Source organism: Microcebus murinus, chromosome 2 (genome assembly GCF_040939455.1).
Source record: "Microcebus murinus isolate Inina chromosome 2, M.murinus_Inina_mat1.0, whole genome shotgun sequence".
Taxonomy (NCBI): Eukaryota; Metazoa; Chordata; class Mammalia; order Primates; family Cheirogaleidae; genus Microcebus; species Microcebus murinus.
The window spans coordinates 7,000,454-7,061,806 of record NC_134105.1 but is presented as its reverse complement, the minus strand read 5'-3'; the positions used below and the strand labels follow the sequence as shown (position 1 = coordinate 7,061,806).

Here is a 61,353-nt window from a genome sequence, read left to right as displayed (position 1 = left end):
ACTTTTGCAGGTTCCTTGGAGACCTTCTTGCTGATTCCTCTGCCCACAGCTCCCCAGCACCAGGAAAGCCTGAACCTCGTGCCAGCACAGGTGACACCCTCTCTGGCTCCTACGTGAATGGTGGTCTCCCACACTTCTGCTGAGGCCACCTCCCCCACCAGGAAGCACTTTGGGGTAGCAATGGCTCAAGGCTGGCTCTCCCCTGGGATTCACCGTTGCCCTGCCCTTTGCTCTGCACCTGTAGCAGCCTGGCTCATGCCTACCTAGTAGCAGGTGTCTTTATCAAGCACCTACTGTGTGCCAGCCTTGGGGTGCTGGGGACTCAGCACTGGACAAAACAGACAAGAACCTCCCATCAGCGTTATGGTTCCTAAACTCAGCTTGGCTCAAGGTAAGGGGGCGTGCTCGCTCCTCCCCAACAAAGGGCAGCAGGGGACACTCAGTAGGACTCCTTCCCCCAAATCCTTTCTCTTTGGGGACTGGGGGGAATGGCAAATTCTAGCTGAACCAGTTTGTCTCTTGGCGTGACCAGCACAGGTGGCCCAGGACTTTCTCTTCAGGATGGGGGCTTGATCTTGACACCCACCACATTGTACCTGCCACTGGGGAATTTTGGTAGAACTCAGAGACAGCAGGGGCAGCCCTTTTAACACCTGCCACAGCCTGGATCACCTGGTCCCTCTTCTCTTGCCCTGCAGCCCCACCCCGGCTCTATCTCTCACCTGAGATGCTCCAGTGGCCTCCCGACGGGGCCCTGGCCATCAGGGGCTGTCCCTCTCATCTGCTCTCCACGCTGTGGTCAGGGCCAGCCCTCAAAAGCATAATGCTCCAGATTGATTGCTCATCTATTTTTTTTTAAGCATCATACACTCATGCCGCTCCCCTAGTGCAGCAGGAGGGGATTTGGCAGTGTCTGGAGACATTTTGGGTGGTCACAATGGCAGGCGGCAGGCATAGGTGCCACTGGGACCTAATGGGTAAGGCCAAGGAGTCTGCTGAACAAGGCACAGGATGCTCCACGATGGGGAATTATCCAGCCCTAAGTGTCGATAATGCCAAGGTTGAGACATTGGACCTAGCCCGTGGCCTCCCGCAGCCTTCAGAACTGAGTTCAGCCTTCGAGTCCGGGCCTGGACTGCCCGCCGGGCAGATCTGCACCATGACCCCAACTCCGCGCTCTAACCCCTGGGCACCCAGCGTAAGTCTGAGTTCTCACCTCCATGCCTTTGTCCACGCGGCTTGCTCTGCCTGGATGTCTTTCCCTCTTTGTTTGCTTGGTGAGCCTCTCCTGGTCCTTCCAGTGTCAGCCCCACTCTGCCTCCTCTGTGAAACTGACCGCGCCCCAGCACCCCCGGGGGACTGGACAGTGAGCATAACGCTCACCTCGGTGTTGTTACTCGTTGCTTCCCCATCCCCTCCTCTCTTAGTAATTGTGATACTGGCGGTTGTGGCGAGTCTGCTCTGGGCCAGATGGTTTACAGACTCCCTGTCGCACGGGGGCTGGCTTTACGGCAGGGTTATGCACACAGCTTGTGAGGCATACAATGGAGACAAACCCAGTTTGGCTGCCTCCATAGCCAGAGCCCTTCTCAGCTGGGCTTCCCCTCACACCACTGGGCTGTGTGGTCCTCCAGGGCAGATGAACTTGGTCACGGTCCCTTCTGTTTAGGAGATGCACAAGGAGGGCTCAGGAAAGTTGAAGTGGACTGAATACAGGACTAGTGTGTGCAGGAGGCAACTAAAGGCTGAAGACCTAAGTGAGTGAATGAATGAATGAGTATGTGGATGTCAGGGTCCAGGCTCAGGAGCCCAGTCCAGCCCAGTCACTCCCCAGCCCTGCCCACCGCACCCAGACCCCCAAGCCAGGCGTCTCTCGGACTCCCAGCCCCACAGCTCAGAAAAAGCCTCATTTGCTCCGGGTAGCATGCAGATTTCCAGCAGAGACAGGACTATGGCCCTCTCATCCCCAGCTCAGGGGCTGTATGCACAGTACCCAAAGCTGTGGCCTGAGGTTCCCTGGAGCCTTTCCTCACGTCCCAGCCCAGTCCACAGCCCTCAGGGAGACCCCGGCCCCCTCAGGCCCCAGAAAGCCGGTGGCTGCACTTTTGCAAGCAGGTGTGGAAGGCTCGGCCGCAGCAACATGTGCAAGAGCAGCCAGCCTGTCCACCAGTAGTGATTGAACACCTACTATGTGCCCACCGTTCCAGTGGACCTTTTGGAGGATTGGCTCTTCAGCTTCGACCCACGTAAGAATCATCTAGAAGGCTCATTAAACATGCATATTCCTGGGTCCCATTCCCACATCTGCTGAGGGCCCGATGAGCTGCCTTTTGAATGAACCCCCAGGCGACCGAGGGCCCCCTGTTGAGAGATGGCACAGAGGGTATATGGTGGCCGAGGGCCGTCTGGAAGGCTGTGCCGGGAGGAGCAGTCTCCACTACAGAGCGGTCTCCGTGCAATACTCTTGTCTGAGTGAGTTCCCCCAACCAGCCACAAAGCCAGCTCCTTCTCACCTGGCCTCCGGGGCCCCCAGTGGGATCCTGTCTTGCAGGGCGGCTTGGCCGGCAGGACCCCCGCCCCTTCCCCACCGAGGCTGGTGCACAGCCAGGGCAAGCAACCGTTTCTTGCCCCAGTTAGCTCAGCGTCCTGCATGTGCGGGCCAGGCCCTCGATGACTCATGCTCTAAAATCTCAAACAGGAAGCAGTTTTTCGTGTTGGCCACAGCCATGCAACTGCCTCCTTCATCTGTCCCTCCGTCCTGCCCTCCCACCTGCCCCAGGGCCACGTCTTGGGCCTCGATGGCCATATCAAGTTGGGGGCTGGGGCTCTGGACCCCAAAATGCTCACCAGCTTCCATTCCTGTCTCCTTACAAAGAAGGGGAGGACCTGGGGGTGCAGTTCTCCCTTCCCCGCCATCCTCAAAAAGGAGCCCAGACCTCCTCCTCCCCCCTCACTCCACAAAACCTCCCTGTTCTGGGTTGTCACTTCCCAGGACCGAACCCCCAAATCAGTCCCAAACCTTCTGGAGAGGACCCTGGGTTTCTAAACCAAGCAAGTGGGACCTGCTAAGACTTGGGAATCCCCATTCTAGCTGCCTCCCTGTGTGACCTTGGGCCAGCGTCTACCCCTCTCTGGGCTTCAGCATCGTCACCTGTAACATGAGAGGGCTAGACTGGATCAGGGGAGGCAGGCCAGTTTCAGCCTAAATGCCAGCTCTGCCTGGTGGTGGCTGCCTAGGTCTCTGTGTTGAGAAGGATTCTGAGGCTGAGCGTGGGCCCTGCAAGAAAGGATGCACGCACCAGTAGCCGGGCGTGCCCTGGTGGAAGGTGGTCAGCCACAGCATGATCGCCGGCCTTGCCATCTCTGGACTAGGACCAAGTGCCCCTGCTGTCCTGAAGTTTAGGATTTTGTGGCTTCCGTGAGATGTGGGGAGGAGGGAGGCAGCAGGGCTGGGCTGGATTCCAAACCCTTGCCTTTGACGGGACAAGGGGGTCACACCCTTCCTGCAGGAACGACTGCCCAGACAGAGGGGTTCACAGTTAGCCCTTGTCCCGTGCAGGCCTTCACCTGATGGGAAATTCTCCTTCTCATCCTACTGCAAACCGTGCTGCTATGTTTTACACCCAACAAGAATGCTTTTAACTGCACTATCTTTGTTTGGATTTTTCTTCCTTTTTTTTGTTCTTGAAATTAAAAGCAAAAATTAAAGCATCATATAAGGAAGACATATTCCCACTACCTACAACTGACCGGGGCTGTCCCGTCACTCCTCACTGACCTCTGACCTACCAGCTGTGCCTGGAACCTGGGAAGCACACTCCTGCCCTGCGGTTCCCGTGCTTGGATCACCCTCCCTCCGGATACCTGCATGGCTCACTGCTGCACTTCAGCCCCATCTCCTGGGAGAGGCTTCCCTGACCCCTCACTCCCACTCCCGTAGCTGCTTGACTTCTCATAGCAGCTGTCACGGTTTCCCTGCTGGTCTGTTTATGGTCTCTTTCTCCCACGACGCAGGGACCTTGTCTGTTTCGCTCTCTGCAGGGTCCCCAGCACCCAGAAAGCAGCACGGAAAAAAAAAAAAAGATAGTAGATCCTCAGTAAACATTTTTTGAATTGTTTTTTGCTTCAAACCCTTTTATTTTATAATTAAAAGGGAAGTCCTTGACTCCCAGTCCCCGTTGTGGTCCCCTGGCTTCTGCTCCAGAGACAACTGTGAGTCTGGTTTGAATGTCTCCCTCCCTCCAGTCCATTTTCTGCCTCCACGCACAAACGAACGATGTGGAGTGGTTACCTGCGCACATCCACGCCTACACAAACAGCGGGATGCCCTCTGCCCTTGCTCCTGGCACCTTCCTGGCAAGTTCAGATCCGCTCACTCTCCCCGCCTGCACGTGCTGCAGCGCCCAGGGCCTGGAGGGGCCCCTGGGGGGTTGCACTCGGGCGCCCTTCCATTCCCCCTGCACTGCCGCCAAGCATGCACCTGTCTCCCTGGGCACTGGCTGAGAGTTTCTCTAGATCGCAAACCTAGAAAGTAGAACTGCCAGGCGGGGGGTGGGTTTGCACATTTTCATTTTCACTAGGTCCTGCCAAATTCCTCTCCCAAGGGGCTGTACCCGGTTACACTTCCCGGGCAGCAGGCCAGCGGCTGGGCGTGTGGGACTCCCTCTGCCCCTGTCTGCCTCTGCCGGGGCGTTTGATCTTCCTGTGGGTCTCCTTTTACAGCACTTTATGTTTTCAAAGGGCTTTCAATTCTCCCACCGCCTTTCTAGGATTCTCATCTCTCTGCACCCAATTCCTAACCCTGAAGCCCTTCGACCCCGCTCCCCTCCCCCTTTCCCTCATCCTCACTCTCCCTGCAACTGCCACCCAGCACCCCCATTCTCCATCCTCACCCCACCCCCACCCCCGCCCCACCAGCCCTTCCCATCTCACTGGACTCTGGATCATAACTTTCTAGACCACGAGAGCAATCCCGGCTGCCTTCCCGCTGTGTATACTGTGCACTCTGGCCTCAGTTTCCCTGCCTCCCCTGGGCCACTCCAAGTTCTCCATCTCCTTACAAAACGGGGCCACCCTGGGCAGGAACAGGACTCCCCTTGGCGAGCCCCTCCTCCCCCACCCACCTCCCCTTTTTCGTAACTATAATAATTCCTGGGTATTTCATTATTTTGTGGCTGGTCTGAGTGGAATTATTTTTTTTCTTTTTTGCACAACTTCTGTCTCATTCTCATGTTCTGGACCGCAGGTGCTGAGGGGTGAGTGAATCACACTGCTCAGATCTTGCTGTCCCAGGGCTCCCCTCTCCATTTATTTCTCCCCAGTCCCTGCTCCCCCCCCCTTCCCCCAGCAATCCCTGTGTCCTCGTGAAACATGGCACTTCAATCTCTCTGGAGTAGGACCTCGGGATCCCAAGTGTTTGTGCACCTACTTCACTGACACCGCCAGAAGTTTCTCCAGGACACACTAGTTGTGCCCCGACTAGAGGGTCCCCATCACACTCTCCCCCAAACTCACCACTAGCCAATGTTCTGATTTTGGCCAATTTGGTGAGTGGGAAGTGGAACCTACTGTTATTTCATTTGCATTTCTCTGAATATTCGTGGGTTTGAGCACCTCTTTCATTGCCTGTTAGTCATTCGGGTTTCCCCTTCTGCGAACTGCCTGTTCACATCCTTTGACCATATTTCTATTATTTCCTGTCTTTTTCTTGTAGCTTTGCAATAATTCCTTGCATAGTCTAGATATTAAGCCCTTGTCATTTTGAGATGTCACAAATACTTCCTCCACTCTACCACCCTGTTTGGTATCCTTGTTTATGACGTTCTTTATCATTAAAAAAAAAATCCTAATTTTAATGTAATCAAGCCCATCAATGTTTTGGCATTTGGATCATAGTTAAAAGGTCCTTCCCTGCCCATAGGTCATAACGATAGTTTTCTGCATTTTCTTTCATTAGCTTTGTAACTTTGCATCTCACATCTGGGTCTTTAATACATCTGGGCTGTGTATGTCGTGTGCGCCTAGACACCCACGTTCTCTCCTCCCCACAGAGTGAGCCCCTTTCCTACACCCGCCTTTCCTCCTTTGTCCTAAGCTCCGCTTTCTAGCTCTGAATGATCTATGCTGTTCAATTAATTCGCTGGAGCGGCTCACAGAACTCAGGGAAACACCTATGCTTGCAGGTTTAGTGTAAAGGATATTACAGAGGGTACAGACGAAGAGGTGCGTGGGGCGAGGTCTGGGGGAAGGGGCGCAGCTTCCCTGGACCCCCTGCAGGAACCCCCTCCTGGTCTGCTGTCGGGAAGCTCTCTGAACACAGTCCTCGTGGGTTTTTATGGAAACTGTGCCAAATGCGATTAGCCTTCAGGGTACAGGGCGGACCCTCTCTGGAAGGAGGGTTTTATGGTCCACAATGAGAAAGGTGGGGGAAGCCAGAGAGATCCTGTTTCCTGAGACCTGGCGCTCCCAGCATTATGACAACAAAAGACTGGGACCAGGGCGATGGGAGTGATGAGCCAGGAACTGTGGATGAAAACCAATCCTGACAGCGCACGAGCCAACCAGGGAAACGCACTTTACCCGACACTGAACATGCCACAGAGCTCCACTCGTGAAAACCACATGGAATTAGCCTGAACCCGAAGAGGGACGGGGTCGTGGGAACCCCAACTTGGAGCCAGTTGGTCAGAAGCTCCGAGGCCGGGACTTGTGGCTGGTGTCTGGGTGGGGCAGTTTTGGGGACTGAGCCCTCACCCTGTGGGAGCTTGATGCTATCTCCAGGTAGATCGTGTATCAGATAACTGCCGGAAGCTGCGCACCCAGCCTTTGAAAGCTCTGTATTTCTGCTTATTGTTAGGACGATGGCGTTTCAGCCAGGAGTCTCAGCCTCCCCCTTTGCCGGAAAAGTAACAAACTCCTCTGTCCCTCTCCTCACACCAGTCGTTCGCGCCCTGAGCATCCTGGAGGACGAGTGCCAGACTTGAATGGGAGGACACCCAGCTGGTGTCGGCTCGGTGTGTGGGGAAAATCCCTCCCCCTCCCATTTCGTCACAGGTTTTCTCCTGCGATGGCTGTTGTTGAGTTTAGAGGAAAGCACAGTTTGAGGAGTGTTTTTCTCAAAGCAGCTCTTCTTTTCTTCAAAATGGACTTAATTATATACTTTTTTTTAATCCTTCCACATACATTTTTTTTTTTTTTGAGACAGAGTCTCACTTTGTTGCCCAGGCTAGAGTGAGTGCCGTGGCGTCAGCCTAGCTCACAGCAACCTCAAACTCCTGGGCTCAAGCGATCCTCCTGCCTCAGCCTCCCGAGTAGCTGGGACTACAGGCATGTGCCACCATGCCCGGCTAATTTTTTCTATATATATTTTTAGTTGGCCAATTAATTTCTTTCTATTTTTAGTAGAGACAGGGGGAAGGGGGTCTCGCTCTTGCTCAGGCTGGTCTCAAACTCCTGACCTTAAGCGATCCGCCCGCCTCAGTCTCCCAGAGTGCTAGGATTACAGGTGTGAGCCACCATGCCCAGCCTCCAGGTGTGATTTTAATTGAGATTTCACCGAGTTGACAGGTGAATTGGGAGGAAAAGTGCCATCCCTGCATGGCATACCCTCCATTTATTCAGAGCTGCTTCTATGTCTTTTAATAGTTTTCTGTTTTCTCTGAGCTTTTGGGTGTGACGGAGGCGAAAGGAGTCAGGGCCCCTCCCTAACCTGCCGCCCCTCTACCTGGGCTCCCATTTGGGATTTGCACTGACTCCAGGTGAGCCGAATGGCAGGGCCTGAAGGCTCAATCTCGTAGATCGCGGCACTGCCTGCGCCCACACCGCCAGCAGCAGCGTGCACGCAAACAGGCAAAGGACAAGTCTCCCTGCGGCAAATCTCATTATCATCTGAAAAGTCTGTGTCGTGGAGGATTTGCCAGGCCCAAGGCAAGGGCTGCTTGTCCAGTCACACAGAGGGTCCACGTCACAGGTGGAGAACCCCAGCGTCTTCCTGTGCCCTGAACACAAGGCTTTCTCCAGGGCAGGCCCATCTCTTCCCATCGCCAGCCGTCCTTGTGCGCGCTGACCCGGCCAGCCCCAGCTCTTCAGACAGCCTGGCCAGGAGGCAAAGAGCTCACCAGTCACATCTTCCTCATGGCCCCTCCTGGGGCAAGCAGTTTACCCCCCAAGCCTGTCCTCGCCTCACCTTCCCCAAAGGCTTCCTCCCACTGAGACCCCCCCAGGCAGTTGAGACACAAACAATCCCCCACAACTGCAATAAGACAGCCTTCCACTCCTGATGCTGAGCCATCCTTTATGGCTCAGCTCCAAGCTCACCTCCTCCAGGAAGCCCTCTGAGATTTTTCCATGCCAACAGAGGTCTCTTGCTTCAGAGCTCTTGCCCTCAGTTTCTTGATCTGCAGGAGGGCAACGCAACTGTGCTGCCCCCAGGGCTGGTTGTGAGGAGTTAATGAGATGATATGTGAAAAGCACCTGGCATGCAGTGAGCACTCAGTAAATAATGGCTCATCTGTGTGGAATGTATTCAGGGAAAAAGAAAGAAAAAGTGAAAAAAAAAAAAAAGAATGAATAATGGCTGTTAGGGTGAAAACTTAGGTTGTAAACAAATCTGATGGGAGCCACTCCAGAGGAAGGGTGCTGGGGAGGGTATGCTCCCCACTAACTTGTCAACTCGCCTCCCCCTGAGTTGCACCCCCAGAACCCTTAAGCCCCATGTCTGACCCACTCCGCAGAATAATGTGCACAATTTAAAAGCTGGAGTAGGCAAAGGTGATTCCCTAATGCGGCATAGGCATTGGGAGGGAGCAGATCTTGCGTCTAACATGAAAGAACAAGAACTAAGAACTGCCAGGAGCAAATCCCAGGATTTGGGGGGCTGCAGGGATTTGGGGGCTGCAGGACGTCAGAGTGATTCGGGTCCATGGCCCCAGGCACGGGTTTCTAACAGCATTTGCAACAGCGAGGACGTTAACAGTGTGAGAAGAACTGTGAGTGAATAACTGTAACAATCAGGACCATAAATCAGGAGATTATTTTGTTAATAAATCATCGGGGGTAATTTTTAAGAGCTCCTTAGAAGGAAGGGAAGAAACTGAAAAGTTTAACTGGTTATCATGGGTAATGAGATTGCACACAATTTTTATTGTTTTCCTTACACTTTTTTCTGTTTTTATTAATTTTTCCCCCCAAATTACATTACCTATCTATTTACAAAGTTTCTTTATTTTTATTTTTGAAGGCACCCGCAGCCTGGACTCTGGTGCCCACGCCGCTGATTCTCTGCATGACCCCAGGCACGTGTCTCTCCTCCCCGGGCCTCAGTTTCCCATCTGTACTGTGGGAGGGCGGAGTCGCACAGGGCTCTGAGGCTTGGAGTCACGAATCCCTCGTGCACGTCAGCCCCGCCCGGCTCCCACGGTTTCCTCCAGGCTGCGTCAGCACCCCCACCCCTACCTCACCCCACTCCACCCCCACCCCACCCCACCCCACCCCACTGCCGGCCCATGGCCCACGGAGACACGAACCAGCACACGTTTTCCTCCTTAGCGAGACCTGGGCTCAGAGTGAGGGCAGACAGGCAGTGACAGCGGGAGGGGGCAGTTCCCTGCCAGGCTGGACATGGGTGGCCCAGGGCCCGTTTCCCTGACACACTCGCCAGCGACGACGAGAGCGCAATGCCGGCGTCACTGACCTCCTTTCCCCAGCCACTCTTCCCCTCCCCGGTTCAAAAGGAGGAAGAAATAAGTAGTTTCCCCGGTATGATTTCCCAGCCTTCACTTATTCAGAGGTCTGTGCGTGTGTGCGTGTCCTCCTGCCCTGGGCAGGGCTGGACGTGGGTGACTCAGAGGGGCACGCTCCCTGCGGACAGGGACGGAGCCACCCTAGCCCTGGGGGCTTCTTGAAGGAGGTGGCAGTGACTCGGCCACTTCTAGTGTGTCCCCAGGCGCAGTCTGTCTTCAGGAGCTCACTCCCAGGAAGCCGGATCTCCCCCCACCCCAGGGCTGTCCTGCCTGCCCTGCAGACTTATTGAGCACCGACTGTATGCCAGGCAGAGTAGCTGCTGCCCGTGTCCACGGTCTATGGAGACCCTGCTCCTGGCCGTGGGCCCCAAAGGAGGACCCCAGGGACCTGCAGCCCCTGGGCATGAGCGGTGGAATTTCAAGCACCAAGAAGCCTAATGAAAAAGGCCTGCTTGGGACGGCTGCTGGGCTCTATCAGAAGGGGAAAAGGCATCAACTTTGCCATCACCTAGACCTGGGTTCAAGTCCCGGCCAGGCCATTTACTAGAGTACTGCCTTGACCTTGGATAAATCACTTCACCCCCCTGAGCCTCTGTTTCCTCATCTGTAGAATGGGGATAAACAACCTGTGTTTTACGGAGATGCTGTGAGGATCAGAGATTGCGCCCACAGTGTCGGGCACCTAGCAAGCGCTCGATAAATTCAGACTCAGAACTCGATGGGGGCCATGAAGTCTGCCTTCCCAGGATGGAGCCCTGGGTCCCCCAGGTGCAGGGGAGGGCTCCCCTGTGAAGTTCCCGAAGGCTCAGCTTTGCTCTTCCCCTTCACGCTGGAAGGAAACCCCCCTCGGGCCGATTCCCCTGCAGCTCCTCTCCCTTCCTGAGGCTGTCGCAACTTCCCACCCACAGCCGCCTGGCCCTTCCAGCCTCCCTCCAGGTGCCTGTAGAACTGTCTCCACCCGTGAAGCTGCCGCCACCACTCGCCCCTTTCTGAGAAACCGAGAGATGCAAGCGCGGGGGGGGGGGGGGGGGGCAGTGTCCACCCCAGACTCAAATCCCGAGCCCTGGCCCATGCCGAGGGGGCCCTGCGCACCACCCACCAGTGTCAGCTCAAATACCCTTCGTCACCAGTCCCCAGAGGTCAGGGCTGTGTGTCCCCAGCACTCAGCAGGGCACGGAGTTTGAGCTTGATAAACATTTTTTAAACAAATTAATGAATGGGCTTAGTCCTTACAACATCTCTTTGGGGAAGGTACTCTTATCAAACCCATTCTACAGAGGCGGAAGCTGAGGCCCGCCACCTAGGCGCGACGCCATCCCCTGGGTGCTGGGGCTCTGCTCACCTGGTCAGAGCTCGTGTCACACTTCCGGCCATCGCCTGAGGCCCCCTCCCAGTCGGGGTTCGACCCCCTGAGAGTAGACTCTCAACCCCCACCTTCCAGCCTCACTGTGTTCCCCGGCACCCAGCACAGTGCCGGGCACATAGTAGGTGCTTCTTGCAGATCTGTCACTTGAGCAACTGAGCAGCTGAATGAATGAATGAATTCATCTTTCAGACAGGATATTTTTGACGAGGTTTCTGGAACTCGACCCTCACAGAGGGCCTGGGCCTGCGTGTCCTGGAAGGCTTTATGAAGGAGGAGAAGGGTGAGGTTGGGGTGGTAAGCAGAGGTTTCCCGGTGAGCTGTGCCCTCTGTACTGGGCGACTGAGGGGACACAGTTGGGTCTCAGAGGACGTCTGGATACAGGAGCGGTGGGAGGTAGCAGGGAGGGTCAGATTGGCAGACTTTGGCCTGTTGGCACTGGGGAGCCATCGAAGGTTCTATGAGCCTAGCCAGAGCTGGGCTTTGAAAAGGAAAGGTGAGACGGAATCCAGGAGGCAAATTGCATTACCTGTGCACTTCGTGAGCCCTGTGGATGCCTGCACGGTGTCCTGCAGGTGCTGGGACTCAGGGCTGGCACCTCAGCACAGTGGTGACCCTGGCCTGAGCCGAAGTGGAGCAGCATGGACAAGTGGTTGGAAACTCAGACTCCAGCCAGCTGGCCTGGCTGTACCACTTAGCAGCTGTGTGACCTTGAGCAAGTGACTTAACTACTCTGTGCCTTGGTTTCCTCACCTATAACACAGGGGTAATGATAGTAACCACTTCCTAGGGCACTGCGAGATTTACATGAGAGATTACAAGCCTCAATCAGTAGTAGTTCTGACTGTCTTTCTTACTAACCTATGACCTCCTGGGGGGCAGCCATGGAGCCTCCTCCTCTCTTTTTCCAGAGCCCAGCCCGGGTGGGCATACAGTGGCTCTCAGGGAACTTTGAAGAATGAACCTGGCCCAGGAACCTTGGTCCACCTCGTCAGTGCCCCAGCACTCACAGCACGTCTTCCGCCCTGGGTGAGGGACCCTCCCTTGCTATGGGCAGAAACGATGGGTATTTCCTGAATAAAGTGTAATTGCAGCGAAAAACAGCCTCCCTCTCGACAGCCTGTTCTTGCATAATCTGCCCACAGCTCTCTGCAACTTCCTGACCAGGCTCTGTGCAGCCCAAAGGGGAGCCCCCATCCTGCCCTGGGAGGTGCCAGACTCTGTCCCCCTCCTCAGGGGAGGCCTTGCAAGGCCTCGGGGAGCCTTGGTCTCCCTGTCGAAAAGCTAGATGGGAACTAGTCTGTTTGGGAACTAGATTCAAGTGTTCTCCGGTTGGACAGATGCGGGCTTGAATTCTGGCCCCGCCGCATTCTGACCGCAGTCCCACGGTCCAGAGCTCACACTCCGGAGACAAACAGGTTTGGATTCAGATTCCAGCCAGGTGAACTTGGGATTTCACCAGTTTATTTAGCTCCCTTGAGACAACTCTAGGGACGACAATGGTAAAATTATAGACAGGATAAAATGAGGCAATATGTGAAGTGTTCAGCACAGTGACTGTCACATAAGATCTCAGAATTCTTTGATGCCCATCCTAGCGAGGGGTGGGGTCTATAGTCTTCCTCCTTGAGTCTGGGCTTGACCAGTAGAATGTCACTGCTCGACCCATAGGACATGCCAAAAGAGAAGGCTGTGCCAGTTTCCAGGCCCGTGTTGTGAGACCCTGGCAGTTTCCACTTCCGACCTCTGGAGTTGTTGGCTCCAGGAAGCCAGCCGCCATGCTGTGAGGAAGCCCAAGCAGCTCCAGGAACAGAAACCAAAGCCAGCACCAACTTGCCAGCCCTCTTGGCAGTGGATTCTCCAGCTCCCGTCCCACCACCCCTGCTGGTGCTGGGCGAGCAGAGAGGTGCTTTCCCTGCCGAGCCCAGGCCAAACTGCAGACTTGTGAGCAAAATTAATGACAGTTGTTCTAAGCCACTAAGATTTTTTTGGGGTTTGTTTTTTTTGAGATAGAGTCTTGCTCTCTAGCCTGGGCTAGAGTGCCGTGGCATCAGCCTAGCTCACTGTAACCTCAAACTCCTGGGCTCAAGCCATCCTCCTGCCTCAGCCTCCTGGGTAGCTGGGACTACAGGCATGAGCCACCATGCCCGGCTCATTTTTTCTATTTTTAGTAGAGACAGAATTTTGCTCTTGCTCAGGCTGGTCTCAAACTCTTGAGCTCAAGTGATCCTCCTGCCTTGGCCTCCCAGAGTGCTAGGATTACAGGTGTGAGCCACCGTGCCTGGCCTAAGCCACTAAGTAGCAAGAGATGGCCAGGATGGTTAAGTCAGTTTTAGTCATTTAACACTTTGGAAGAATGGGGATAGACGTGCTCGTCTATAGGGCCACTGTGAGGTCACATGGCGATGCATGGAATGCATGGGGCAGAGAATGGAACGTACGGTGCTATTGGGAACGTAACTGGCAATTCGATTGTCAGGCTGTTCTCCTGCAGGTCCTCTGGACCGCCTGTCCTCCCCAGCCCCGAGCCTCCTGGACCTGAATCACCCACGCCTTCAAGGAAAGCTGCTTCAGGGCACGAGGCTCCGGCTACGTTCTGGCTAGGTTAGTTCCGTGTCCCTTCTGTCCGGTCAGAGGACTCAGAAAGGCACACCTGGCCTGCCATTTGACCCTGGGCAGCTTAGCCAGCCTCTTGCAACTGTCCCTGCCTCTCCATAAAAGGAGAATGAAATCGACCTCCTTCCTACCTTCCAGCTGTGGTGAGCTGGAGGCCAAAGGAGCCTTGTCCAGGAGGCTCAGCGCAGGCAATACCCGCAGCATGAACACAGCCCCCACCACCCAGGCAGCGGGGCCCCTGGGCGCAGGGAAGGATTTAGAATCACAGAGGTGCGGGGTTAAATCCCAGCTCCGGCGCTTCCTCGCTGTGTGACAGTGGGCAGCTTGCTTCACCTCTCTGCGTCCCAGTTTGTGAAAAGGAGCGCTGCTCCCCCGCCTATCTGCCGTCCAGGGTTACGGTAAGAAGCCTGGATGCGCACAGGATGCGGAAAGCCTCGGGCAAACTCTCGAGCTCTTAAAACGCATCTCGGGGTGACTGTCACCTGCTGAACACGGAAGGTGCCCGGCAGTGGGCGAGGCTCTTTACCCACGCTGCCCCTCGGCCTCGCGGCCACCTTGCGGGGCCAACATTGGGAAACCCAAGCTGAAAGCGCGTAAGGACTTTGCTTGAGGCCGTGCAGCTGGGGCCTGGTCGAGCTGGAGGCCGCCGACCCCCGGTCGGCCCCCTGCCCATGGCCACAGCTCCCAGGCCACCGTGCTGAGATGGTGCTGCCTCCACGAGGGCCGAGGGTGAGGGAGACAGCACAGGCCACCGCTGACACTGGGATGCTGAGACAACCCCTGGCCCGGCGGGCCTCACAAAACAAACGCCACATCAAAACACAGAGGCCTCCCTCCAGCCTCCCCAGGATTTTTTGGTTTGGTTTTTACTCTCCTGGAAGACACCCACAGAAAGGGGAAGCTAGACTGCCTGACTCCTAACCTCCTGCGGTGACATCAGCCGCAGACCTCCAGCTGCCACAGTAACCAGGAATGTTGTCTTAGCCCTCTGCCCTTCTGAGAAAACACATCCAACTGCTTCCTGGCTACGAGCAGCCGAAGCCCATTTCCCAGCTTCCCTCTGCAGGAGACCCAAGCAGCCTTCCCCAGCCCTGCCTCGGCCCTCCTCGCTGGCCGCTGAGATAATGCCAGGATGGCTGTTGTTCTGACAGCAGGCAAATGGGAATAAACGTAAACCAATGTTCTTACGATTAAAATCTAAGTGCCTCACGAGGACCCACCAGGCCCTCCACGGCCAACCTCCTTTTTCTCTCTGCCTCACTCACTATGCGACTTCTATGGTGCTTTTTGTGAATCTCAAGTGTTGGAGACTAAGACCCTCCACATTCCAAGGACTTGTCCTACGCATGGGCCTCGCCCCAGAAAATAGCCTATGACGAAAATAGCACCCAGCCCTCCAGCTATAGTTCCGAGAAGAATGCATTCCATGACGTGCTTGCTCCAGGGCATGCTACCTGCAATTGTTCCCGACCCCCTGCCAGGTTGGGGTTGAGTGATCCATCACAAAGAGCTTCCGGTGCCATTGGGATGCTGATTGGGGCTGATTGGCCCACACGCAAGCCTCATCATCCCCCCACTCTATTTTTCTGTTTCTACTTCCTTGTTTTCTGTATATAAAAACCTACTAAAAATCCAAGTAAAGTAGACCTTGACAACCATCTGCTTGGTCTCGTTTCTTTCTCTCGCCCATCTCTTTCAGGCATGGTCCCCCTCGCCCCCGCGAGTAACAGAAGGTCCCGCGGGCCGGGACAAGTGGCGCCCAACGTGGGGCCCGAGGTACGGACCTTTGTCGGGTGACGCCGCAGCAAGCTCCTCGGCCGAGAAACCCCTAGAGAGACCTCCGTTCTGCCGCTCACAGAATCGACGGTCTGGTGAGTAGATTTTTTACATTGTCATCCCATCGAGATGGGCCATTCATTGTCTAAAGAGGCCGTTTTTATCAAGGATCTTAAGGCCTCACTCAGAGAGAGAGGAATTAGAGTTAAGAAAAAAGACTTAGTAAAGTTTTTTATGTTCATTGATCGTGCTTGTCCTTGGTTTATTATTGGTGGACCTGAGATTCACCCACACAAATGGCAAAAAGTAGGTAGAGATTTAAACGATTTACTTCTGAATCAGGGCCCAGATGCCATCCCTGGATCTGTTTTTTCGTACTGGGGACTAATCAGAGATATTGTTGAAGGGGCAGATTCAGACCCCAATAAAAAGCAGCTGCTCTCAGTAGCAGAATTCTGCCTCTGACCCGTGTCGCGGTCCGCTTCGAGACCGTCTTTAAAGACGGCCGAAGGGCCAGCTTCTAATAATTTCAAGAGACCAACATGTCCTTCCCCTTGCCCCTCAGTTTGTATTAATATGCCCCCTCAGGACCCCTCAGCTGAGCTCCAGACATCTAGAGACGAGCCCCCGATTAGTAGGCCAGACACCAAGACCCTCTACCCTCACTTACCCGAGGGTACAGCCCCTCATGCATTTAATTACCCGGTGTTCAAGAAACAACCCCTCCGAGAGTCCCTCGACCCCGCAGAAGAGGCAACCCTCAGAGAGGAAGCGGCCCGATATCACGATCCCAAATGGCCGCCTCCTTACGCGCCCCAGATTTACGCACCTTCGTTAATGCCTCCCCTTACAATGCCCTTACTTTTGCGTACCAAAAAAGACTTAAGTCAAAGGGTTACGCAATTAAGAGATGTTTTACAACTTCAAAAAGAGTGCTAATAATTTAAAAAACCCCAATTCTGCCTCTTGGACCCTTGAAAAACTTAGCGGACAAGGGAAGTTTGCCACTGAACAGCGCCAAAGGGGACTCCCGATCGGGCTTTTGTCTTTTGTCTCAGACCGCCGCAGCCGCCTTCGGCGCCTGGCGAACACTTCCCTCTACGGGATCTGTTCTCACTCCCCTGACAAAAATCACCCAGGGAGCTCAGGAGGGCTTTAGTGAATTTGTAGGTAGGCTTTTAGAATCTGCTGAGAGGACCCTCGGACAGGAGGATGGCGATAATAAACTCATTAAACAATTGGCCTATGAAAATGTCAACAGCGCTTGCAGGGCCATCCTCAGGGGCAAACTTAAAAACAAAGACCTTAATGACATGATTAGGATGTGTAATTATGCTGACCCCTTTGCCCATAAGGTGTCGCAGGCTGTGCTTGCGGTCAGGGCTGCCATTCAAGGCACTGCGGCACAGAGAGGCTGTTTTAAGTGCGGTCAGCCAGGGCACTTTGCGAGGCAATGCCCCTTAGCCACCTCCTCTGCTGCCCCTAACCTCAGTGGACCACCAGGCAGGCCAACTCGGCCCCCCTCCCTCTGTCCTCGCTGCAAGAGGGGATACCATTGGGCTAATGAGTGCCGTTCTAAGACCGATGCCCTTGGAAATCCCTTGCCCCCCCTTTCGGGAAACGGCCTGAGGGGCCAGCCCCGGGCCCCTCGCCCTATTCAATTTCAGTCGGCCTCGGGGAACAGCTGACAAGAGGATCCCCAGCCCCTAGACTCCTCCGAGCGACCACAGGGAGCGCAGGAGTAGACTTGTGTGCCTCCTCCGACACAATATTGAGACCTGAGGATGGTGTTCAAATTTTGCCTACTGGCTCATTTGGACCCCCACCGGCTAACATGTTCTTTTTTATTCTGGGCCGAGCCTCCTCTACTCTTGCAGGGCTCATAGTCCACCCTTCCATAGTAGATAGTGACTTTACCGGGGAGATTAACATCTTAGCCAGCGCGCTTACTGGCCCTGTGTGTGTCTCTAAGGGACAGCGCTTAGCTCAGGCGTTGCCCTTGCCCCTTAATACATCCTTCCCAGCCATCGCCTCTAACCGAGGTGCTTCCTGCCCTGGCTCTTCTGATCTTTATTGGGTCCAAGCTAGCACCAAAAAATGACCCACCCTGCGGTTAAAGTTAGATGGTAAACTTTTTGAAGGCCTTCTTGATTCTGGCGCCGATTCCACAGTTATTGCCCAGGACGCCTGGCCCCAATCATGGCCACTGCAGCCTTCCCTTACGCACTTACAAGGTATAGGACAGTCTAATAATACTCTCCAGAGCTCAAAAATTTTAACATGGGAAGACCCTGAGGGAAACAAAGGCACCACTCAACCCTTTGTAGTCCCAAACCTGCCTGTTAACTTATGTGGGCGTGATATCCTTGCACAAATGAATGTCATTATGTGCAGCCCGAATGAAGTTGTAGCCAGCCAAATGCTTAAGCAGGGATTCCTCCCAGGGCAGGGCTTAGGCAAGGAGGGTCAGGGACTAAGAGCACCCCTGACCACCCTCCCTAAGTCAGACAGATCAGGACTAGGGTTCAAAGAACATTTTTTGTAAGGGCCATTGATCCCCCTGCACTTCAGGCAGATAAAATCACTTGGAAAAGTGACTCCCCTGTCTAGATCAATCAGTGGCCCCTCCCATCTAACAAGCTAGCCGCAGCTACAGCTGTTGGTGCAGGAACAATTAGCTGCCGGACACATAGAGCCCTCTACTTCACCATGGAACACCCCCTATTTTCGTCATCCAAAAAAGGACTGGCAAGTGGCGGCTGCTACAAGACTTACGGGCTGTTAATCAAACAATGGTTCCCATGGGGGCACTCCAGCCTGGTTTGCCTTCGCCTGTAGCTATCCCCAGAGGCTACTATAAGATAGTCATTGACCTGAAAGACTGCTTTTTCTCACCTCCCTCCCTCAGCCTAAAGTTATTAAGACTGACAATGGCCCGGGATCTATCAGCTCCAATTTCAAAAGTTTTTGTGCTCAGTTAGGCATTAAACATGTTACAGGCATTCCTTACAACCCTCAGGGCCAAGGTATTGTAGAGAGAGCTCATCAGACGTTAAAAAATACGCTCTCCAAACTACAATCGGGAGGAGGAATTTTATATCCCTTGACAGGTAATTCCAAAACCCTGCTTAATCATGCCCTGTTCATTCTAAATTTTCTCACCTTTGACACTGCCGGTAAAACGGCCTCCGACCGCCTTTGGCACCCATCCACCACGGATACTTATGCACAGGCCTTATGGAAAGATCCGCTTACTGGCAAATGGCTGGGACCTGACCCCGTCCTCATATGGGGAAAAGGACATGCCTGTATCTATGATACCCAGGCAAGAAACGCCAGATGGCTACCTGAGAGAATGATTAAGTTATATAATCCACCCAGGGAACCCCCTGAGAAGAATTCTTAATTCTGTTCTCTTCCAGAAAAATGACTCCCCGAGAGAAGACGTTGACTCTCCTATGCCTAGTTCTGGCCACGGTCAAGAACACCGCCGCAGCCAACATCCACCAGGTCTACAACTATACATGGCAAATAATTAATGAGGCAGGAGACGTTGCCAATTCCTCCTCATACCTCTCCGCCACCACACCATGGGGTCCACTAGAAGTCGACCTATGTGTGTTGGCCCTTGGAGCCCATGACTATTGGGGCACGCCCTCACATTTTGCACCACAGGTAAAACCCATTAACACAGGAGAACGAGGCCAGGCGCGGTGGCTCACGCCTGTAATCCTAGCACTCTGGGAGGCCGAGGCGGGCGGATTGCTCGAGGTCAGGAGTTCAAAACCAGCCTGAGCGAGACCCCGCCTCTACGATAAAAAATAGAAAGAAATTAATTGGCTAACTAATATATATAATATAAAAATCAGCCGGGCATGGTGGCTCGTGCCTGTAGTCCCAGCTACTCGGGAGGCTGAGGCAGGAGGATCGCTTGAGCCCAGGAGTTTGAGGTTGCTGTGAGCTAGGCTGACGCCACGGCACTCACTCTAGCCTAGGCAAGAAAGCGAGACTCTGTCTCAAAAAAAAAAAAAAAAAAAAAAAAAAAAAAAAAAAAAAAAAACACAGGAGAACGAGACACCAGTTCTCGGCCAGGCTGTAGCTCTGGGGTTCGAAGGACTTATCTAACCATGGCCCCTATATATGTTTGCCCTGGGGCTCATCGAGACCGCTCTCTTGCTGAAGCATGTGGCTATGCCCCTGACTTCTTTTGTGCCTCCTGGGGCTGTGAGACTACTGGCGATACCTACTGGAGCCCCTCCTCCTCCTGGGACTATATAACAGTCAAAAGAAAATCCCCTTCCCCATACCACCTCAACAGCGGTCCGGTCCCCTTTAAGAAGGAGTGTAGCAACCAGTGGTGCAACCCCCTGTTGATTTCGTTCACCGAAGCTTGGAAAAAAGGTCCCTTGGGACCAGTCCAGGGGATTCGAATGGGGGCTCAGACTTTACATATCAGGAAGAGATATTGGTCTCACATTTAAAATCAAGTTAATTAAAAGCCTCCCCAGAGGTCCTACAGTCGCAATAGGCCCTAATAACAACCTACACCTACCACGGCCTCGCGATCCCTCCAGGGGCCTACCCTCCTCCCCAACTGTGTCCCCTTCTCTATTCAGCACCTCCCTATACCGACCTACCCTACCCGAGGGGCCCCTTCCTCGGCAGAACTAATTCTCTCCTTAGTCAATGCCTCTGTCAGGACCATCCGAGAGGCCAATAATTCAGAATATCAAGAGTGTTGGGTATGCTACTCCCCCCGGCCTCCCTTCTATGAGGGCGTCGCTACATTTGGTGAGCCATTATTTACTAATGACACCAGCAGACTCAGATGGGGTCCTGAGACCCATGGTGGCCTGACGCTCAGCCAGGTCACAGGCCTAGGCCTTTGCCTTCTTAGCCCAAGAATGCTCCCTCCCGCACCCTTAGAGAAAATATGTAATCAGTCAATTACTGTCAACTCCACCTTTCAGTATATTCAGGCATCTAACACCTCTTATTTTGCTTGTTCTTCTGGCCTTACCCCGTATGTAGTCACTACAACGTTTCTGGAGTATAGAGAATATTGTGTGTTAGTCATGCTTTTCCCCAGACTCACTGTACATCCTGCTGACAAATTGCTTAAATTTTGGGAGCATGGCACCACAATGCCCCGAGAAAAGAGAGAGCCCATCACGGCCATAACACTCGCAGTTGTTCTAGGCCTTGGTGCCACAGGGGCTGGAACAGGCATAGCCTCTCTAGTCACCTCCAACCAGCAGTACCTGCAGCTCTCTGCTGCCATCGATAATAATCTCCGAGAGCTACAGCAGGGCCTAAAATATCTCAAAGAATCCCTCGCTTCACTTTCTGAGGTAGTGTTGCAAAATAGAAGAGGCCTAGACTTAGTGTTCCTCCAAGAGGGAGGCTTGTGCGCAACACTCAAAGAAGAATGTTGCTTTTACGCAGACAAAACAGGCCTGGTAGAAGATAGCATTGAGAGAGTTAGACAAAGCCTTGAAAATAGAAAGAAACAGAGGGAACAAAGTGAGGCATGGTATCAAAATTGGTTTTCCACATCCCCCTGGCTATCCACATTGCTTCCCAGTGTCTTGGGGCCATTTGTAGGTTTCTTGTTGCTTCTCACTATTGGGCCTTGGGCATTCAAAAAACTAACCAACTTTGTCAAGTCGCAGGTAGACGCAGCCACACAAAAATCGGTCTCCGTGTTTTACCAACGGCTAGAACTAAGAGGCTCCAGAGAAGACCTCCATGAAGAGTCTCCCAACACACCCACTGAAGGTCTAAATTTCTCAGACCTTGCCGCAGACATGGAACGCAGTTGGTTCCAAAGGCTGTGGAGACGCCCATGACGGGATTATCGCGATGCCGTGTACCAGGTGCACACCCCGCCAGCTGTGAGGTAACTCCATGACGGGAATATTGTAGGTCCATGCCCGGGGGCACACTTCATAATCAGAAGTGCCGGAGCTGGATGCCACCTATATAGCCTAAGACAGAGGCCTCACCGACATTTCGATCGCCAGATCTTATATTTGGGGTGCTGGTCGCGGAAGCCCATCGAGTAGCCTAAGACAGGCTCTCCACCAACCTGTGTAAATCTCCCTCATATTAATAAAGATAGGGGGAGATGTTGGAGACTAAGACCCTCCACATTCCAAGGATTTGTCCTACGCATGGGCCTTGCCCCAGAAAATAGCCTATGACGAAAATAGCACCCAGCCCTCCAGCTATAGTTCCGAGAAGAATGCATTCCATGACGTGCTTGCTCCAGGGCATGCTACCTGCAATTGTTCCCGACCCCCTGCCAGGTTGGGGTTGAGTGATCCATCACAAACAGCTTCCGGTGCCATTGGGATGCTGATTGGGGCTGATTGGCCCACAGGCAAGCCTCATCATCCCCCCACTCAATTTTTCTGTTTCTACTTCCTTGTTTTCTGTATATAAAACCTACTAAACATCCAAGTCAAGTAGACCTTGACAACCATCTGCTTGGTCTCGTTTCTTTCTCTCGCCCATCTCTTTCAGGCACGGTCCCCCTCGCCCCCGCGAGTAACAGAAGGTCCCGCGGGCCGGGACACTCAAGGCCAAGGGCATTCCCACCTCGGGGCCTTTGCACTGGCGGTTCCCGCCTTCCCCACCTCTCCGCCTTGTCACATCACTCTGGCTGGGCTCCAACGGCACCTTCCCAGAGAAGCCTTCCTTGCCACCTGGCCAGAGGTGACCCTTCCCTCCGGACACTCTGCCTCAGTGCCCACCTGGGGCTTCTTGCAGCACGCAGCACAATCCGATTCTGGAATGACCTGGTACACTTACTTGATTAGGCGCCATCCTCTGTCCGGGCTCCTGCACGCAGGACCCGTGCGAGCAAGTCAGTGCACCGCCACCCTCTGCAGCTGGACCCGCGCCCAGCTCACTGCAGCGTTTTGGAAAGAAGGGAGGAAGGGAGTCCACTCTTTGAGGAAAGATCCTGAGCAGCGATGCAGTGCAGTGCAGTCTGGAAGGTACTAGAACCACAAGTGGGAGGTCCAGAGGGACCCAAAGCACTCTCCACACATGCACAGGGTTACAGACACACAACCAGTAGCCAGCCTGTGACTGATTTGAAGGGTTCTTGGGGCCCCCCACGGAGCAAGAAGAGGCCTGCCCACTGTGCACGTTTTTTCCACGGCCACTTGGCCCCAGGGGAGGCCAGGTCGTCAGTCTAGCCTGAAAGCCCTGGTTAACCTTAAGGTGCTGAGTAAAGCAGGCTTTGGTGGGCCGGCCTGAGAACCAACCACCAGTGATAATACTTTCCTTGGAGAAAAGTGTTCTGAGCCCAGTACCCTCTTGAAGGTGACTTGCTTGTAAGTCGAAGGGGTTGAATTCTGCAGGCACAGAAAGGGCCGACTCTTAGGCTGGGCACAGGGGCTCACGCCTATAATCCTAGTTCTTTGGGAGGCTGAGGCGGGAGGCTTTCTTGAGGCCAGGAGGTCAAGAAAGTGCCCACTCTTGGCAAGTGGCTGCCAGGCTGGAATGAGGACAGAAGCTGCCACTCGGCACAAGCTACATGCCAGGTGGCATCTTAGGGAAGCCCCACGGCCCCGTCAGGTAGGGTTGCTGTCCCTACCTCACAGATGACGAAACTGAGCCTCAGAGAGTTCAAGGAACCATGGCCAAGATCACCCAGCTGGAAACTGGCAGAGCTGGGATTTGAACCTGGGTCTGACCCCAGAGTGCCACCACCATCTGCATGCTGCTGTCGTCTGCATCCTGGCCGTGGAGGGTGGTGGCCAGGCTTCTCTGCCCTGTGCCTCGCTCACACCCATTGCCCCACCATTGCTCCCCTGGTTTGGCCTGGGCACGGGTGCCAGGGGGTACACCCAGTGTGGGGTGCCAGCTCAGGAGGAGAGCCCTGAAGGAAGGTGCAGGGGCGTAAGATGTGCTCGGCCGGCTTCTCCTTAGGCCCAAGGAGCCGCCCTTGAAGCTTTACTATTCTCACCTTGGCTCCTTGTCAAGAGGCACTCACAGGTTTGAGCTTTGCTCTTGGGCCCTGGCTGTGACCCTGCTCCCCCCACCATTCTGGTTTCGAACTCCTGACCTCGAGCAATCCACCCACCTCGGCTTCCCAGAGTGCTAGGATTACAGATGTGAGCCACCACAACTGGCCCCAACCCCCACCCATTCTGGTCCAAGCCCCTCCCACCCCACACTCCCCCCCCTACTGTCAGAGGATCCAGGAAGGGAGGAGAGAAGGCACCCAGGGAACTGCAGCGAAGGGCCACCTCTCACCCCCACACAGGTTTCAGTTCTACTTAGCCCAACAAATCAGTGCCGGGTGACCATGGGACAAAGATGCCCAGGACCCAGGCCCTGGTCTTTAGGACCTTACTGTTGGGGGCTGGAGTCCAGACAGAGAGAGGCAGACGCTCAGGGGACTCAGTCCTCTTGTCCCATGTTGGGGACTGGCGCCAGGCATTGGAGAGTCTAAGAACCATAGAAGAGTTTACAACCTACAAGCCTGCCTTGGGAAACAACGGCTTTTCTTTGAAGACCATAGTTTCTGTTTGACACTCCTCACTTGCTGTCACTCCCTGATGACAAATGTCCAGGAACAGGTGTGTGTGAGAGGCTTCTTTACAGCCGGGGAGTCACACACCGAGTAGCAGGGGCCATCTGCCCGCCTGGGTGGGAGAACAGCCACCAGCACTGGGCAGGGCAGGGTGAGACCCCCACCCCCGGGGCCAGGGCTGACCACACAGCAGCCGGTGGCTGGTTCAATAGCTGGGCTGGTGGTGAGGTCTGGGTGTGAGCTGGAGCCCTGCGGATGGGGTGGGCAGGGTCTGTCCACGGCCCTTGGTCTCCCCCACCCCACAGGGGGGCCACAGTGGAGGGGGGAGCCAGACTGTCTGCCTATGGTAGAAGCTGGCCCCTAAGTGCCCCTGAGCTGTGCCCAGGGTGGCAGGCACAGAAGGCCCACTTATACCCTCCGTCCTCTTCCCGCCTCCCAAGGCTCGGCCCTCACACCCATCTCGGAGACTCCCTTCCGCAGCTACGGGGCTGCTCTGCCCAGCCCAAAGGGCAGAAGGGCGCGGAGAGGCCCAGACGCCTTTCCTCAAACACCCGAAGGGAGCGTTGTGACAACAGTGGCTTTATTCTGAGCACCCCCAGGGGCAGGCCTTGGACCGGGAGCGCAGTGACAAGGAGGGAGAATTCCCCTTTGCAGCAGCGGGAGGGGCTGCGGGTAGCAGGCTCCGGTCCCCAGAAGCGGCCGATCCGTCCAGACTGGCGGCCCGGGTGTCCGGGGTGCGGCGGCAGCGGCAGACCCCTCTCCCCTCTGCCTACCCGGGGAGAGGCTCCCCCCACCCCCTGCTCAGATGTTCTAACATACTCTGCTTCAGTGACAGCTCCCTCGGCCTTACGATTTTTCATTTTTATGGGCTATTAAGGATTTTTAGAGGGTCAAAAGTTGTGTGAGGGCCACTGGGCGAGGGAGTGCAGTATTTTGTTAAAAGGTGTCAATATCCAGAGTCCAGGGTGCTGGCCGGCCGGCCGGGCAGGCGTGTGGCGTCCCGCACACCACATGGCCAAGGCTCTGGGGGGCACGAGGCTCTCGGCAAATGGCACCCGTCGCACTTAAACTTCCTCTGGCCAACGTCCAGGCTCTGCTGTAACCGCCTCTCGTAATGCCCCGGCCTCTCGAACTTTCCCCAAAACACCTTCGCACTTTCAGAAACTGCCCTCGTGATTCCTGACCGGCCCCAACTTCCTCTAGAGCTCTCGGCTCTGGAGTAAACAGCAGCTTTCCCGCCGGCTCCAGACGGTAAGTCCAGGAGTCTCCAGGCTGCGGCGGATGTGTCATCCCCACTTGTTTGTTTATGCAGCTGAAGGCCCCCGGGGAGGGGCCAGCGGACTGGATGTCAGCGCAGCTTCACTCCTTAGTGTGAAACGCAAAGCTCCTGAAATCCAGACTGAACCCCAGCACTCTTTTGTCTACCGCAGTCCAGAATAAGGGAGGGGTCTAGGGGGGACCTGGGGCTTCCTGACAGCCACTCCCGGTGGGCACAGAGCCGCAGGACCCAGGCCGGATCCAGGGTAGGTGCTTCTTCCATTTAGGAGACAGAGCAGGTGGTGCCACGGGGCAGTCAAAGACCCCAGGCAGGGCCCCAGGGCCCGTCTCCGTGTGGGGAGGGAGTCCCTGGCCGGGCGGGAGCACTGCAGCTGCTGGGGGGCTGCACACATCTGGGCCCCAAGAGGCCTCGTGGGGACATTCTGAGACGAGCGCATTGGTCCTGGGCCCTGTGGGGGCTATGGAACAGGGAAGGGGGCAGCGCCAGGAGGGTCTTGCTCAGCCCAGGCAAGGCTTGGGCCAGGCCGGGCCTCCCCCTGCACAGGGTGCCACGTGGCAGCCACGGCTGGGATTGTGCCAGCCGATGCTGCCCCCTCAAGTTCCCTTCTGACTCAGAAGAAACCACCAGTCCATGGCTCCGTGCCCACTGGGGCCACATTGACAGTAACTAGGGGCTGGTGGCATGCCAACAGGGCCTGCTGGGCATCACCTGTGGGGCTCAGGGAGAGAAGGGAGTAGGGGTACAGTCGGGGGCCTGGAGCCAGCCTGGCAGCCTCTCCCCCTCAGTGGGCCCTGGGCATGGTGGCCAGTGGCTGATGCCCAGGGCTCTGGGGCCAGTGCTGTTCTTAGCAGTGCCCCGTCCCTGCTGTCTGCCTGCTGCCCCAGCCAACATCGCCACTTGGCTGCGGTCCCTGTGGACTGTCTCTTCTGTACGAGCGCTGGATGCCCTGGGTCTGGGTCAGGGGCAGCTAAGCGGGGGAGGCAGGCAGAGACCACAGAACCCCTGCGTCGGTTCAGGCAGGTGTCTGCCCTCAAGCTCGGCGACACCGGTGCCGCCACCCTGGCCTTCCGAAGGACGCCCCACTGCCTCCCCGCCCCAGCCAGGCCAGGCCTCACTTCCCAGAGGCAGCCACGGGCGGGGGGTCCTCCTTCCCTTCCTCCTCCACTGAGAACATGACGTCCCCGCAGCTGCCCAGAGGCGGCTCTGTCTCCTGCTCCGGGTAGTGGGGAACGTGGTCCACTTCCAGTTCTTCCTCAAGCTCGGGCCCCGCCGGCCCCGCCAGGGCCTGGCCCTCGGGCAGCTCAGCCTTCACGGTCCCCACGATCACGGTGTCGGCCTTCATGATGTAGATTTTCTCTGCAAGGCAAAAGGGTTGTGAGGTGAGCGGATCACAGCCCCGGCCAGCGGGGAGCAAGAAGCCAGATGAGGGGCCCAGGCCCGGTTCCGCCACTCCTGCTGGGTGACTTCAGGCAGATGACACGGCCCCTCTGATGCACGGCAAGCCTCGCCGACCTCACGGGTGTCCTGTGGCCCAGAGGACATACGACAGCCAGGAGCCGCGCCTTGAAGGGTTAAAAACAGCCGCTCGGTACTGGAGGCGGCTGCCCAGGACTCTCTCGGGCCTTCTTCCAGGAGGGTAAGGAAGAAGAGGACATGGCTGGGGAGAGAGCAATCCGTGAGAGGAGACAGGCAGGGGTGTCGCCAACGAGATCACCTGTGGACACAGGTGGAGCTGAGCGCGTGCCAGGCACTTCCAACTCATGGCTCCCCAATCCTCGGCATTCAGCGCCCCCATTTGACAGACAAGAACCTGCAGCTCAGAGGAGAGGTCAAATGATCTGCCCAAGGTCAACACAGGAGAAATCCCAACAGGAACACCCAGCCTAGCTGCCTTCCTGCTCCCATCCATGTGCCTAAAGCAGAAACCTGGGGTGACCAACTTGTCCCAGTCTGGCCGGGACGTTCCTGGGTTTGGTGCTGGAAGTCCCAAGTCCTGCGAGACCCCGTCAGCCCAGGCAAACCCAGCCAGCTGGTCACATCCTACAGAAACCTCAGCCCCGTCCATAAGCGACAGCAGCTGCCAATTCAAACAGCCTTGCGTGGGGCTGTGTACTTCAGGGTGCATGGCTCAGAGCCGGCCTCCGCCTGTGGCCTGCACGGCTGTGCCCGAGAGCACGTAGTAGGTGCCGGGTAGATCTCACTGGGACAGATGGCCGAGCCCAGCCCACTAGAGGCACAATCCCTTGTGGTCCTCACCACAGTCCGATGTGGGGGTTTCTGGTGTGGCCTTCTGACCGAGGGGGACCTGGTGGCCCAGGGGAGTGACGTGGTTGAGAAGCTGGGAGAGGGGAAGCCCGGGCTCGGCCCGACAGCTGACTCCGTCCCCCAGCCGGCCCGGACTCAGAGCAGGGCCAGCCCCCCGCTGCCCCGCCCGGGGATCTGAGGGTGAGTGGCCAATCTCAAGAGTGAACTTGAGACCTGGGGTGGGGCCGGGGCTCAGGGACCCTTGCCTCTCTGGGTAACCTGGTTATACTCCTCAGATTCAGGAACCCTAAAAAGATTCTTGAGGGCTCCTGTACCCTCAACCCCAATGCATAATGCCAGTTCTTCTCTTTTGGTTTTGAAGACTCCCAGGAAACAGAGAAGTGTTCAAAATAGCAGCAAGAACTAGAGGGAAGGCCAAAGCAGTGGGCATTGTGGGCTGGGTGCCCCCCAGACCCTAAAACAGAGAGCAGGGCCTCGGGCCTCACCCCACGCCTCCATCAAGGCCTGCAGCAACCTCGACCAGAGGAGCCGGGCAAAAGATGGGGACCACGGGTGGTGAGACAGGGGACCTCTGGAGGGGAGAGAAGGCTCCAAGGGGGACAGACAGGAGCGATGAGAGGCGGGTGGAGTAGGGTGGGAGGGAATCGGGGTGGGCTTGTCTAAGCAGAAGCAGCCCAAGCCTCACCCCGCCCCAGAGCTCCAGAATCCAGAGAATTTGTCTTGTTGGGGGCTGGGGTGGGGAAAGGGGCTCCCCTGCCTGGTGCTCAGTGGGGAGGGATGAAGCTCAGGCCTGAGTCTGGTCCCTCTTGGGAACTGGACGGCAGGGAGGATGCTGGTCTGGGGCGGTATTAGGCAGACAAGGGGGTCACCCGTGTCTTGGGTGTCCTAGAGAATCTCCACAGCGTCCCCTCCCCATCCCACTCACCAGCCAGGCTTGGAGGCCAAGCGGGGAAGGCTGCCCGCCCCAGCGCAGTGGCCCTGGAGCCCAGGACCTCCTCCACCCTCCCCCCCACCCCCCAAGCCCCACCCCGGAATTCCAGGCACTGCACTCAGCATGGACGCAAATGGTCCGATTAGGACTTCTTAGGAAATTTCAAGAAGGCTTTGGCAGTATTTCCCAAACTACATACTTTTCAGATAAAACGTACTGAATGCTACAATTCCAAGTTTCAATTTGTCACAGAAGACTCTGCCCTAAAGAGTTCTAACCACCAGCGTCTGCCATAGAAATTCGACTATTACATTTGCCTCTTTGGTATTACCCGAGTGCCAGTCACCCTTCCAGAGAGGACAGAGACGGGGCCCACCGAGACCCTGCACCCAGGGAGCTCACAGCCAGGTGGATGTGGGGGGGAGGCTGTGACCACAGTCACACTGCTGGTGCCCAGGGCACTGAGAGGGGCAGGCCGGGGTCTCGGGGAGCACAGCAGAGGGGCATCTGGCCTAATCAGGAGATTGGAGAGAGCATGGAAGGCTTCCTGGAGGAGGAGTCGGCAAATAAGCAGCATCCCCCAAGACATTAGGCATTAACTGGATTCAAAGAGGTGGAGTTGGCTGTTCTAGGTGAGGAAGCAGCTCCTGCTGAGACTGAGGAGTAAGAGGGACCCGTCCACTCGTCCACTCGGGAGACTGCCATGAAGAGGGAGGGGCAGACTGTGGGGTTGGGAGGCAGGTGAGTCTGGTGGGGGGAGCCAGCATGTGAGCAGCCTTGAATGCCGGGATGAGAATGCTGGAATTCATCCCGAAGGTAATGGGAACTACTGGAGGGTTTTATGCAGGGGTGTGGGCAGGTATATATTTGGGGGGAAACTCCGGTTGTGCCACAGTGGAGAGAAGCAAGAGAGGAGGCAGGGAGACCCTGGGAGGCCAAAGCAGAATGTCTGTCCACTCTGGAGGGCAGCTGCAGCTGGGAAGTGCCGGGCACCTGGCCCCATGTGGCCTCTGTGCTTCCGCAGGGGCCAGGTGGTGGTGCCGGCAAACCAAGGGCTTCAGTGCCCAGCAGACATGGGGGCGAGTCCCAGCCGTGCCACTTAGCCAGGTGACAGGGAAAGTCATCTCACCCCTCCGAGCCGCAGCTTCCCCAGTGGTAAAACGGGGAGAAATACACCATCCTCAGGAGTGACAGCCAGGCACAGGGCTCATGCTTGAAACCCCAGCACTTTGGGAGGCTTAGGTGGGAGGATTGTTTGAGGCCAGGAGTTCAAGACCAGCCTGGGCAACATAGCAAGACCTTATCTCTGCAAAATATTAAAAAATTAGCTGGGCGTGGTGGCTCACGCCTGTGGTCCCAGCTACTGGGGAGGCTGAGGCGGGAGGATCCCTCGAGCCCAGAAGCTCAAGGCTGCAGTGAGCTGTGATTGCACCACTGCACTCCAGCCTGACAGAGTGAGACCTTGTCTCTTAAAAAAAATAAAAGTGGTATGACAATGAGAGATGACATCTGCACGGTGCCTGGAATGCCCCAGCCAGGGGGCAGGTCCTAGTGTCACTGCACGTCTTCCACCTGCCTGTGTTGGGGGTGGGGTGGGGTGCACATTTTACTTTAATGACGGCAGGCACTGCGCTGGGCATCTCTCGGGCGCTGTTTCCTGAGCTCTCTCGTGGCCCCATGAAGCAAACAGCCGGCTGCCCCTGTCGCACGGACAGGTCCGTGTAGGCACAGCAAGGTGCGGGGGAGCATCCACGCCGCCCCCTTGCTGGGCCGCCCAGCCCCGGAGTCCCCCCTCTCCTGGCCACACCAGGACCCCCCAGACAGGCCGACTCACCGATCCTGTTGTTGGTGTGCTCCGTGGACACCCGGGGTTCAGGCAGGTCCCTGGGGGACGAGGAGCCCCCGGGCGGGCTGGCATCCAGCAGCGGCAGGCTGTCTAGGCAGCAGGCTGTCCCCACGCCTCGGCAGGTCTCCACGGGCGGGGGGCTTGTTAACTCCGGCCGTGTCACCAACACGTCCCTCCTCGGCTGCTGCGGAAAGGGAACGGGAGCTGATGCGGGGCCCCAACCTGCCCACAGCCACGAAACCAACCGGGAGGCGCCCTCATCTTCATCGCTACACACCCCACTGAGTCTCCCTCCTGCTTTAAAACGGCCTCGAGCTGCCTCTGGGCTTGGGGCCTTGACAGCTGGGACACCTGTGATAAAGGTAACAGTCAGCCACTCACAGTGCGTGGCCCCGATCCTAACACATGGTCAGTGACTCACAGCGCATGACCCCGATCCTAACACATGGTCAGCCACTTACAGCACGTGGCCCCGATCCTAACACATGGTCAGCCACTCACAGCACGTGGCCCCGATCCTAACACATGGTCAGCGACTCACAGCGCGTGACCCCGATCCTAACACATGGTCAGCCACTCACAGCACGTGGCCCCGATCCTAACACATGGTCAGCGACTCACAGCGCGTGACCCCGATCCTAACACATGGTCAGCCACTCACAGCGCGTGGCCCCGATCCTAACACATGGTCAGCGACTCACAGCACATGGCCCCGATCCTAACACATGGTCAGCCACTCACAGCGCGTGGCCCCAATCCTAACACATGGTCAGCCACTCACAGTGCGTGGCCCCGATCCTAACACATGGTCAGCCACTCACAGTGCGTGGCCCCGATCCTAACACATGGTCAGCCACTCACAGTGCGTGGCCCCGATCCTAACACATGGTCAGCCACTCACAGTGCGTGGCCCCGATCCTAACACATGGTCAGCCACTCACAGCGCGTGGCCCCGATCCTAACACATGGTCAGCCACTCACAGTGCATGGCCCCGATCCTAACCTATGGGCATGCTGTTAATCCGCACAACACCCTATGACGTGGAAAGACTGCAGCCTCCCATTTTACAGATGAGGAAGCCAAGGCACAGAGGAGCTTCACTCACCCAGGGCTACACAGTTTGTAAGCACCTGAGCCAGGATTTGAACTCTGGTATCTCCCTCTATAATCCATGCTCCTAAGCACCTACGTCTGAAAGTGACAGCCCCAGGCCCACTGCCTCTAAGCGCTCCCACCTTCACCTCCCCAGATTCAAATAAAAGATTAAAGACAAGGATAAAGATAACAGGGGAAAGATTAAAATCTTTATGTAACCACAGCACCACCTGTACTGAGTTCTTGCCAAAATAGTCAACCTGAATCTTATCCTGAGGAAACAACCGTGTCCAGACTGTGGGACGTTTTTTGAGACAACTCGCCTAGATTCCTAAAAAGACCAAAATTTGGCAGAAGGAATAGGGGGAGGGAGACAGGACGACTGTTCTAGATTAAAAGAGACTTGACAACTAAATGCAAGGTGTGTTCCTTGGTTGAATCCTGGAGTTAAATTTGTTTAAAAAAACAAAACCCTGGGCCGGGCGCGGTGGCTCACGCCTGTAATCCTACCTCTTGGGAGGCCGAGGCGGGCGGATTGCTCGAGGTCAGGAGTTCAAAACCAGCCTGAGCAAGAGTGAGACCCCGTCTCTACTATAAATAGAAAGAAATTAATTGGCCAACTGATATATATATATATAAAATTAGCCGGGCATGGTGGCGCATGCCTGTAGTCCCAGCTACTCGGGAGGCTGAGGCAGGAGGATCGCTTGAGCCCAGGAGTTTGAGGTTGCTGTGAGCCAGGCTGACGCCACGGCACTCACTCTAGCCTGGGCAACAAAGTGAGACTCTGTCTCAAAAAAAAAAAAAAAACCAACCCTGTAGAGGTCATTATTGGGACAATAACAGAAGTAATTTTAACGTGGACTTTTTATGGTCGTGTCTATTACGTTTCTTGGACATGACGGGCACATTGTGACTGTACAGAAACACGTTCTTGTTCCTAGGAAACCCGTGTTGAAGTGCTCAGGGTGCAGCCTTCTGATGTCTGTCACCCGGCTCCGAGGACACAACTCTTGGAGAAGCAAAGGAGGAGAGAGGGAAAGGAACCAGCCTCTGCTCCAGACCAGACCTGGTGCCCCAGAGTGGCCAAAACCAAATCCACCCCCCCAGGCCTTCTGGAAAGCCCCAGCGGGCTGAGCCAGGAGCCGCAGGCTGCGGTGGGGGTGGGGCTCCCCATTCCTGGCCGAGAGCTGGCTCAGGCCCGGGGTGAGGCGCCAGCGCTCAGAGCTCAGAGCGCCCTGCAGTGGGGCACACACAGCCTGAACCCGCGAGGGCGGCCTGCCCCTGGGCACCGTGGGAAGGGAGCGGTCCTTCCCCTTCCCCGGGAAGCTCTCAGAGCCACAGATCTGCCGGGGAAGGGTCGGATTTAGGGGCACGAGGCTGACGTGCAGGCAAGGGAGGGGGGACTTACCGCTGGGCTCCTCCTGGGTCTGGAATCTGCAAAAAGCAACAGAGCGGTTACTTTACCAAGGGAGAGTCCAGCAGCTCCCTGCCCAGCCCCACCCCACCTTCGGGGAGGTGGCTCCCCTGGATCTCAGGTGGCGCTGAGCTCCCGCCCAGGGCTCAGGTCCTCCCTCAGCCTGGAGGACCGTGGACGGGTTTCAGAGTCAGCACCCACCCCCAGGCCGGGGCACAGGGGCTCACTTCCGGATGCTCACTTCTCCAGGGGCCGTTGGAGAAGCTGGGACCACCTGTCTCCCCTGGCCACTCTCATTCTGAGAGACTAAGCCAATGAGTACCCTGCAACCCACCCACCCCCACCCCCAAGGATTGGTTCAGGAGAAGAACATGCCCCGCCCTGAGCCCAGGAGGCTTCCTCGGGTCAGAGGTCAGTCTGGGGCCACCACCTTGCAACCTCCAGATGGTGGAGAGCCCAGGACTCCCCGGAGCACCACGCAAAACCCACATGGAGGAGCTCAAGGCAGGTGACAGAGAGAAGAGGAGGGATCCTGAGGATGGTATCCGAATGCTGACTTGGACATGCCGGAAGCCAGTCTACCGTGGAGCCCTTTTGGCTCCAGCCTGTCTGAGCTTGGTTTTCTCTTCCACGTGCCTGAAAGTGCCCAGGCAGCAGCCTCTGAGGAAGACAACTGCTCTCGAGTCACCTCACTTCCTTTAACCCCATCCTTTTGTGGACTCGGGAGGTGCTGATGCAATGATTTTTAAGGCACAACCTTTATCTTCTCTTCGAAAACCCCTACCCTCCACTGCATTGTTCTCTCATATTAAACAGGGGCCAGGCCATGGCCAAACGCATATTGACATCTACCCATGGCTCGTTGGCCATCTGAGAAAGGGACAAGGGCACTCGGGCACCTAGTCTGCCCTAGGGCAAGTCAGCTCCCTCGAAGACCGTGCTCTGGGGATGCCCAGCCTCTGACGACTCCCAAGGACACCGAGGCCTGGGATATGTTGTCGTTAGTTGCCTACCTGGCTAGGCAAATCCGCAGCCAGAATGCCAGTATGCCAGCCACGCCACCCCCCGAACACACCCCTGCTCTAGGCAGCTCTGGGGGCCGTCACGCCTGAGTCCTGGCCGATACACTCACGGGCAGGCGATCGACAAATAAGATAAATGCAAGGAAGACTGGCATGGCAGTTCGAACGTGCTGCGTGGACACTAGGCTGGTTTGAGAAACACCCTCGGGTATCTTTTAAAAGACCAGCAGCAGATAGAAAGTGTCTGAGGGGAAAGGACCAGAACGATGCCCGAAAGAAGCTCGTGTGCGCGATGACACGACTGGGACCCAAGCTGACATATGTGCCGAGCTTACTTATCCTGTAACTGCTGTCCCCGGGAGGTCACAGCTCGTTCCTGTGAGCCAGCCACCGTCCACTGCCTAAGCCACCACCTTGAGAAATGCCCTTTGACCTGAGCCACATTCTTTTAAACAATGTCAGTGAAGTCAAATCGTGTGGCCCTTCCAGAGTGACTTTGAGTTCTGCAAACAGTCGGCTGTTATTGGGTGCCAAGTCATTGGGGTGGCCAAGAAAAAAAAAGGGGGGGGGTTGACAAAGAAACAAGACAAAGTAGATAAAAATGATAAAACTCGGTCTTGAGAGGACGTGGGGGAACAGGACCACGGAGCTGCGCCCGTCCTGTGAGTGGTCTCCATTTTTCTAAAGAGCTGTCTGGTGATGAAAACCTCACACCCTTCTCTGGGGAACACACCCTCAGGAAATAACCCCAAAGAAAGCAAAACAGCTGTGCACCGCAGGGGTGTTTATAATAACCTAAAACTTGAAAACAAGCCAGATGCCAAACAATGAGGCATTAGCCGTTCTGGCGCGGGGCTTCCGGAACAGCGGGAACTGGCACATTCCTTCCCTTCTCCCAGCCCGAGTCCTCTCGTCCCGAACGTGGGAGGGATCCCACTCCCGGGGGGCTGTGAGGATTAAGTGAGACCTCGAAAGCGAGGTGCCCAGTGACAGATCATGTTGAGAGCAGGTGCCTTTCATCCGACGTGATGAGAATGGCACCTCACCTCTGTGGTCCCCAAAACCACAACCCCAGCCTGATCGTGAGGAGGACATCAGACAGGTCCCAGAAGGGGGGACACCCTGCAAAATACCTGATCAATACCCCTTAGTCCAGGCCGGGTGCGGTGGCTCACACCTGTAATCCTAGCACTCTGGGAGGCCGAGGAGGGAGGATCGCTCAAGGTCAGGAGTTCCAAACAAGCCTGAGCAAGAGCGAGACCCCGTCTCTACTATAAATAGAAAGAAATTAATTGGCCAACTAAAAATATATATAGAAAAAATTAGCTGGGGCATGGTGGTGCATGCCTGTAGTCCCAGCTACTCGGGAGGCTGAGGCAGGAGGATTGCTTGAGCCCAGGAGTTTGAGGTTGCTGTGAGCGAGGCTGACGCCACGGCACTCACTCTAGCCGGGGCAAGAGAGTGAGACTCTGTCTCAAAAAAAATTAAAAAAAAAAAAAAAAACTCCTTAGTCCAGGCCATCAAGAACAAGGTCTGAGAAACCGGCCGGGGCCAGAGGAGCCACAAGAGCCGTGCTGAGTGCAGGCAACGTGGGGCTCCGGGTGGCCCCTGCAACCTTAGGTAAACCGAGTAAATGAGAATAACATGCGGGCTTTAGCTAACAACAGCGTGTCCGGACTAGTCCATTTATCTCGGCAAATGTGCCATGCTAACGTGAGATGTTTATAAGAAAAGAAACTAGGCGTGGGATATATGGGAACTTCTGTACCATCACCTCAAATCTTCTGTAAATCTAAAACTGCTCTAAAAAATGAAATCTACTTAGAATTTCTAAAAGTCTAAATATTACAAGAGAGGAGGTGCCGGGACGCTTGTCTAGCACACAGCAGGCCCCGGAGAGCCTGGAATGTGAACACGGCTCGGTGCTCTCATCACACGGAAAAAACCAGCATGACTGTCGGAAGCAAGTGCAACGTAACGTGAAGGTAAAAAGGCGGAAACCAAGAGGCTCTGACATCTGCCTACAGCCATGTCACAACTCATGAGTGCTTTGATTAAGACCCAAAACAAATCTTGCAAAGGGCAAAGATCAGATTTCGTAAGTGCTTTTCCCTTAAAAATGTTGCTTCAGTCTGCTGTCCTGATTTATTGGTGTTCTTGCTTTTGGAGATAACTACCATCTTCTCGTAAACCCATCTGGCACCCAGGACAGGAGTCCAGGAACGCGCCGGGCAGCGGCGGTTCCCCAGGGACAAGCGCATGGTACCCCAGGATGCTCGGAAGCGGCACTCGAGGAGTGCGAGAGTTCTGCCGCAGGATTTAAAGCTCTTGGTCTCTTCCATCCTCGCTGTTCTCCCCTTTCAGTCCCGTCCCCTCCTCTCTGGCCCCTGATCCCCCGAGGCTGTGAGCAGCAGAGCAGGCCCAAGGAAGGAGTTTGGCACAGAGGTTCAGCCAGGCTTTGGCAACAGGCAGCCCCAGATTCAAACCCCGGGCTCCCTGCAGAGATGAGATTCCGGGGCTGGGGCAGAAGAGGCAAGATAAGCCGGGAACATCTTAGAACAAGGAAGTGCTCAGAGCACAGAAGGATGAGGACATGTCACAAGGAGACAGGAGCCAGCTTGAAGGGGCTCTCCCCGGCCTAATCTGGGCCCATCCGAGCATCGAAATAGATAACGATGCTAACAGATTACAACCCATGGAACAAAATACGAATCCATGAGCCCATAAAGGTCTAAGTGAAGGAAACGAAAGTCTGATGAAGAACGGGTTGTTGATAGCCTCAAAGTACCTGCCTTCAGAAGGCTTAGTAATTCCCAAGGAGAAACGAAGGACCTCGCGGCGCAGGGGCCTGGCAGGCGTCCCCTATCATGCAAGGGCTCAAAGTGCACAGCACCAGCAAGGGGACGAGCCGAAACGCGGCAGGACACCCTGGAAAGGGCCTAGCGTCACTTCTGGGATCTTCCAGCCAAAGATGCACGCCCAGAGTCCACTCGGGAGGAAACACCAGTCAAACCGCAGGTGAAGGGCATCCACGGGGTCACCGCCCGCACTCTCCCCAGTGCCGGTCAAGGCAAGGACCGGGGAACGGACCCAGACTGAGGGAGCCTCAAGGAACCGGACAGCCAAATGCAACTCGCACCTCTGAACTGGACTCTTCTGCTCCAAAGCACGCTGCTGGGACAAGTAACTTGACCAGGATTCATCGGTGGTGACGTATCGATGTGAATTTCCTCATTCTGATGATTTTACTATGTACGCCCTTGTTTGTACGAAACACACACTAAAATATTCGGGGGTGATGAGGCGTCGGGTCAGTAAGTTAACCCTCAAATCGTTCAGCACAAAATGAGTTCTTTGTACTACACTTGCAACTTTTCTGTAAATTTGAAAGTGTTTCAAAACAAAAAAAGAATTTCTTCCAACCTCAATCTGCCTGAAATGACAGATAATGACTCAGGTGCCCATTAAAATGAAGGACTAAAAGAATTTCAGACCAGTGGTTCTCAACCAGGAGTAGTTTCCCCCAGGGGCCATGTGACAATGTCTGGAGACACATTTGCTGGTCACAGCTGGGGGCATGACAGGCACCTGGGAGGCTGCTGCACACCCACGAAGCCCGGGACAGCCCCCCGCGGCGAGGAATGGTCCGTGCCCAAACGTCAGCAGTGCCGAGGCCGAAAATCTCAGCAAGAACAAGGTTCTAGTCCGACTGAGCACGTGGTCTTAAGCAAGTTACTTCACCTTCCTGAGCCTCAGGCTGCCCATCTGTGAGATGGGGCCATACATAGCAGCAGGCACCTCACAGGCTGCAGGAAGAGTAAAATGAGATGACGTATGCGCTTCGCAGGTGCCTCTCTCCAGGGACACATGCAGGAAAAGTCAGATCGTTTGCAGAGCCGGCTGGTGAGCGTCTGACCGCTCTGCACAGAAGGTCACAGGCCGCTGGTGCACTCGCTGCTCAGCGAACCAAGCACTCCCCCGCCCCAGATCCCGGATGCAGGGGCGCACGTTCCCGCCCCGCTCTCCTGTAGCCCCTCTGAGCATCCGCGCTAGTCGGAAAGCTCGGGGGAGTTAGGGCAGTTTCTGTGCCTAGCACAGAGCCTGCACCAGGCAGGTGCTCTATAAAGGTGATTTGAATCGATGAGTGAGTGAGTGAATGAATGAATGCTCCTTCACTCCTTCACCACCCACTGCTCCAGAGGGAAGCAGGGCCTCCACCCTGCTCAGTCCGTTCCCACCCTGTGCCCTGCGAGCCTGCTTGTCCTGGCTTCACCTGCCTTCCTGCTGGGCCTGGAAACCCAGACCCTGGTGCCAGAGGCCAGCGGGCCAGAGTGGCCGGAGACAGGAAGTCCACCACTGAGTCTCAGGGCTTGGTCCTCGTAGATTTGGCTTCTTAAGGAAAGGTGCTTCTTTTCTTTTCTTTTTCTTTCTTTCTTTCTTTCTTTCTTTCTTTCTTTCTTTCTTTCTTTCTTTCTTTCTTTCTTTCTTTCTTGTAACAAAACTGTTTTCACAAAGGTTTGAAGAAAAAAAATAAACTGACAGCAACGGAAATTCTAATACTAGAAAAATGTCAAGAAAGCAAATGCCGGTTTCAATGAGGCACTGAGCCTGACAGCTCATGGAAACAGGCTTGAAACTATCAAAACACAAAAACCCCCCTTGCAAAGGGAACACAAGTGCTTGCTTGTGAAACTCATCAAATTCAAAACATGCCTCAGTGTTTTTGTGCCCAAGCCAACAGTCAGCCCACTGCGGGGCTCTGCAAGGGTCCTGGGGGGATCGGGGGACGGGGACAACAAGCCCGGCCTCAGGCTGGCCACCGGGCTCTCGGGCAGGCACTGGGGTGGTGGACAGAGCTGGGCAGGAAGGAAGAGGGCAGGGCTGAGCCCTCTACAGAGAGAACCCGCAGTGGGGCAAATGCCCGAGCACCAGCACTGCAGCCTGGCTGTGCTGCTCACAGGCTGTGTGGCCCTGGGCCAGTCACCTGCCCTTCTGAGCCTTGTCTCCTCCCTGTGGAATGAAAATCAGCACTGTAGGGGGCGCGAGACCCTCTGAGGGAGGCGCCTTGCAAACCAGAAAGGGAGGCTCAGACACCCACCCTGCCGGGACCCAGCAGGCAGTGGGTGCCCAGTTGACGCTGTGGAGCGCGGAGGAAGACCTTGGCCTGCCTCGAAGGGCGAGAGAAGGCACTTAGCACAGGATGGCTGTGCACATCACCCCCCTTCCCCCCCACCCCCGCCAGGGGAGCACTAGAAGAGCCCCCTGCTGAGACAGGCAGGGTGGTCACAAGGACTCTGGAGGGCTGCCTGGGAGAGCTGGCCTGGAGGCCGCACAAGGATCACAGCAAGGACCCAGGAGTCCTGGTGAAGACAAAGGCCCCAGACACAGGGTGGCCCGTCAAACAGCAGGCACTGACCTCGGGCAGCCACGCCACGTGGGGCTTAGCGGCCTGACCTTGATGAATCCACGGGCCAAGCCTCTGAAGTACGTTCCACCGTCCTCATTTTCCAGATGAAGAAACTGAGGCACAGGGGATTAGGTGACTTGCCCAGGGTCATGTGGCTTGTTAAGTGGCAGAACCAGGACTCCAGCCCTGTGACCCTGCTCTCCTGACCATGTGCCCTTCATACCGCTGGCCTGACTTGCCAGGAGATAGAACAGGGGAGGGGGGAAGAGGGAGGAGAAGGAGAAAGGGAAGGGAGGGAGGGAGAAGAGAGGAAAGGAGGGTGCTCAGGATGCCCCCCGGGGGGTGCTACGGGGAAAGCATGCAAGACAAGAAGGGTTTCTAAACTTTCGCGCCAGCGCTCTAGCCAGGCACTGTCAGGGCAAGTCACAGTTCTCACTGCATTATGTCCCCACTCCAGAGGAGGCTGGGGAGGAGGAGCCGCTTGTAGGAAGCCCAACGGAGGGAGCCCCGAGGCTGGGCTAGGAGAAGTCAAGTCTGCTGAGCCCAAGCCTGGGCCCGGAGCCGTGTGTGCCCACCTGGCTTTCCCCTTCGGACTGCTGGACACTCACCCACGGACTCCAGCTTGGGCCGGAAGGTCTGGACTGGGTAGCACAGGTGGAGCTCTGAAATGACACCAGGACCAGGGCTGGAGATGCCAGCCTCAGAGAGCAGGGGCAGGTAGGGGAGGGACCCAGGCCAGCCCCTCAGAGAGCAACCCATCTCCCACCCAAGGCCCCAAGGACACATGCACTCACTCTGCCGAATCTGCTTCCTGCAGGCCCTCCATCGGCACAGGAGGAAGATGCTAGAGCCAACCACCACCGCCAGCACCACGGTCACCCAAAGTACTGGTCCTGAAACACACAGGTGCCCTTCACTCTTTGCCCCGCTGCAACCACACAGGACAGCCCTAGCCCCAGACTACTTCCTCCTTCCCCTGGGACACAGATTCCACCATGCCTAACAATATCTGGTCCTTTCCCAAGCCGGGACTGTGTCTGACACAGCCCTAACCCCCCTCGCCTGGCTCCAGGAAGCCACCAATCAACTATTTACAGTTGAGAGAAGAAGGGCAGTTTCTAGAAGGTGAGAAACTGAGGAGTTGAGGAGCCATAATGAAAAAGGAATTGAGATCCAAAAGACCAAAGTCTGTGCCAGACATGGTGGCTCACCCCTGTAATCCCAGCACTTTGGGAAGCTGAGGCTGGATGATGACTTGAGGCCAGGGGTTTGAGACCAGCCTGGCCAATATAGTGAGACCCCCATTGATACAAATAATAAGAATAATAAAAGACCAAAGTCTGGGGGCTATGGGGGAGGGCATGATGTGATGGGCACCTGGTAGCACGTCTGGTGTGGCTAGAGTTGGGGGGCACAGGGGAGAGTCGAGCAGTGAGGATGGGGAAGGGGGTGCTTGAATAAGGTACAACTCCCAGCCAGCCCCTAGACCGTGAGCTCCATGAGGGCAGGCACGGGGTCTGCTCTGCACAGGAGCACGCTCAGGAATGAATGAATCAACAACCCTATGCTGCAGGCACCCTCACTATCTCCATTTTATAAACAAGGGAAACTGAGGCTCGTGAAGGTTCAGTAATGTGTCTGAGGTCACCCCCAGGGTAAATGGCAGAGTCCCAGCTCAGGCCAGGCAGACTCCACAACCCACGCTCTTAACCGCTATCTGGATCTATTTCTCTACATCTCAGCGCTAACTTGCTTCCTTTTTCCCTTTTGTCACTTACAGACATAGTATATCTGGTTATCACTTTTCACATCCACTTTTAGATGTTAAAAAGGTAGTATATGCCAGTTAAGTGCGCCTCAAACATTAACGTGCACATGAACCCCCTCGAGAGCTTGTTAAAATGCAGCTTCTGATTCTGTCGGCCTGGGGAGGGCCCGTAACGGGCTTTTCTAGCAGGTTGTCAAGCCGTGCCCAGGCAGCCAGCCCGGTCCACTTTGAGAACTGCTGACCTAGGAGCTACCGCCACCTAGTGTCAGTATCTAGAACTGCAAGTCTAGAAATTTCCCAGTACCACCTATTTTCTGAGTAGTAATTATGGGCCACGAGGATGATGCTGTGACAAAGGTCTTGTCACAAGAATGAAAGCACAATACAGAAGCCAGACACCACCCCCCTCCCAGGCCACACCCACGAAGGAGAAGCTGCCCTCTCGGCCCGGCAGGGGGGCAGGCAGCCATTACCTGGGTCCAGAATGGGCTTCCCCGTGGAGGAGAGGGAGCCGGTCGGGATGGGCAGCGTCTTGCTGGTCTGGGAGTCCAGCAGGGAGCTCTGGGAGCTCAGGGTGGCGGGGGAGCTGCGGGGAGAGAAGCCCAAGGCAGGAGTGACGATCGGGATGGAAAAAGGGAAGCGTGTGCTCAGGAGTGATTTTCCTTCTCTACAGACTGTGTCACAAGGCCTGGGTCCCCGGATCCTCTGCCCAACGCCCCCGCCAGGCGAGGAGGGCAAGGACTGGGTGTCTAGGCCTTCGGGCTTTCCAGTGGAGGGGACACGTATTCCCCAACATGACTTGCAGGCTTGGCGCAGAGGATGCAGCCCACGCCCACACCACCCAGCCTGGCTGCCCCTAGGCATCCCCTGGGCACGGCGGGGGCAGCCCTGTCCTGCAGCAGCCAAAAGGAGGGAAGGGGCCGGAGTCACCTGGCAGGCGTCTCGCTGCTCCCCGGGGTGGTGCTGCAGTCAGGGTGGGTCCCTGGTGGAGGCGGCTCCAAGGTGGCGTCCCTCACGGCCATACCTGCGGGGTGGGGGGGTGCAACATCTGAGAATCAGTGCCATTGAGCCTGGCGTCTCCAGCAAAGACTTGACCAGCAGACTGGTGACTTCCGGGAGGCAGCGCAGTGCAGACGTCTGTGACACAGGATTCCCGCTGCCACAGTCGCCAAGGCAGTCAGATTTGTGCCTCAAGATCAAAGTGGAGAGGCTGCTGCTCATCTCCAACCTCTGTGATCCCCCAGGAAGGCGGCCCAGGGACTCTAGACCTTCTGATTTTAGTCAAGAGAAACTGAGATTTCCTGATGTTTAAATATATCCTCAATTTTTTAAATTATTTTTTCTTTTAAAATCATCTTTATTGAGGCATAATTTACATACAAGAAAGTATCCCCTAAATGTACAGTTGGATGAGTTCTGGCACATGTAACTGTTATAGAGTCTGATCAAAATAGGCTGGGCATGGTGGCTCACTCCTATAATCTCAGCACTTTGGGAGGCTGAGGTGGGAGGCCAGGTGGGAGGCTTGAGGCCAGGATTTCAAGACTAGCCTGGGAGACATAGGGAGACCTAACTCTACAAAAATAGAGAAATTAGACGGGCATGGTGGTGCACACCTGTAGTCCCAGCTACTTGGGAGGCTGAGGCAGGAGGATCGCTTGAGCCCAGGAATTCTGGGCTGCAGTGAGCTATGATGACGCCACTGCACTCTAGCCCAGGAGACAGAGCAAGACCTTGTCTCAAAAAAAAAAAAAAAAACCAAAAAAAAAAAAAAACGAGAGAATATTCTCGTCACCCCAGAAAGTTCCCTAGTGCCCCTGCTCAATTAGTCCTCCCCCTACCTCCAGACCCAGGCAACAACTGATCTACTGTCCATCACCAGTGATTCATTTGTCTGTTCCAGAATTTCATACAGACGGCATCATTCCGGACGTACTCTCTGGCTGGTGTCTGGCTTCCCTCACTCGGCGCGATGTTTCTGAGAGTTACCCATGTTGCAATTACCAAAAGTCCATTCCTTTTATTGCTTAACAGCACCCCGTTGCATAGACCTCCCACGGCTTACGTGTTCATTCACCGGTGGATGGACATTTGGGGTGTTTCCAGTTTGAAGCTACCATGAATAAGGCAGCTCTGAGCACTTTTGTACACGCCCATGTGGACATTTGACTTCACTTCTCTCGAGCGCCTACGCGGGGTGGCTGGGTCGCTGTGCGGGCCACCTTGCTGCACAGACAGGGAGAACCGCAGGGCTGGAGGACGGTGAGTCCCCGCCCAGAGCGCTCGCCGCCGGGGCCACGGCGCCTCCTGCCTGCGGCCTGGGCACTTTCTTCCCAGCTGAGGATCAACTGCTTTTCTGGGGCAGAACAATGTGGCCCACATTTGAAGCAGATCATGCCCAGCCACTACACCCCTCCTCCCCCACAGCCATGGCGGCAGCACCCCTACTTTGATGTGGTACGAAGCAACCCCCCAACACGCACCTCCCTTCTAAAGAGTTCTCATGACGCCTCTCAGATGTCTGCTAAAACATTTACAAGAGAAAGTGAGGCTACAGCTAGTTTCCTTCTTAGATTGGTGGGTCCTGAGGAACCCTCCTTTTTTGGGGGGTCTCCAAACAGATGCTGTATCTTCCCATGCACTCACCAGACCGTTACCTGAATTAGTCGAAGTCTAGAGGCTGTCAGCTAAGGGGAAGAGGAGGCAATTTGCTGTGATATATTTGCAAATCGGTGTCTGAATCAGCATTTGAAATGTCATGGGGTTTCAGTGACAGTTTACGCTGCAAGGTTTGGAGGAGCTCTTGTGCCTGAACCCGTCAGTGAGCAGAGGGGCTTGCGGCCAGCGGGCTTTAATCTTTCTCCCCCATTTGGGGTCTGGGGCAAGTTTATGGGCTCAGAGGGCGAGGGAAAGGACCTAGGAGTGTTGGCTTCACAGGGTCGGATTGGAGGGCATTAAATGTGGCCATTTACAGCAGTAAGGTACACTGAGGCCGATTTTACCCCTGGATCTCCCGGGCCCAATGGACCCCTCGCTTCTCAGAGTCCCAGCATTTAGGTCCCAGTCATATTCTCGTCTTCTTGGTTCTGAGCTATCGGTTCCAAGAGTCGTTAGAGGTCAAAGCCTTTTCTACTGTACATGCCTGGACACATGGCCTGCAGGTTTTGGCTCTGTCATACCTACAAGGGAACTCGACATCTTGTTATCAACACAGGAGGCCCAGTTTGGGCTGGTCCCACGGTTACAAGCCAACTAACTGTAGCTCCACTCAGCACCATGAGGAGAGAGCCCTCTGAGCGCTCTCCACAGCAGCCTGGCGGAACCAGACAGGCCGAGGTCTGAGCGGCCGCTGGAACACCTGCTGGAATCGGCAACAAACCTGCTGTCTCTCCTGCAAGCACAGAAGGTGGGCCCGGCACTGCCACGCGTCACCTGGAACCTTCCCCCCTTCTCCCTGAGTTGGTGATCCTCCCCCTTTCCTCCTCCTTTCGATCTGCAGGTGAGCAGAGGCTTTGTCTGCCCCTGGTTGCCCGGCCTGTGATCCCTGGTGAGGGCCTGCTGGAAGAGAGGAAAGGAACCCGCCTGCTCTCCGTCTCAGTTTAGGAATTAAAATTAGATACTGTTTAACAGACTAATAGACATCTCTTCAAATCCAAACACTTGACCCTTGAGCCATGTGAACAATGATTTTAGCATAAGGTCAAATGGATTTTCTTCTTGTACATCCGGCAATTGCCTAAAATCACGTGAAATTTCCATCTTCATAATTGGACTATAAATTCCTTGCCAGCCTTTTCTTTTCCCTGGAGTTTTCAATCGCCTGTATTGTCCTTATTGACAAAGGAACAGTGTGCCTTGACTATATCCTCAGGTTTTTCAACTCTACTAATCACGCAATTTATCGAGATTTTCCCTTTTATTACTGAGCCACTCCCTTGGAGGCCTCCACTTTCCTGCTCTGATCCGGCTCAACCGGCCTGCAGCCCAGCTGTCATTCTGGGACTGCTCTTCCTGGCTCTCCCAGGACAGAGTCACTGGTTTCTAGATTCTGTGGGTTTTTTCCTCTTTGGTTTTTGACCCCTTATTTAGCTAGATTACACCTTCAAGTAACTTTCTAAGAGACATACAAGAAGAGTTTTCTGGACCATTGATGTCTGAGCTGTTTTCATACTGCCTTCAAACTTGATTGCAACTTGGCTGGGTAAATTCTAGGTCCGGAACGAGGAAGGGGGAGGTGTAGTCCGGTGGAGAGAGTTCTGGGCTGACCACTAGGATCCTGCATTCCGGCTCCAGCATCAGCCCTGTGCGTCTCCCCGCAGAAGGCGGCGGCTGCATCAGGTCACAGGTGACCAGCTTGGCCTGGCCCTCTGAGACATTCTGTGTGGCCACAGCACAATGACCAGCCACCCCTCCTAGGTATTTACCCATGGGAAACGAAGATATATATCCACCCAATGACTCCGACAAGAATATCCACAGCTGCTTTCGTTCAGGACAGCCCTAAACTGGAAACAACCCGAATGCCACCACTTGATAAACAGGTAAACAAACAGCGGTGCCTCACTGCCTGCAGACGTGGGCAATTCTCCTTCTTCCTTGCCTTGCTCCTGGTAGGGGCGTTTGATCCACAGCCTAATTCACAGGTCAGGCCTGCAGAGAAAGCTAGTCTTCCGCTGTGGGTGTGAGGCCTTGTGCACGCAGTGGCTGTGTCAGGAGGGCCTCGAGAAACGGGGTGCTGAAGACTGGGGCTGGTGGGGGGTGCACGGAGCGAGTGGGGACACTTCTGCAGACATGAGGCCTGGAGCACGCCAGTGTCTGCACTGGGAGGGCCACGCCAAGTGGTCACCGGCCTAGGCTGGTGAGGCCGCTGAGGGACTGCCGGCTCTGGGAGCACCACCAGACGGGCCCTGCCATCCCCCGCGACACGCCCCGCAGACAGATTGCAGACGGGACAAGAAAAAGCAAATGCAGCCACGTGATGGCCACGTCCTCCTGCACCTGCCCTCTAGCGCCCTCTACTGGGGACTCGGGAGCCCAGGCCATGCACGGGGCGTCACACTTTTTATTATTAATATATTAATAAAGCTATTTCTCGTCCTCTGATCTCCTGTTCCTTTTTCAGAGCCTTCTGTGCTCACTTCACGGATGTCATGACTTGATGACTTTTTCTGTGGACATGAATTTAATGTTGCCGAGTTCTCTTCTATTCCTGGATTCATCATTGCTTTGTTAGCAGTAAGATTTTCTGTTTGCGTGCTTTTATTTCTTGTTTTTCTCCTTCATAGGGCTGGTTTTCCTTATAAGTCTGAAGATCTTTGCTGCTCATTCATATTAATTTTAAAAAAGGACTGTGCTGAACATTCCTGTAGTTGGGGCAGGGTGGGGTTCTCCCGCCGTGGTGTCAGTATGTCTCGCTCACAGTGGGTCTCTTCCCTGAGCAGGAGGTCTGCTGGGGGACCCGGGCCCACGGGCGGGGCTGTGAGCTGGCAGTATTCATATCGGGGTGACTGGGCGAGGCTGACCAATTGACAGGTGCACTTCCAAATGCCCGGATAAAGAGGGCTTTACAAGCAGAGTGCCAGCACCCCACTGGTGGCCTGATCTTTCCCTGGATATCCTGTCAGTGTCATCAGCCCAAAAGTTGATTGTTTTTACCAGGGGATAAAAACTCAGGCATCGACACATGCAAAGACATAACCCTGGGGACCGCGGGGCCGGCTGTGGGCTCCAGGCAGTGGCAGGGGAAGTCCGCGGCCAAGCGCTGCAGCGGCTCCAAGAGCACAGTCCTCGTGGCTCCAGTGGCCAGAGGTCCCCACGCTTGTCAGATGCTCTCCAGAGCCCAGCCGGGCCCGCAAAGGACAGCGCCAGGGGCGCTAACTGAACGTGGGCAGGTCAGGAAGACCCGTGGCCGGGGCATCGCTACCATCGGGTGTTTTTCTGGATCTGAAAGTGCCTTCCCTCCAGCCGGAAAGAAAGCGCTGACTTCGGGGTCCACGAACCCCCCAGCGAGGGTTTGACATCTGCATGGGTGAACCCGAGCGGGGGACAGAGACAGCTGCTCAGGCAGCGACGACGTCGTCTGGGGATGTATGCGAAGTAGACGCCGCACTCTCGAGTCCCACCTGCCTCCCTGCTGGGCCGCGGCTCAGTTTCCCCTGTGCGGGTAGAGTCATCTCTCCATTCCCAGTCTGAACACGCACCAGGCTCGGGCACAGCTGCGGAAAATGCGACCGAATACGCTGGAGAAGTTCATCCGTACCTTAGAGAAGCTGAGATGAGGTACAGGCCCGAGGCTCACGACCTGAGAAGACAGCCCGACGTCACAGGAGGCCCGGCACGACTCGGGTGGAGGGCGGTGAAGAATGTAAGCTTTGGGCCTCTGCACCTGCCTGTCAACTTCTCGGACAGAGTCCTCTCGTGCACGTCTGTTCTGAGAGGGAAACCGCAGCTGGTAGACACAGCAGCCGTTCTTTTGGCTTCGAAATATGAAGAGATCTGTCGAGCTCGTCTACGTAACCGATGACACGTACGCCAAGCGACAACTTGGTTAAGAAGGGAACGCCTGCTCCTGAAAGCCCTAGATTGCGATCTGACCATGCCAACCACCAACCAGGGTCTCCTCCGGCACTCGAGGCAGCAGGGAGTGTGCGTCGGGGCGAGAACCTGGCAAGTGCGCAGCAGGACTGAGTCTGCTTGAAGCTGGCCATTCTTGAAATATCTTCCTTGACTGACAGCTGCAGGGGCTTGCTGCCTGGCAAACCAGACTCGAGCAGGCGCTTCCGGCCGGAAACTCCTGCTGCGTTTACTGGCTGTTCATAAGTGAGACTGTGCCTTGCGGAGTGAGCTACATAAGGCACCCCTTGAGGTCCCCCTTGAGGTGCCCCATAGACCTCAGCAGGCGATTGGGGGGAGGTGCAAGACCTCAAAGGACCTGCATGTGGCCCTCATGGAAGCACCCACAGCTCTTCCTCTGCAAGAAGCTGCAGAACCGAAGCACTTGCAGAACTTAACCTCCGGATCAGCAGAACCGCTCTTAATACTCACAGGTTCCTGCAGGTTGGGTCAGCTGATGTTGCCAAAATATAGACGGCCTTTTTAAATGTAAATGTATTTAGGTTCCCTTAGACTTTACTAGCTTGTGATGCAGTCTAACATTTTTAAAAAAATCAGCAGGCCGGGCGCAGTGGCTCACTGCCTGTTAATCCTAGCACTCTGGGAGGCTGAGGCAGGAGGATCGCTTGAGCTCAGGAGTTCAAGACCAGACTGAACAAAAGCAAGACCCCATCTCTACAAAATAAATAATAATAATTTAAAAATAGAGAATAAACAAGTTGCCTTATGGGAAAAAAAACAAAAAACAAAACAAAACCTCAGGCATCATCTATGTAGACTGGTCAAAGCCCAAGCCATTGTCATAAATTTTTAAATTTTATTTTCGAGATGTGGTCACAGCCCCCTGCACTTCTCAGCCCCCGCTTCCCACCCACCTACGTGCTCCTTGCCTGTTGGGAGCCCAGAGCCTCCTGAGGTCTGTCAAGCAGGTGGCCTCACTCCCTGCAGCAGTGACCCGCGGTGGGCTTCCCCCACTCAGTTGTGTCACCAACCTTCCATTTGTTTTCCACTTTCTAGAAACTTGGTGAAATTTCTCATCTGCTGATGAGCCCATTTTTTACTTTTTCTTTTTTTCTTTTTATTTATTTATTTATTGAGACAGAGTCTCACTCTGCTGTCCCAGCTAGAGTGCCGTGGCGTCAGCCCAGCTCACAGCAACCTCAAACTCCTGCCTCAGCCTCCCGAGTAGCTGGGACTACAGGCATGCGCCACCATGCCCGGCTAATGTTTTCTATATATTTTTAGTTGGCCAATTAATTTCTTTCTATTTTTAGTAGAGACGGGGGTCTCGCTCTTGCTCAGGCTGGTCTCAAACTCCTGACCTTGAGCGATCCGCCCTCCTCGGCCTCCCAGAGTGCTAGGATTGCAGGCGTGAGCCACCACGCCCGGCCAGAGCCCGTTTTTTAAGGAACTGTCAGGGGCTGCCATCGTCCTGCACGCTGGCCAAGCCCACCGTCTTGGAAATCTCTTCGGAAACTTTATATTCCCCTCGAGGAGCCATCGGAACAGCCGTGCAAACGAGTCACCATTTTACCAGCCCAATAAGGTCAGGAAGAAGACTTTTTGAAAAATATCGTCAGAACCTCTCACCGACATGCCAGATCTGGATCTTATTATCCCATTCGCTGGGTCTGACTCCTCAGACGGCAAGCAGAGCCCACAGCTGACCTGGCTATCGGCCGGGGTGGGGGGTGGCTGGCCGGGTTGGGGGTGGGGAGAGGCACAGCAGGCGGGGCCCAGGCCTCGGCCCCCCCGGCTGGGGACTGCTTACCCCGGGGCTCCGCGGCCATCCCGGGCGGGCAGGCGGGGCGGGCGACGCAGCGGGCACAGGAGTTGGTGGCTGACGTGGCGCAGAGCATGCCGGGCCGACACTCGCAGACGCGGGAGGAGTTCCAGGAGCACGGCGTCTTCTCCACAAGGTCATCTGAGGAGCACAGAGAGAGTCACGGGGAAGGGCAAGGGCGGGGGGTGCAAGAGGGGGTCCCCAGGAGGACAGGGAAGCCGTTGCCCAGGGCTCGTCCAACAAGAGAATAAATGCTCATTTGACTTTTCCATCGAGCAGATCTCCTGGCATGCTCGAAATAGTCACGCTGAGTAAGAGTCAGACAGAAAAGGAGGACAGGCCGGGTGTGGCGGCGGCTCACGCCTGTAATCCTGGCATTTTGGGAGGCCCAGGCGGGAGAATCGCTTGAGACCAGGAGTTCCAGACCAGCCTGGGCAACATAGTGAGTCCCTGTCTCTACAAAAAATAATGAAGAAAAGAAAATTAGCCGAGCATAGTGGAACACACCTCCCAGCTACTTGGGAGGCTCAGGCAGGGGGTTCACTTGAGCCCAGGAGCTGGAGGCCACAGTGAGCCATGATGACAGCACCGCACTCCAGACTGGGCAACGGAGCGAGACTCCGTCTCAGGAGGGAAAAAAAAAGAGGACATTCTTGTGTTCCGTTTATATGTTAATAAAATTCTAGCAAATGCAAGCTGAGCAGAATGATTGCCTGGGAATGGGGGTGGGGCGGGCATGGTGGGAGGGATGACAGGAGCTCCAGGAAACTTTGACGGGGGTGGCCGGACACACAGCCACGTGCGCACGTCAAAACTTACCAATTGCACACACGTGCGCTTTACTGTATATCAGCTACACCTCCGTAAGCTGTCGAAAGGAAATCGCCAGGGCACGGGGTGAGTGGGGGCAGACGAGCCAAGACCGGCCAGGACGCGGTCATTGTTTCTAGCTGGGTGACAGTATACAGCCGTTTCTTTTTTTGGCAAGCATGAAAATGAGATTTACTGAGGAAGGGAAGATAGGATTCCAGCGCAAGAGCAAGATGTAGGTTTACAGAGCATGGGACATACGCCACACAGGACAACCGGGCCCACTGTCGCAGCTAAGCCAGAGACAAAGGAAGGGTGCAAAGGAGGGTGCACAGCCTTTTCTGACTCTCCACGTCCGAAATTTCTATAAGTCACTTTTCCAAAAACAAAAATTAAAACGTTACAGGTATTATAAAAGAAAAAGTGTGATAATGCCTGTGTATATGTTTGGGGCTATCTCCCACGTGTGGGTAAAGACAGAATTACTGCAACAGTAGACGAGGCAAGGGTGACTTGCTCCACAGGAACATTTCTGAGTCAGCAGATGCTTAGGGACCCGGCACAATTAACAGTAAGGTCCACACGGTCTCTTCTTGCAACCTCCAGAGAGAGGAAACTGAGCAGGATTTAGGGAATTTGTGCAAAGGGCATGAGTGGGCAGTGAATGAGAAGATTTGAGACGATGGCAGCTATTATCATTATTACAGCTTTTAAGATAACCGAGTGCGTGTGAGACGTATTCTTGGTACTCTAACCAGATTGACCTACAGTAACCTATTTAATTCCCACAACTCTCTAAGATAGACACTACTATTGTGCCCATTTTGCAGGTGAGAAAACTGAGGCACAGAGAGGTTAAGCCACTTGCCTGAGTTTCTAAGCGATCCAGTGGGAGAGCCAAGATCTGCACCCGGGCCCTCAGGCTCTAGAGCCCGTGCCCTCAGCCACCACACTCCCCTCCACTGCCTTGCAGGGCTTCAGTGGGGAGAGCTGAAGGAATGCTTGGGCCCATCTCTTGTTTCTCCATCTGACACGGTGGCTGTGGCAGATTGTGCTTTCCCCACAATGGCCAGAGTGGTGCTTCTGGCCCTGTCTGCTCTTCCAGAGCCTGCTGCTTCCCGTCAAGAAGTGCGCTGCCTTCCTTCGCTTGGTCTCCAGTGAGACTCGGGGCTGCCTGGCGGGCAGGGGGCGTGGCAGTCACGCCGCGTGACCTCTGAGACTGGGTGAAAGGAGATATGGCCACCGCCGTTCTCCGTCTGCCTCTGTCTCTCTCAGGACATTGGCCTTTAGAGCCCAGCCCCCAGACCACGCGGAGCCCAAGGAGAGCCGCACGGAGGGCCCGGGGCCCAGGCCAGGAGTCGACACCGGCCCCACGACGCGCGGAGGAATGAGCCCTGACCTGATCGCAGCCTCTGGCCTTTGGGCCTCCAGCGGAGGCCGCAGATGCTGTAGAGCGGAGACGAGCTGCCCTCACGGTGCCCCGTCTGAATTCTGACCCACAGAGTCCACGAACACAAAGAATGGTTTGTTTTCCCCCCGCTAGGTTTTGAGGAAATATGCCACGTAGCCTTAGCAACGGGGACAGAGGCCTGCGACGCCAACAGTCTGAGCGTTCGCCCCTCCGCGCGGCCTCCCCCGGCTCTGGGCTGCACGGCCGGGTGAAGAAACCCTGACACGAGGCAGAATCACACGTTCCCAGTGGCCTCCCCGAGCGGCCGGGGCGTCTCCAGCCATCATGGCCCGGGACCTGGGCGGCTGCCCTGTCCTGTGTGGACTCACGGACATCACAGGGACGGCTGCAGGGAAAGCCCCGTGTCCCCGTCCTGTCGCCACCAGCAAGTGCTGGTCACAGGTGGGCTTGGAGAGGCAGCTCACCAGGGTGACAAGAGCCCAGCACCTGGTGGCAGGGTCGCCTGGCTTCCAGCTCCAGCCCATGGCCTCTGTTAGTCCCCTCACTTCCCAAAGCCTCAGTTTCCTCTTCTGTAAGATGGAGAGAACCTCAATCCCTGCCGTGCGGGGTAGTTACAAAAGTTCTGAGACGAGTCTGGAACAGGCAGGTGATTCATAAATGTTTCCAGGAAGGAGGGGACAAGCAAACGAAAGCTCTCTGAAAAGGGGGGGCCGCCAGTAAAGCCCCGGGAATGTGAGAGGAGTCACTGGAAGTTGACGGAGAGGTCAAGCGGGGCTCCCAGGGCTGAGCAGGCAGAAGCAGAGACGGGTTTCCCCACCGCAGAGTCGCCGCCTCTCCTCCGGGACCCCGAGCTCCCCAGAAGGAGCCCTGGGAGGGAGGACGAGGCCCTTACCCCGGGAGCAGGTCACGCAGGCCGTGCAGCGGCCGGCCCCGTCCAGGTAGTAGTCGGGCTCGCACAGCTTCCTGCAGTCGGCGGAGCCCTGCGGGCACGGCTGCGGCGGGGACGGTCCTGGGAAAAGAAGCAGCGAAGCTCCGGGCCAGGCTGCCTTGGCACAGGCCTCCCCCACCCCCATCCCTGCAGCCCCCGACCCCCACGGCCAGCTCCCAACCCCCCACGGCCAGATCAGTCCTGCCCCTCGGGGTTCGGAGGCTCCGAGAGGGAAGGACGTCAGCCGCGCTGCAGGCAGGAGCAGGGCGCTAGCTGCCCCAACAGCCCTGCCTCCCGCCCCCTCCCTCCGCTGCCGTGCCAGAGCCCTCCCCTGGTCCCATGGGAGCTGTCGCTTGTGCACTCCAAACTTGGGAGGCAGCTTTCCCGTGTGCCCAGCCACAAGGCAAGGACATCCACCATCGTCACTTCCATTCAGGATGGTGCAGGGGTGCCCGCCGAGGCGGCAAGGCAAGAGAAAGAAACACGAGTGACAAGGCTCACAAAGGAGGATGCCAAGCCGCCGCACCCACAGACGGCCACCTGAGGGCAGACGCCCCCGAATAATCCGCGGGCGCACTGCTGCAATGAGTGAGCGCTTGGCGAGGAAGCTGGACATCATGTCACTGCCTCGACATCAGTTGGATTTCTCTATGCTAGGTTGGACCCTGTGAAATTTCTGTTGTTCGCATGGTTCAAAATAATATCAACCAACAAGAAAGATAACATGGAATGTTGAAAAAGATGGTTTACATAAGGGGTCCTCAAGCTTTTTAAACAGGGGGCCAGTTCACTGTCCCTCAGACCGTTGGACGGCCGGACTATAGCTTTAAAAAAACTATGAACAAATTCCTATGCACACTGCACATATCTTATTTTGACATCAAAAAACAAATGGGCAAAAACACCCGCATGTGGCCCGTAGGCCGTAGTTTGAGGACGCCTGGTTCACATCATCATGAGAAACATTCCTTCTAAGCCGACCTATAGATTCAGTGCAACCCCCATCAAAATCCCAACAGGACATTTTGTGGAATTTGAAAAGCTGATGCTAAAAAGTACATGGAAATGCAAACTACTAAGAATACTGAATACACAGGAACACAACTTCAGTATTCTCTGTACTGAAGCACAGAGTTGGAGCAGTTGCTCAACCGTCTATCAAGATTTGTTAAAAAAAAAAAAAAAAGACAGTAACGGAGACAGTGTGGTGTTCACACAGAATAAATAAAAAGACCGATGGGGTAGAATACAGAGTCCACAATCACCGCCACAAATTTGTGGACGCCTGGTTTACAGCAGAGATGGCCCATGAAACAGTGGGGCAGGGCGCGAGAAACGGCGTGGTTCAACCACATGTCCGCGTGGACCACTGCCGCACACCACACAGAAAAGTCAAGAGGCACAGCAGACCTAAATGTGAAAGGGAAAGCAACAGTGACCCTAAAAAACAAATGTAGGGTGTCTTTGAGGCTTCCGGTTGAAAAAGACTTCCCAGGCAGGACACAGACAGCACTAGCCATAAAGGAAAAGATTGATCAATCTGACTACATTAAACCTAAGAACATCTCTTCATCAAAAGATACCCGAAAGACCAGCCTGAGCAACACAGCGAGACCCCATCTCTACAAAAAATAGAAAAATTAGCTGGACGTGGTGGCGCATGCCTGTAGTCCCAGCTACTCGGGAAGCTGAGGCAGGAGGATCACTTGAGCCCAGGAGGTTGAGGCTACAGTGAGCGATGATGACGTCACTATACTATACCCAGGGCAACAGAGCGAGACTCTGTCTCCAAAAAAAAAAAGAAAAAGATACTGAGAAGTCAAGCCACAGGACAGGAGAAGATAGGCTTGAACCTAGAAGGCTTGAACCCAGAATTATAAGAAGTTCTATAAATCAATTATTTTTTAAAAACCAACTCAAGAGAAATGAAAACATACATTCACACAAAGACTTGTTTTTCGTTATTCATTGTAGCCAGAAAGTGGAAACAGCCCAAATATCCAAAAGCTGTTTGGGTAAACAGAGCATGGTATAGCTACGCAGTGGAAAGCTATTCAATCATAAAAAGGAACGAACTGAGAGCCCGACCCGTTGCCATGGGAACTGGAATTGCACCCGGTGCACGCGTGCAGAGGCTGGCCTGCTCCGGCACAGGGGCCACGACAGCAGGGGGACAGCGCCCAGCACCTGGCTCACGGGAGGCCCTAGCGCTTCTGGCAAACGGACGAGCCCTTACGGTGCCGACCTCTGGCCCTCGGCGCCTTCAGCCCCAGGAGATCAGCCCCCGAGACCCTCTTGTCTCCCCGCTGGGAAAGGAGCACAGCCCAGTGTCCACCTGCCCCGACCACCGCCACGTACGGGCTGTCCACCAGTCGGCCCCCGCTGCCCCGGGAGACGACCCACAGCTTCGCGAGGAAATTACCTGGACGGGAACTAGGCTTCCCCGCAGAGGAGGGGGAGCTGGGAGCCCCTGCCAGTTTGGAAGCGTCTTCTGGGGCAAGGGAGGTGCCCCCTCTAAGAAGTGTGGTCCTGACGTTGGAGGCTGCCGGGGTCGTCGGGGTGGGCTCGGCCTGCAGGATGCTGCTGCTGGGGAAGAAGCCAGAGGTGGGACTGACACTCGCCCAGTGGGGCAAGGGAGGCCTGTGCTCAGGGGACGACAGTTTCTATAGCGACAGGGTCCCGGACCCTCTGCCCACAGCCTCCGGCAGGCCCACCATAAGCTCCCAGGAGTAAGGGCTGGACACACAGCTGGGTGGCAAAGGACGTAGGGCGTGGCAGAGAGGACCCTGGAGTCCTGACACCATGGGCTGAACCCCACCTGCACCCGCAGCCCAGCTGTGCCCTGGGAGGGAGGTCACAGGGCCGGGGAGTCACCTGGTGGGCTCCTTGCAGTCCTCCGGGCTGGAGCAGGCAGGGCTGGTCCCTGGGGAAGGCAGCTCACAGACGGTGTCCTTCTCCGCTGTGCCTGCGGGATGTGCCAATGCTTTCAGACAGACCCCCAGGAACACAATTTTCACTGCCACGAGCCAGAGTCGGGGATGGGAAACCCGGTGGTCACCTGGAGTTTGCGCCTGCCCGGCACCCACTCCCCTTTGGAGTAAAGCAGCCCGATCCGCCCTGAGGAATCACTCTCCCCTGACCTCGGGCTCTGTGGTCGGGGGCCAGGACTGACTCAACACCCTTCCAGGAATAGCCGTGTGACCAGACTGGGCCAATCGGTCCATTCGTCCCTCTGGCCATGATGGACTGGCACGTGCCCCAACCCACGCCCAGACGCAATGGCAAGGTTTCGGTTTTGGATATTGAAAATGTAGGAAGGAGCAGCTGTCTGTCCACTGGGGTTGGGCAGGAAGCAAGCCTAGAGCTGCTGGGAAGCGTCTTACAGACAGACCAGCGCAGAAGGAAGCAGGTATGAGAGCTCCTGGATCCAGCCATGCCTGAAACTACACACAGCTATCCTCAGACCTTTTAGTTACATGTGCTGAAAAGTTTGGGATTGTGTTAGTTGTAATCCAGAGAGTCCTGAAGAACACTGAATGGAAGCAGGGTGGAGAGGGAAACACGCACTTTCCACCAAGTGCCCTTGAGTTGGCCTGCCACGTTCTCCCGCGCCAGGAAGTCAAATGGTAACAATACGCTCTCCACAAGGGGGTGCAAGTGAGCTGCCCGCCGCACTGCGTGACATACAGTAAAGGCTGTGCCCTTTTCCCCATCGGGACTCCTGTCCCGCCCTTAGAAAGGATTACTCTCTGGAGGTCCCCAGGGCGGCGGTACGAGCAGTGCTGCCTCTCTTGTGTCTCTGCAGCGTGGTGGAGTGACAAGACCTGTGCTTAGACGTTCGCCCCCCGCTCTGTGTTCTCGGGCCATTTACCTGCCATCTCTCTCTGGACCTTGATTTCCCCACGTGGAAAATGGGACTAATACAGTGCACCTTACGCAGATAGAATTTCAAGAGAGAAACCTGTGAAAGCTCTTAGCACGGCACTCGGCTACGAGCTGAATGGAAGGCAGAAACCACTTTCCATTTTACAACTGGAAAAGCTGAAGCCCTGAGAGTCGCCCCGTGGCAGAGTCCACACGGGACTCAAGAAATTAACTAGGGTTTGGCAGCCGAAGCTGGAGCACTTCTCGAGCAGTGCTGTTCGACGAAATATGATGTGAATCACATATGTCGGTTTACATTTTTTAGGAGCCACATTTAAAAAGGTAAAAAAAAAAAAAAAAAAGAGGCTGGGCACGGTGAACCTGTAATTTCGGCACTTTGGGAGGCCGAGGCAGGAGGATTGCTTGAGACCAGAAGTTCAAGACCAGCCTGGGCATAAGCGAAAAAATAGAAAAATTAGCCGGGTGTGGTGGCACACGCCTGTAGTCCCAGCTGCTCGGGAGGCTGGAGTACATAGAGGACACTTGGAGCCCAGGAGTTAGAGGTTGCAGTGAGCCGTGATGATGCCACTATACTCTAACCAAGGCAACAGAATGAGACACTGTCTCAAAAAAAAAAAAAAGAAAGAAAACAGGTGAGATTCATTTTAATAATATATCTATTTAAGCTAATATATCTAAAACATCATGTCAGCAGGTAATCAATATAAAAAATAATAAATGTTTTACATTCTTTTTCCATCCTACGTCTTTGAAAGCCAGCGTGTATTATACTTACAGCACTTTTCAGTGCAGACTTAGCCGCATCTTAGGGCCCCATGACGTCATGTGGCCACACCGGGCCGCAGGGGTCCCGGGGCATCAAAGGGAGGCCTCTGCTGCCACCACGTGGCAGTCACAGGAACACCCACAGACAGCCCCCAGCCAGCTGGAAGCCCATCCCAAGAGCCCTGGCTGGAACAGCTGAACTCAGGCTGCTCTTCACAGAGATGGTAGCATTTCCAAGCTCCACCTCCTCATTTTACAGCTGAGGCTACTGAGGTCCAGAGAGGGGGGTAACATGCCCCACAGATGCAAAGCTTTGCAAACTCCCAGGTGTCTAAAGGCCAGGCCAGAGCGCCCTCCGCTCCACCACTCTGGCCCTGCTTGCAGGTGGAGGGCATTCCCACACCCTTAGCAGAGTGCTCTTCTGTGACCACGGGGAATTTGACCAGATTGGATCCCCCACCCCCACCCCCAGCTTGCGTCTCCCTGTCAGGGGCCTCCTATCACTCAACGAGTATCTATGAAGAGCAGATTGTGTGCCTGGCACTTGATTAGCCAGCGGGGCCACGCTGGTGAGCACAGTGGCCGTGGCCTCTGCCCTCACGAAGCCTCTAGCCTAGGGAGGGAGACGGGCATTGACTAAACCATGACAGAGACAGACGTGTGCATCCACGTTTGCGCCCAGGGCTGCAGGCTTCCCCAGCGAGGGGACGGGGAAGGACCCTTGGACGGAGAGCTCAACACTGAGTGGGGTTTGACTCAGTGAACGGGGAGGGAAGGGTGTCCCCGACAGAAGGAACAGCATGCGCAAAGGCTTGGTGGGCGGGAGAAGCATGCGTGTCCAGGGACCTGAAAGGAGCAGACCAGGTGGCCCCAGGGAGCCAGCGCCGGTGCTGCCAGCTGAGGCCGGGCGGCAGGGGCTGTGCCAGGATCACGTGCTGAGACTCCGATTCCAGGAAGATGGAGGAGACACACTTTTCCCTATTCCTCGCCAAGAACAGCCAAAAGCCCTGGACGTTATGTACAAAACAAATGGAATAAGACTCTGGAAGGTAAAGAGAGGAAGGCAGATCAGCCAGGGACTTTAGGACCAGAGGAGTGACATAGTGGAGGTCCTGGGAGTTTTCTCTTTGCTTCATAAATCCCAGGCTTGGGGCTGAAGAAGCAGGCGACCCAGAAACACCAATGCGCACAGTTTTTAAAGCTGGGCACCATGGCTCACGCCTGTAATCCTAGCACTCTGGGAGGCCGAGGCGGGCAGATTGCTCGAGGTCAGGAATTCGAAACCAGCCTGAGCAAGAGCAAGACCCCGTCTCTAAATAGAAAGAAATTAATTGGCCAAATAATATATATAGAAAAAATTAGCCGGGCATGGTGGCGCATGCCTGTAGTCCCAGCTACTCGGGAGGCTGAGGCAGGAGGATCGCTTGAGCCCAGGAGATTGAGGTTGCTGTGAGCTAGGCTGACACCACGGCGCTCACTCTAGCCTGAACAACAAAGTGAGACTCGGTCTCAAAAAAAAAACAAAACAAAAAAACTGGGCACCAATGAGCAGATTCTTTTTAAAGTTGCTCAAGGAGCCTGCAATCTCTTGCCAAAGGATTGTGTCCTTATCCTTAGAGTAATGGGGAGACACCAAAGCATTTTATGCGTGCATGTCATAGGGGCCAGACTTGGCTTTGCAAGGGCCACTCTGGCTTCTGCCATGGGGGAGGGATGAGAGGAGGAATTGGGGGTGCTGGGATGGGAGAGATGATTGGGGCCACGCCTACAGGACTGGGCTGGCTATGGGGGGAAAGGGAAGGGATGAGGGAGAGGGACAGGGGAGACCGACAGTCCCCAGGTTTATGAAGCAGGACACGGGACTCCAGAGAAGGACCAGGTTGGGGGAGGGGGTCGCAGGCTCAATTTTGGCACTTTTCTCCCCAGTGGACACGTGGCTGCCTCTGATCCCATCTCGCCCCTCTCCCTGCACTCCGCAGCTGTGATCCCTATTCTGGGGTGTGGCCCAAAGGCCACCCACTCCTCAGGCCTCCCTTCTGAAAGAGCTTCTTAAAGCCACTCAGACAGGACTATGGCCTTTACCTTTTCTCTGGCCATGAGCCCCTCCCTTCTACTGTCAGAAAATCAGAAGCCCAGAGACGTAAGGAGCTTGCCCGAGGTCTAACAGAGCAAGTTGGAAAAGAAACTCGTGTTTCTCAGCCTGCAGCCTGGAGCCCGTCTCTTGGCACCTCTAACTCCCAAAGCCCCAAATCTGAAAGGAGGAAACCAGTGCAATCTTTCAGGAAACTCCCAGAACAGAGATGTGAGGCTTCCTTTTTGTTTATGGGGGATCGGAGAACGGTCCGAGCTGCAAACCACCCCCAGCCCTCCTCCCGCCAGGCCTGTGCCTCGGGCCAGCTGGGTGTCGCTCTGCCTGGAGCACAAGGTGCGGGACACCCCCGGCCATCTCGAAAGGAGACACCGTGTGTCCATCGGGCTCCAGGAAGCAGGCGGCTGGAAGCCATCCGTGCGTTGGGGTAGGGACGCAGCAGCAGCAGCAGCAGCAGCACAGATCTTGGTGCCGCTGAGGGTGGGGACACTTACCCGGGAACTTGACGATCTGCCCTCTTGGGCAAACCGAGTGGTGGAAGCAGCGGGCACAGGAGTTGGTGGCTGACGTGACGCAGAACATGCCAGGCTTACATTCGCAGACGCGGGAGGAGTTCCATGCGCACGGCCTCTTCTCCACGAGTTCGGCTAGGGGACATAGAGAGGGGTCACAGAGGGGACAGGGGGACGGTAAGGGCAGGGGGCCAGGGAACCCCCAGGGACAGTCCAGCACGCTGCCGTGGCCTCTGTTGTTCCGGGCAGCTGGTGGCTCGGCTCTTGTGCTCAGCGTGTTCCTGGGATGGGGACGAGAGGGCAGGCGGGGTCCTCGAGGTAGCCTCCACCTCCCGGCCCACCTCCCTGGTGCCCACTAAAATTGGATTAAAAACAAATTAATGCCCCAATTTAAAAATAGGCAAAGAAAATACAGAGATGCTTTCCAGATGTACTAGTGAACAAAAATATAAGAAAAGAAAAAAAAAGAAAGAAAATACAGAGGGACCTTAGATGGATATTGCTACGTGAAAGAGGCCAGTCTGAAAAGGCTGCACACTGCGATTCCAATGTCTACATGACATTCTGGAAAAGATCAAAGTATAGACAGCAAAAAGATCCATGGCTGCCAGAGGTTCGGGGGAGAGAAGAATGAACCGCTGGAGCTCAGGCGATATTTGCGGCAGTGAAAATATTCTATATGATACTGTGATGGGGACACACGTCCTTATACGTTTGTCAAAAGCTACAGGATGTGCAACGCCAATGCTAATGTAAACTAGGATTTCAGTGACAATAATGTATCAGCATAGGTTCGGCAACTGTAACAAATGTAACACACTAATGAAAGAGTTAATAGTGAAACGGGGTGGAGCATGGAGAGGGGGTATCTGGGAAATTTGTACCTTCTGTTCAATTTTTCTATAAACCTAAAACTGCTTTGAAAAATAAAATGTATTAATTTTTTTTAAATGGACAAAGGATTTTTTTTTTTTTTTGAGACAGAGTTTCGCTTTGCTGCCCAGGCTAGAGTGAGTACTGTGGCGTCAGCCTAGCTCACAGCAACCTCAAACTCCTGGGCTCAAGCAATCCTCCTGCCTCAGCCTCCCGAGTAGCTAGGACTACAGGCATGCGCCACCATGCCCGGCTGATTTTTTCTATATATATTAGTTGGTCAATTAATTTCTTTCTATTTATAGTAGAGACGGGGGTCTCGCTCTCGCTCAGGCTGGTCTCAAATTCCTGACCTCGAGCAGTCCTCCCGCCTCGGCCTCCCAGAGTGCTAGGATGACAGGCGTGAGCCACCGCACCCGGCCTTAAATGGACAAAGAATTTAAGGAGACATTTCTCCAAGGAAGAGACACAAATGGTTATTAAAGTGCATGAAAACATGCTCAACATCATTAGTCATCAGGGAAATGCAAATCAAAGCCACAAGGAGGCCCCACTTCATAGCCACGAGGATGGCTAGAATCAAAAAGACAGATAATCAGTTCTGGTGAGGA

At 55.3% G+C, this 61,353-nt stretch overlaps 1 protein-coding gene across 2 annotated transcripts; it reads right to left on the bottom strand.

Moving 5' to 3' along the window:
- Window positions 1-24,606: 24,606 nt before the first annotated feature.
- Window positions 24,607-60,004, bottom strand: TNFRSF8 (TNF receptor superfamily member 8). Of its 2 annotated transcripts, none has more exons than XM_020281684.2 (12): window positions 59,852-60,004; window positions 55,493-55,583; window positions 55,041-55,204; window positions 52,583-52,699; window positions 49,458-49,610; window positions 42,005-42,098; window positions 41,548-41,660; window positions 40,101-40,199; window positions 39,915-39,968; window positions 32,872-32,897; window positions 30,353-30,548; window positions 24,607-26,678 (listed from the first exon to the last, which is right to left on the bottom strand). In XM_020281684.2, the coding sequence occupies exons 1-12, from the start codon at window positions 59,937-59,939 to the stop codon at window positions 26,434-26,436; spliced, it is 1,440 nt and encodes a 479-aa protein (XP_020137273.2). In that variant the 5' UTR covers window positions 59,940-60,004; the 3' UTR covers window positions 24,607-26,433. The 2 variants fall into 2 exon arrangements, with proteins under 2 accessions (XP_020137273.2, XP_075850218.1); XM_075994103.1 differs by having other exon boundaries at window positions 30,353-30,545; window positions 59,852-59,998.
- Between the last annotated feature and the right edge of the window lie 1,349 nt (window positions 60,005-61,353).

Coding starts and splice junctions, on each gene's coding strand:
- TNFRSF8 (XM_020281684.2), bottom strand. CDS start 59,939: ATGTTCTGCGTCACGTCAGCCACCAACTCCTGTGCCCGCTGCTTCCAC. Junction 55,584..59,851: donor GCAGATCGTCAAGTTCCCGG/GTAAGTGTCCCC, acceptor CACATCCCGCAG/GCACAGCGGAGAAGGACACC. Junction 30,549..32,871: donor GACCCAGGAGGAGCCCAGCG/GTAAGTCCCCCC, acceptor CCCTTTCCGCAG/CAGCCGAGGAGGGACGTGTT.